Genomic DNA, 66,538 nt, shown 5'->3' with positions numbered 1-66,538 from the left:
GGCTGCCCTTTGTGTGGGAATTGACATGGTACAGGGCTGACACTGTGCACCCTCTAGGGGTTGATCTTCCAGTCAGGATCAAATGCCAAAACTAGGTCAGAGGGAAGAGAGAGGAGGAGAGGGAGGAAGGGAGGGAGGGGGTCCTAATATTCAGGAAAATGTGTTTATTTTAGTTCAACACCTTAAGCACAATATGTTGTTCAGTCAGTCAAATACACCATAATCTTCCACTCATCTACAACCTTCAAACACTTGAGATAAAGTGGAAGCAGACAGGTTTATCAGGGAGACAATGACAGACCTGTGGTTTGTTGTCAGAGCTGATTTGGTCCGAACTGATGAGAAGTCACCTGTGGTTGTAACCGCAGATCCTCCACACACGTGCAGACAAAAGGAAACTGATACTGAGGAAGTACCTGACCAATAAGAGGTTTATATTGTAGACATGTTGCAGGATGTTATAATGAGGAGTATTTGTTGCAATGAGTGCTGAGTGTGGAGCCTTTTTACTCGCTGAAATGAGTTCGAACAAAGAGCTTTAAAGATACACAAAGTTAGCATTAAATGATTGAGAATTCTCTGATTATAAGTCACACGTCCTAGTTTTTAACTCCTGATATGTTTTGAGGAGAGAATTGTAATTGCTGCCTGGATTTTTCAACGTATCGTACTGAAATTGTGGGGGTGGTCAGGGTGTGCGGTCGGCTAACAAATCCCTCCAACCCTCGAGACCGCGGTTAGCATCCTGACTCCTGCATGTAGTCACATTGAAGCAACAGAAGCACTGCGGTTAAAGTTAAGCTAGTTATCCTTTAATAATCTCTCCAGGGAGCTTTCACGATCTGAGTTTAACCCTTTAGGGGGACACTGCCATGAGTAGAAAAATCCTGTCTGTACTTCTTAATGTTTGTCTCAGAGAGTAATCTTTAAAGGTTGTAACAGACTGCTCTGAGTAGCATCAGTATCATTTTATAAGCTTGCTTTAGTAGGAACAGATGCTTTAAAGCAGGAGCAGTTATTCAAGACGAGGCAGTAAAGGTTCTGCTGATGTTTTTGTGACTCTGTAGATTTGTTTCAGGATGTTTATTTTGTTGCTAAAAACACCTCAAAACGTATTTTACATGGCAAAATTGATGATATATAAACACATATTTAAGGAGAAGTTTTCATTTCGGCTGAGACTTTGATACAACTTTTTAGAGAAGAAAAACAATTCTTTGGGAAAATATGTTTATTTTTTCTCGCAACTTGGGACTCATATCGGAGATTTTATAAAAGAATACCTGGTCCTCGTCAGGGCTGGAAACTAGACAAAAAACTATGACTCAAGCAGTCATAAATCTGAGTATTTATTTTGAATGTTTTTGATAATTCATGATTCAATTATTCTTTGAATAAAATTCTTTGCCTGCAACAACTCAAATGTGAGGATGCTTTTCGTCCAATATCTTGGGGTTTCAGACTTTGCATGTTTAAAGAGCAGCTCCAGTCATGCTCAAAGAGATTTAAAATGCTCTGCTTGAAATAATAAATTGTGTCTGACATGTTTTTCCTGCAAAATACGTTTAATTACCTTGTAAACCTCCTTCTCCCTCATTAAAATTTCCTCCGTCGCAGAAACAAAACACGTCTCTACCGTCGTTTAGTGGCGACTTGTTGAAACTTAGCTCGCTTGAAATGTAGTAATCAGTAGTAGTAACGTTAGCAGTCAGCAGTGAGTTTGCAAAAATAACGATGATGGTTTCAGCTGGCTCGCGCATCGTTAAAGTGGGTACAATAAGTTACACATAATGATCTGCATAGCGTCATCCCGTCCATTAACAGGATTGGCTCCTTCAGTTTGTGACATCACAAACCTGCCAATCTGAAAACGTGTTGTTCAGCCTGTCCTTGGTACACTGCAGTTTAAAAGCAGACAGGCCCAGCCATGGAGATGACTGCTGATGTTGTCCCTGATATGTCTCGTAGCACATGAAGAACACCACATGGAGATGTTTACAAGGTTTACACTGGAGGGGGGCTTTAAAGAGACGCTGATGTCAAAATATAAAAGGTAGATTAAATGATGATGAGAAGCTGTTGCAGGACTAATAGAAATATGTTCTCTTATCGTAGCAGCAGCTTCGTTTCCTCCACGTATCACTTTACTGATTCATAAAAAGGGAGAGTAAATATCAGCTCATTATGTTACAATGTCAATTCTCAGGGGAGGTTGCAGCGATTCATGCCCCCCCTCTTTAGGGTTATTCGTGTTATAATTTGTGCTAACAAGGTGGGACGCCAACTTCTCTCTTCCCCCTGAATCCCCCCCCTCGCCTACCAGCCATGACTTGCCTGTTAAGTTCTCATCTGGGAGCGAGGGTCTGCATGGTGAGATGAACAACAGCGGCAATAACAACAACCAGGCTGATCTCCCCCCTCCAGAGGAACGAGGGGGTCTGACCGGTCCAAACACACCGGCGAGCGACCCCCCCTCTGGCCCCTGTTTGTCACGAGCTGACCCTTCCATTTAATTAATTAAAATTAGCATCCGTCCCCTTGGCATTGACTTGTTACGTCAGATAGAATCAGCTTTGGTATCAGCGGGCCCCCGGGGCTGCGGCCCTAACGAGGCCCAAGATCCTAATTAGACGATGTAAGAGGGAGGTGAGTGGGGGGGTAGGAGGGAGCTGGACAGGGACGAGAGGAGAGAGGGGGGTCGGTCTGAGCAGGGGGGCAGAGAGGGTCCTGCTGGGCTGAGTTGGCCCCGAGGGGGAAGCGGGGTATTTATACACCCGGCACCTAAACATGATGGAGGGGGGAGGCTGCAGCCCTGGATCTCTCTCTGTCTGTCGCACATCCTCTCTGTTTATCCCTCTGTCTTTGTCCTGTGTGTCTCTGCCTGCGCTCGCCCTCATGGTCACATTTAAAGAAAGACAAAGACAAGGACGTTCAGTCACAGATTAGAGAATGTACATTTTCCTTTTAAGCTAAATTATGAGACTTTTGAAACAAGAATTAAACACCTCATCTCTCTAAATATCTATCTGACTTAAGCAGGAGATAGTCTTACTTTTGACTACGCCTTCATGTGTGCATGATGGCTGCCACATGTTCCATATGTCTGTTTCGAGCGTCAGCTGTGCACGTCCTCAAAAATCAATGCACACATGAGATGCAGTATGCACATGAACAGAAGGGGCAGTGCAGAGGCAGAGGGGATGTAACGGGGTCAAGGCAGCAGCAGGGACAACAATGGCAGAAAGTTCTGAAGACGTCCGCAGTTATCCACATCCGTACGATGTGTCGTTGCAGAGACAAATGTGCCTGTCAAAACAGCAGGAGACACATAAGTTCTGTTTTAGAAGTCGACTGGAAACCTGCAAAACTAAATGGAGACAAGTCCGGGACCGTTACGTCCGTGCACGGAGGAACATGTTGGAGAGACGAAGTGGGGACGGTGCTGACGATGTGTTCTGTCCACCGAACACACGAGCTGTCGCTGTTCTGCCGTGATCTCAGTATTAACATCGTAACCTCCTCGAGTGTCTCCATGTCTGTCGTTTACATCCCGCACATACGGTAGTTGCATACGGCCTGAGCTCTCTGGTGCGCCCTATAGAGGTATCCTCCAGTAACACGAGCAGTGCATAGACGAGTATGTGAACAATTACGTTCAAGACACAGACGGTTGTGTACACCTCCTGCCTCAGGTATACAGTGTGAAAACACCTGCAGTTGTTGCCCATGCTGTCTCTGCCTTGTAGGTGAAGCTCAGCGCACCTGCAAAGTCTTGTTCATCTTGAACCAGTGCTGGCATTTGATGGGTTTCTAGTCTCATACTTAGCTTGCAAACTAGCAGCAAAACATGATATTTCAAAAGAGCGCAGAGACTTTGACAGTGTTTTGGATGAGCAGACATTCAGCCGTATTTAAGAGTATACAGCCAGAACAATGCAGCAGCGTGAGGCCAAGGCTGTGGCTGCTTGTGCTAGGCACATAGGCACTGCTGCTAGGTCTTCAAACACAATCTGACAGACTTTGTCTTGAGCAGCTATTGTTTCCTGGACTGCTGCCCATCTCTGTGCGTAAAACCACAACTGTATCACAGTTTATTTGTCAGTGCCGGTTGCCTCTGCTGCTGCGGTGTCATATCCTGATCCTCTCTCTGTCCGAGGTCGGTGCAGACAGACGCTGGCGTTTGGGCGGCTGCTGGTGACGAGGGACCAGCCAACGTGAGCAGACAGGATGTGGGCAGCGACCCGTCCCAGATAGACGTGTGTCAGTAAAACTATGGGTGACATGGAGGACGCTCATGTGGAGGGAGATGTTAAAGCTTTCTGAAAGTCTCAGAAGGAGAGAGCGTGTGTGAGAGTGAGACGGAGAGTGAGACTGTATCTTTTTAATCCCAGTCTTGGCTCATGTGCAGATATTGTTCTTTACATCCTGTTTATATCTGACGCTTATCAAACTGTCCATCTTTGAACTCCCTTCATTCTTCCTTCTCTTTCTCTCCTGTGGTCTCCTGACGTTAAAGGTGACCCTGGATTAAAACTGTCAGTAGCAAGCTTGTTAGCCTGACATGCTAATGTTTGCAACTAACATCAGAGTAGAAATCATCCTGTTTAAAGCACTCCTTCCACTTCTATTAGAAGAAAAGAACATCCTTAAAGCTCCTTAAATGTTCTTGTAAATCACTAAAATTGATTTGCATCTGATTTAGCAAATACTTTAATGACTTAAAGGTATAATCTCAAAGATTTCCATGTAAATAAATGTCTTTTAAGTCGCTATCTATCACCAGATGAGGTAACACAATGGTGATTGAGCCTATGGCCCACTGATGAAAGCCTTTGCTTTTGCAGTATTACAGACTGCGTGTCTGTGGTGACTTCACAAGCGGCGCCCAGTTAGTGACGTGTTTTCCATCAGCCAGCAGTGGTTGGTCTGCCAGAGAGGGTAGGCGGAGCTAAGCAAGTGTTGCGAGTAAACAGTAATCTACTATGGCTGAACAAACAAAGAAAAGATGGATGACTACAGATACAACTTCAACAAGAAGTGAAAATCCAAAGAAGAAGAAACAAACTCGACGCTCAGATGAAGCAAACAGTCTAAAAAGGAAAGCGACCGTCAGCCAGGAAAATCAAGAGTTACAACCGGAGCCAACCGTGGACGTCACACATGCAGCACTGTCTGGATATCTGGGAAGTGTGCTCCTGCAGTTACCGTTTATCACCCTAGGTGGCGCCAAAGAGAACAAAACTGAGATCTTCGAGGTTATAACTTTAAACCAAAAGCAAATAGACATCTTTACTAATTAAATGGGCAAAAATAAACACAAAGTCTACACCCTGTACCTTTCAAAATAAAATACCTTTGTGCTGAAAAAAGGTTTCATTAATTTGATTTTTTATTTTTGCATAAATGTTAATAAAGCAGAAACTTTACAAAACACTGATTTATGTCATTAACTCTCTTATTAAATGTCAAATGGTCTCAGTTACACTTGTGGCTACTTATCCTTCTGGTGTGTGTATGCGCATCTGTGTTCACACGTACTGTATGTGCATGTGACTGTGTGTATGTGTGATTGTGCATGTTTGGAGGGGCTGCAGTGATGATGGGGGGTTGGAGGGTGGGGTTAGGGGGGTCGGTCAGTCATCACCCAGTTTGCGAGTGAGAGGACTGGGACCACATGCCCTCTTTTAACCATGTCAGATCGAGGTGCCCTCTTCAACTCACGATGTCCCTGTCAAACACCAGCAGCATGTCCTGTTTGCGCCCCAAAATGTATTTTACTTGAGAGGTTGTGTGCTGTAATGATCTTTAAGCAGAGGTTTTCTGCAGCGGTTGCCATATCATCCTTTGGTTTCCTGACAGAAATGTTTCAGATTTATCTGCATATAAAAGATGCTTTAGTTGAAATGCTATTTAAATGTGTAAAAGGGACAAATGAGTTTATAATTATAATATAATATTAAATTTGATGTTTAGTTTTGAAAAAATAGCTCCTGTTGTCTTCATATTATATGACAGACTATTATTGAGGAATTAAAATCTAGCAGCAACCTTGGGAGCTGGAAAATAAAGCTTAGCGGGAGTGCCAAAAACTGTAGTTTCCCAAGCGACCACTTGAGGCTGCCTCCAAATGCGAGTCAATCCCTATTACGCCTGGATCCCACAGGATCCGTGCCCAACGCGTTCTGTCTGCGCCGCGGTTCTGGCCCTCGCCCACAGGAAGCGTGTCTGATCCGCAGTGGAGCGCACAAGTTCGCGGGAGAATTGCGAAATCACGCGATGACATCAACGTTAAACAGAGCAACACACAAACAACAGCTCAGTTTGCACCTCCGAGGTTGATTATCTGCTCATTTGGAGATCATTCCGTGATTTTTGTGCTTCTACCATGGCTGAGTACACGACTTCATTAAAAGTGTTCTTATTACAAGATTTCAGAGTGTTGTTGTTATGAGAACGGGAGTCTGTACCCGTCTGTACATGTTTTATTTTGAAATGACCGGATGCTGTATGCAGTTTTCGTGTGTGACTTCCTGTTTGGAATGATCTGCTGAAGCGGCCTCCGCCAAAAATAGACCCGGCGCGTATCTTTAGCGGAGCAGAGCAGAGAGACGCTTCTAGGACGCGCCGGAGACGGGCCGCGACGCGTGCTGTGGAATCACGAGCATTGACTTGAATGAGCGTGATCGACTCCCGAGGTCGTGGCGCACACGGAGCACACCGGAGATCCTGTGGAATTTGAGGGTCAGCCCCCCATATCAAAACGTCCAACTTTACAGAAGGATTAAACCTCTTCAGAGCCTGCTACATAGAACTTTTTTGGCCCCTTCCTTTTTAAAGACTCTCCTGTTTAAAAGATTTGAAGTCTTAAAGTTCTGCATAATTAAGGGCGTGGCCACTTTGAGTGACAGATCTGTTCCTCTTGCTGTCTGCTAGGTTTAACCTCAGCTAATTCGAGTCGCTGAACTTGACCTCTTGGGAATCTGCCCTCTGATCCCAAAAACACAGCGGTCACGTCTCGCTCCAAAAATACAAGATAGAAACCAGAATGTCGAAATAGAAGCTTAAAAATGAAAGTGTGTGACGTCAAACTTGTGAAAGCTGATGTCAGTGGAGGAAAAAAGTAGACAGCAGTCCAGTGGACTGAGGGAAAAACGAGGATTCAGGAAAGTGTTGATAGCTGGCTGCTGGTCAACAATGAGTGTGTGTGTGTGTGTGTGTGTGTGTGTGTGTGTAGCTGTGAGGAACTCCTTCAGCGAGTCCCCGTGTTTGTCAGCTGGCGAGCGTTCTCAATATAAGCTCTCTAATTGCTCAGAAAATTACAGCTAACGATGATTGCACTTGACACGGGCTGACATTACGGTGACACCACAACGCCTCGTGCGCCCCAGCCCCCCCACCATCCTCCCCCCTCCCCCCTCCTCCCTGCCGACACCCTCCTCGGGATGTTGTGCCAGCCCCCATTGACCGGAGCGATGCCCCCGGTGACCGGCGCGTGCCCTCTGCTTGTTGAAGCTGTCCAAATCAGAGACGTCCCAAAGTTCAATCTGCTTTGGCATCGCTTTCTGCCACCCCTCATCCGTCAGCCGAACCGTTTGTGAACCATAATGTGCTGCTCTGTACTTCAGGCATGATCAGGGCTGTGTGGAAGCATGTTTTAAAGGTTTATGTGCAGGTACACACGGATGTTTTTGCATCCTGTATGTGTAAACTCCAAAAATTAACTTATGGTCAGACTTCAGCAGCAATTCTGTCATAAAAAAGACATTAAACGTGTTGGATAAAGAGGGAGGCTGAAGGATTGTGTGTTCTCTGCTGATGTACAAAGTGTGCAGAGTTTCCTGCTCCTGCCTCCGCACACTGACATATACCGTTAATACATTGTGTGCACATGTGAATGTGAGTAAATGCCTGCGTGTGCATGTGCATGAATGTGTCCATATACCCGTGCCCCTGCAGGCCGCGATGTGTCACCTCTTTGTCTTGTCAGTGTTAATGTGAGCATGGGCAGCCAGGCGTGGAGCTGTGACAGATCAGCAGATGAACCCCTGCTTTACCCCACCCACATCCACCTCCTCTCACCCTATTTCCTCCCCCCTGCTCGCCTCCCTGCCCTCAGCACAAGAATTAAATATCCTTTACTGTCCGGGCGTCACCTCTGGCATGTGGATTCTTTATTTAATTTCAGGTCAGAACCTGTCCGTCACCGGTGCTCGGCGGCGATGCATCACGGCGCCAGAGGACGCCCAGTGGGCACCGCCGTGGTGGCAGAGAGGATCAGCGGTGATAGCTGTGTACAACATGCACCTCACAGGCAACACACTTATGGCTCACAGCCATAATGTCACAGCAGCTCTCTGCAGCTTTGACCTGTGGCATAAACTCTTACAACAGCACATATACGGTAACATTGGGGGGTAAATCTATAGAGCAAAATAAACGGCCAGAGGATTAAAAAAGGCACAAACAGATCTTCAGGACGATGTGGATTTATCTCAATTTCACCAATTTATTCTGTCTGAGGTAAATGCAATGCACCATTACTACAGGTAGAGATGTTAATATCGCTGTCAGAGTTTTCATGCATTTAAAATGAAAATGAACACGTCCCGCAGCCGTCACGCACACGCCACGCTTCCAGTGTGAATCAGCCATGAGGAAGTGCCCTGTGTGTGCCACCTTTGACCTCTGTGTATTCAACGGTTGCCGTTTATGTCTTTAGAAACAAAGTATCAGGAAGGAGCATCTTTGTTCAATGTCTACAGCATGAGAAAGCAATATTACGTGTAGCGATATCGTATCAATACACAGACGAAGTATTAATCTTTAGACATTTTCAGAGTAATAAGAGCTGCTTTTTTTTGTCGACAAGATTGTGCTGAATTTTCAGTCTGCTGATGTTCGCAGAGGTTAGAGGGCTCGGTAGGAAGTTGGTCAAAACAAAGATAGAGACCTCATTTTATATTTAATATCACAGCAGTTTACTTTAAAGCCTCCACAGCTGCACAGCAGGAAATTTGTACAAGTTGCATCGCTCAGAATAGCTGCTTTGGTTCAGTAGTCTGCATAGGTTTGCATCCAGTTAAGTTGCACCGTGACAGTTTAGTTCGTCTTGTTTATGCAGTTTTTTTGCACGTTTGTTTGAGAGTGCTGACAATCCCATTTTGCTGCAATAAAACTAATTACCATGAGATGAAAACACTTCAAATGTTTATCTTATTAAATGAAACAGATGTTAAAAAAGTTTTCCAGTGTGGACATAATCTGCTGTTAGAGAAACTTGTTGTTAAACAAAATGTTTAATATCGCAAAAATATCAGGACTAAAGTATTATGATTATATCACATCGTCAGGCCCCTGATATACAGATAGTCCTGTGTGTTTGAGACAGGTCTGGTGTGCTGAAGCAACCCCCTGCATTAAGCTGACCTTTGCATAACACAGCTGTGTGCAGAGCTCCACGTACACAGCAAACACTGTGGCTTTGTGGCTCAGACTGTAGCGCTGCCTGTGATGCTGAGCTGTGTTTACATGCCAAAGCAGATGCAGACCTCAGATTTTGTCGTGATAACAGATTTCACAGGTAAGAGTTCGTGCTGGTCTAAGTTTACCACCGTGGGCGTCAGAGAGTCGGGTGTAAGGAGGGTCTCTCACTGCTTGTTTGGGCCTCAGAACAGTCAGAGACATCACATCGGGAATTTTGAGTTTATCAGTGATGGAAATCTGTCATAGAAAATCGATCATCAACAGCCCAACCCAAACTCCTGCAGCCAAAAATAGACTCAACATCCGCCGCCGTCAACAATCAGGGATCTCTGCTTCTCAGCCACAGCCGGTGGCTTCCTGTCTGCTGCATTAATAAGGGCTTTACCTGCCGTCCTGTCGGCCTGTCCTCTGACTCAGTTTCCCTCTGAAACCTTGTGGTGGAGCTGGCAACAAAGCTTCTGCAAGCCACCTCCACTGGACGCACATGAACAGCTGCCAGGCTGGCGTATCACAGCCTCTTCAAAGGCCTCCTCCACTGCGTCCTCCCAGGGAACAGTCAGTTCCACAATGGAGACACTCAGGTTGGTCGCTGCAACCTCGAATGGGAAGCGGAGTCTCTGGTCCAGGTCTTCTTGCATCTACTACCTGGCTCTGTCCGGTGGCCATGAGTCAGGAGGCGAGGGGTTGGTGTCCTGTTTCTGTCCTTCTTGAATGAACGATGATAGGTGCGGGGAACTTATCTCTCCTGCACTCCAGTTCAGCAGCCAAGCACTTCAGGACTAGGCTGCGTCACCAGGTGTATCTGTCTTGGGTCGGGCTGCACTTACACCCGACCAAGCTGTGCTTGAGTGTAGCTGGGCCGGTCCACAGTGGGCAGGCTGGATTCTCCCTAATACCAGTGGTTTTCATAACAGATTAGCTGTATATGAAGTGGGGTTGTTCCAGCTTAAACAGGAAGGATTCAACATTTACAAGTGTGCTATATTAAATGGAGCCTCATTTCCTCTTACCGTAAAGTACCTTGCAACCACAAAAACGCAGACACCGTGGGTGGGTCCCACACACATGCATGCTATGTTTGTGCTGGTGGTCGTCGATGCTCATATTGAGTCAGTGGAAGCCTCCTGACTCACAATATCTTTACTCACTGAGGCCGCTGATCATCACGTCCACACAGCACAGTCATCAACCTGCACATTACACAGCAGACTGTCAGTCAGGATGGAAACTATTACATGTAAACGTCATTATTAACTGGTCTTATTTTTGCGTGCACTCGAAGATGCATCATATGATTCTCCAAATAAACAGTTGTTCCATCATCCCACAAACAAACCCCCTCAGTTCCCCTGTAGGCGTCCTCCTCTTCGTTCTGGTTATGAATGGGTGAATGGTCAAAGAGGTTAGTTTGTCAGGGGGCATCTTTGGTTAACAAATCTATCATTGAGGCAGCCTTTTATTCCTGTTAGATAATTGTAGTAAAAATCACAGAGTTGCCTTTTTATTGTGGTGCAATCATTTAATAATTAGTAGGACAGATCAGAGATGTGGGCAGCGACTCAGAGGTTTCACTTAGACTGAAATGGACTGAAGTGCATGCAGTGAATTCATGGTAGAAGCTGCATTTAGATTCCCTTTTTATAGAGGGTGAATATTAAAGTCGAGCTGAAACGGGATTTCGAGAGTATCTAGCTTCCGAGTGAAACAGGACGTGCAGGCAGGACATATCATTAGAGGGATTTGATTTGATCGTTGAGAAGTGGGCGTAGACAGACGTTCTCCACAGCGCAGTAGCTAGCTAACTGACCGAGCGTTCTTGGTGCTGTGCTGCTAAGTGTTGTAGATTTATTGGTTGAAATTGGTTGGTTCTAGCTTACGTAAGCACATGGGATTTTTTTTTTACAGGAAGAAAAAATGATCGGATTTTGATATAAGAATACGAAGAAATTGATTTTCTGTATTTTTTTTGGCCTATATTGTCAAATAGATGCACAATATTACAGAGGATGTGACCTAAAAGGATTAAAATGACATCTTTCATTTCACCTCGACTTTAACAACAAACAGCTCCACTACACTCTCACCTCAGTCTGCCCTGTGCGTACTATAAGGTTATATTATCTGAAATGTTCCTATATTAGTGCCTATCTAATATCTACGGAAGCCCTGAGCAGCAAGTGAGAAAAAAGAAATCTGGAGATCCATTTTCTAAGTCTGATCTTTATTAGATCAAATCAATCCTTTTCTTTCTTTATGACTCATAAACATAAAAAAAATGTGTCTGCATAATCTTTGTAAAGGTTTCTTTTTTTCAGTGAAACGGGCCAAACGTTAAAGTTTTACCACACGGACGACAGCTTTACAGGATAATGTCTTCAAGAAAAAACAGGGGAAGAAACTCATCAGGTTTGGTAAATATCTGAGTTTTGTTTAGAAAAACAACATATTTTTGACTACTTTTTTAAAGGAATATTAACGCATTTTTTCACCAAGACCACCTTTTTAATTAAAAGCACTTAAATGATGCAGTCTTAATACAAACAGCAGAACAAGAACTTTAAAATAGTCAAAATTGTTTCTGATTCAAATATTTCTAAAACCATGAACATGATGACATGATTGCTCTGCTCTCTACAACTTGTTTTTGTTTCTCGGTGCCACAGACAGATTTTTGTTGGTACCAGAAAAGTACTGAGATTCAGGAGCTCTTTAGGTCTTTGTGTCCCTGAAGAGAAAATACTCTTGGATCAGAGGAAGTGCTTTAGCTGGAAACATTTAAAAGGTACTTTATCACAGGCCTGATTTTATTTCCATAAATGAATGACTGTTTTTTCCTTTTGTGTGCATCTAAACACCTCTGGTTGGTACCTTATAGTGACTACCAGCTCAGTCTGGAGGGACTTTGATTGGGAACCGGAGGGTGGCCGCTTCATGCTCATTCCTCGCATCCTTATTTCCTGAACACTGCCCGAGGTGTCCTTGAGCAAGGCACCGAATCCCCCGACATGCTCGGGGCGCATGTCCGTGTGCAGCCCCCTCACTCTGACATCTCTCCATTAGTGCATGTCCACGAGTCATGTTTGTGCATGCGTGTATTTCGGGCCGGTGTGTGTGCAGCATGTTTGTAATAATAACAGAGTGAAAACATTGAATTTGGGGATTTATAACGTTTATCTAAGATGCACTTTATTAAAAAAAGATCAGGGGGAAATGCTGCATATGACACTCAATAAAAGCACATTTAATAAAAGCACACGTTCAAACCCGAGTCTCTTCATGGTGGTCGCTAGACCCCTCTTTTTCTCAGGACACCAAAAGAAGATGATGTTGTTGAGCTTCTCCGATAATCACCGGCTCCGTTTCTCGAAGAATCTGAGCCATGAGCTCGACAGTCGGGTTTCTAAACCAGCTGGTGAGAATTTTTGAGTGCAGACACCCGAACGCTGTGGAGGTGTTGATGAACACATACATAGAAACATATCCTGTACGTGTGATCTCACCTTCACTCCCCGATCTTAGTGCTGAGCCAAACCCTCTCCATTGACCCAACGTGACTTCTACGATCTCACATAAAAAGGTCCAGTTGAGCTTCCTCTTCTTCCTCTGTGTAAAAGTTTAGTTTGACTCCACCCAGAGGACCCCTGGCTCTGGCTGCTTGGTGCTCCTGTCAGTCATCCAGCCCCAGTGATGGAGGTGTGGTTGGAGAGGAGGCGTTGGCGGTGGTTGTTGGGGATGTGTGATGTGTTGTGACAGCGGGAGCCGGGGCTGGCGGGCGGTCACCATGCGGCACCATATTGCCGGGCTCCCCGGGGACGAGGGATCAGCATGCCAGCCTTGCCAAGAAGTGCTAATAGGCGCAACACGTCTTGCTTTCACACATTAAGGCAAGCGAAGGGTGACAGATCAGAGCTGTGATACTGCCGCCTGTAAGGGAAAAAAAAGGGGCCACAGCGCCCGTTAGCCATGCGGCGCAGGCTAATGATGAAACCCCCGAGTCGAGCAATATGCCCACCAATCACTGAGTTGATGTGTCTGCAGACAGACGTATCTCCATCTCCGTCCTGTCACGGAGTTGAGACAAGTTCCTCCTCACTCCTCACCACAGTGATGCTCACCTCCATATTGTAACTGACAATAAAGCTACAAGTGTTGAAACAGGATCAACACTTTTCCAAGAAGACATCCTCGTTCTCACCCCAAAGCAGCCGGGGTCAAGTGGGCTGCTCGGGGCTACAACACCTTTGTCACATCTGTTAGCAGAACCCACAGCTTGGATGTGAGTCTGCTGAGCTGAACGTTTCGCTGTGCGGAGGAAACGAGAGCGTCTGTGCACTCACTTTGTTACTTCCACCTCAGGGGCCATATGGTTGATTTGGCAGATTCTCAAACACCTGCCTCCGATTGTTTGCCTCAAAGATTTAAGGATCTGCTTGTATCGAGTTTGTTTGAATAACTGAAGGAGCGATCGGAGTCCAGTTTACTGCTGCAGAGAACTGATCGTGTAGCTCTACGAGTTTCATTAACTGATCATCATTTATTGGAAAAACGGCTCAGTGAAAACATGCAGTGGTATCAAAAACACAAGCTAGTGATGTCAGACCACAACTTCTGATTGTTGAGCACATGAAGAACACAAATTAAAAAAGCCTTCTTTATACTAAATCAGGCCTCGCAAAAAAAAACGTATTAAGCTCCGTCTGGAGAATTTAAGGGCCCGCATCCGAGTACACTTGACCCCAAAGTCCGGTTCCTTTGATTAGTGTGAACACTGTGTACCGTACTTGGGCACGGTTCGTTGATCCGGACCCAGGTCCACTTGAAAAGGTGGTCTCGAGTACGGTTCATGTGTACTCTGGTACGGACTGCTTTTTATAATGTCTCCTCCAGAGGTGGGAGGTAACGAAGTACAAATCCTTCGTATACAAATACTTTGTTACTGTACTTAGGTAGATTTTTCAGGTATCTGTACTTTACTTGAGTATTTATTTTTCTGACAACCTTTTACTTTTACTCCCTCCATTTGAACACATAAATCTGTACTTTCGACATTCTCAGAACAGGCTCGTTACTTTAGTTTGGATGCATGTGAGGGGAATTCATTTTATTTTGGTCTCTGCCTGCTGCCTTCCCAACATCAAGACTGATTTGAAAGCTGTAAAAAATTATCCAGGTCCACCTCAGTTCGGTTCAGTCTTTATTATTCTGTCTGAAATTTGGAGTCCAGTGATAATAAAAGAAGAAAAATATCCGAGTGTGTCGAGGACTGTTTTTGTTTTGCCCAGTTATCAGAGGAGGTGTTGTGTATCGCTGAAGTTTAACTCTAGAACAAAGTTAATGTTCATTATTGGCAGTATATCGTTTCATTTTATTTTAAGCTAGAAGTTTAATCATCTTTGAATTATTATCATTATTATTATTATTATTGTGAGGTTTAGTTAGCTTTGCACAGAAGTGGTCGGTAAAATGTCTTTCAGAGGAAGACTTCTTACTTTTGTACTCAAGTACATTTCAGAGCACTTTGTACTTTCTTACTTTTACTTGAGTAAATGAGTTGAATCAGTACTTCTACTTTTACCAAAGTCTTTTTTTACACCAGTATCTGTACTTCTACTTAAGGATAGAATGTGTTTACTTTTGCCACCTCTGGTCTCCTCCGAAATCCGCGTATGCGCGCAGCACTGCCGATCTCATCCTCTGAACTGCACGGCCACGACTGATACCGTAGGAATATCGGTGAGAGAGTCGTTCTTGAGATTTTCTCCAAAATATGAATAATAGTAGGCATAGTGGGAAGGTGGGCTCCATTGTACGGGCTTGGGATCTCGGGTACGGAACGAAATTACTAATGTGAAAGCTGAGAGGGGGGGCAAGCGTACTCGGGTACGGTACGAAGCGATCGTACCTAATGTGAAATAAACCTAAAACACTACACGGTCAAAATTGTGTATGTTTTATATCTGTTCTTTTGGTTTGACACCAATCAGCCATAACATTATGACCACCTGCCTAATATTGTGTAGGTCCCCTTTTGTCGCCAAAACAGCCCTGAACCATCGAGGCATGGACTCCACCAGACCTCTGAAGGTGTGCTGAGGTATCTGGCACCAAGACGTGAGCAGCAGATCCTTTAAGTTGCGAAGTTGTGCCTCCATGGATCGGACTTGTTTGTCCAGCTCATCCCACAGACGCTCGATTGGATTGAGATCTGGGGAATTCGGAGGCGAAGTCTTGGAACTCGTCGTCGTGTTTCTCAAACCGTTCCTGAACCATGTCTGCAGTGTGGCAGGGCGAATTATCCTTCTTCCCATAGTGCATCCTCCAGCCACGTCTTCCCCAGGTAAGCGAGGCACACGCACCCGGTCATCCTCATGATGTGGGCTTTTTTTAAAACGCATTTATCAGAAGTGGTACATGCAACATACAATTCAACTGTTTATTTATTATTTGTATGCCTTTATTGAGAGAGAGGACAGTGGATAGTGTTAGAAACAGGGGAAGAAGGTGGGGACGACATGCAACACAGGGCCAAGGGTGGGAGTCGAACCCCGAGCCGAAGCCTCTGTATGTGGAACGCCCAACCTGGAAACATTTCAACCTTTAATTTCTCTTCAAGGTGCTCAGAAAATGTCCTCTTTTATCCAGAGGGATCTCAGCAGATGGAGACCTGGTCTGCCTCTAAAAAGGTAATTCCCTGTTTCTGTGCGTCAGCCATCTGAGAGCCTTTTCATCCACGCGGATACCCTGCTGAAGACCCTGCTGAAGACCCTGCTGATCAGTCATTGGCTGCCTGTTCTGGATCAAATATTAAAGTCAAGGCGGTGCTGACAGAAAGAACCATCACCTCTTCGAACAGATCCATCCTGTTACCTTCTAACATCCATAATGGATGATGTGTTATGGATAGGAACATGCTAATATGAATGTAAGCGCTATAATGAGACACTATACGAGGCTGAATTTTTCATACGGGACTCTACAGGAAGCGCTAGCTTTCATAGCGCTATGCTAATGTAAAATTAGACAATTATACATGAAAAGCAAATGAAAGATTAATGCAGGCGGCGGCTCACCTCTGTGTCACCCCTCTGTGTGGTCCTTCAGAGGTCACATGAAAAAATGAAGATCTGTGCAGTCACTTCCTGCAGCTTGGGAGAGCAAGGAAATACACAGAGGCTGCACTTACTGTATGCATACAGTTTACTTTCAACAGATACATAAACCAACAATGTTTCTTATTTATACTGCTTTATAATGATGCGCTACATGGCCACACGTTTGCAGAAATATTGTTTCCCTTCACATCACTGGGCCCCTCTGTTGGCTCAGCTTAGCGATCACTGTTCAAACTGACCCACTGTCCATCAAACTGTTTGTTTTTTTATTTTTACTATGTGTGGAAGAACTTGACTGGCCCACATACTCTTTCTTCTAGTTCATCCCAAAGGTGTGTTGGCTGAGGTGAGGTCACGGCTCTATCAGACTCCAGATTTTGTTGTTTGAATGATAACTTTGTCTGCCTCTGTGCGAGGGGCAGCTGCAGCTGGAGGCATGTTTCTGTGTTGTCTGTCCGTCCCATTTTTGTCCCAGCTCAAGAACCCCCTGGAGGAAATACCTTTTAATGCTGCGCTTGTAGCATTTCACTATGAAATAGCCAATTGAATAAAGTTTTTTCTAGAGGGGTCCCTTGTTTTAGATTATTATTATATTTTTTTTCAGTCTTGTCTTTGCTTTTATTGGACAAGGCAGTGGATAGAGTCGGAAATGAGGGAAGAGAGAGTGGGGATGTCTGTTTTGTGAACTGATATCTGAAGAACCCCCTGGTGGAAATACCTTTTAATTTGGCACACATGTAAAAGGTCAAAGGTTGATGTCATTGTGGCCCTGCATCTGTCCCTTTTTATCGTGAACATGACATCTCTAGAATATACAAATATATCTACCATCCAAGCCATAAGCTGTGTCCCTATCCACAGGCTGCAGCCTTCGAAGGAGGCGGTCCACGGAGGATGCTCCATTCATCGCCTGCATAGACCGTTAAAGATGAACTGAAATGAGACGGTCTGGTCTACGCTTGCGTCACCAAACGCCAGTCCTGTCGCCTAGCAACAGGTAGCTAGCGGGCTAACTAGCCCTTTTGTTTTCTTAAACATGTGTAACACTAGCTATTCGATTGAGTTGAAACCAAAAACTTTTACATTTAAAGTGTTTTGTTAAAAAGTTTCATTTGAATTGCCGCGCAATGAATCTGGGTATGAGACGAAGGATGCACCTGATGGATCCTTGGCGGCCGGGGAAACGGAGGACGCATTTGTCGGCTGCATCTGAAGGAGCCTTCGAATTAGGACAGCCTTCGACGCGCTTCAGTGACGCAATCGGCCTTCAGATACAGCCTTCGAAGGCTGCAGCCCCTGGATTGGGACACTGCTATAGTGACACTATAATTCTGCGGGAGACACATGGATGCATGGGTTGATGTTAACCACTTTATCGGTTGGTGGAGGCAACGTAGAGATGGTAGTTTGTTTTACGTCTAATGCCAAACACTCTTAATAACCCTCCCTTTGATATCAGCACAATACAACTGCTGTATTAATAAAGTTTGGGGGAAATTGTAGTTATGGAAATATGGGTAAGGTTTGATTAGCGTTAATAAATGTAAATCAACACCCTTACTTTTCATCTCCCTGCAAAAAAAGGCAACACTGAAAGTTGACAGTGGGGGGATGCGCTGCGTAGTGCTGCGTTCAGGAGCGCTGAATGTGTTATAGGTTACACCAAAGTAAAATGTGTGGCAGTGTCATGTTTTGTAAAACAAAGTTAAAATGTTAAAATGTCAGTAACAGTTGCATCATTGTGTCGATTTACTTTGTTACGGTCAGAAAGTTGTTGCTGCAGACCACCTGCTGCTGTGGACCTGCTCGACTGCAACAACTACTAACATCAGTCTTCCCCATAGTATCGTTATTGTTGCTGCTAATGCTAATAGTAGACCTGTTGACTTCAACTGTTACAATTAAACAAACTTCTCGCGCTAATTTATTTTTTGCTTATTTTCACCCTAGTCTACCACTATTATCGGCATTGTAACCATAAGTATGTGTCTGTTGTTGTTCATGTAACAAGGACATATGTTGTTATTGCTCTCTTTGCCTGTCTCTATCCTGCATCTCCTTCTATCCCATTTTTCGGCCCATCCAGTCGAAGCAGACGGCTGTTCAACATGAGTCTGGTTCTGATGAAAATGAAACATGCTTTTAAATTCATTTTTAGAACTGTAATGATATTATTAACTACTCATATCGGTACTCGGAACTGGCAAATACCCAAATGCAAGTACTTGTACTTGGTCTGAAAAAAAGTTCACCTGAATGCATCCTCATTCTTCTTCTCTGCTGTTTACAAAGAAGCACAAACCACTGTCTTACTGTCTTATCTCTTTTGCACCATTTAAAAAACCTTACTTCAGGGTTTAACATACTGAAAGTAAACGCCTCGTACTTTGTTATTCCACCATCACACCTTGACATATAAACTTGAGTGGCTTTATTTTCACTGGTCGGTCAACCTCTCCATCCCTCCCCCCCTCCTCCCTCCCCTCCATTGACGCCTGCAGTCCCCGGGGCCATGCTATGCTTGCTGAAGCGCTGCGCTGTGAGCGAGTGCACTGCCTGCCATCAATATGGGTGAGTTACAGAGGTCACCAGTTCAAACGCAGTTCACCGCTTCACGCCGACACTGGCTGAGCCTCTCCGCGTGCGCATTATGCGCGCTGAGTGTCAGAGCGTGTAAATGTGTGTGTCGGATGGATGTGTGTGTTGCTGTCCGTGTGATTTTGTCCTTGCGTGAATATGTGTGTTTGTGTGTCACGGTGTTTTTTTTGTTGTTGCGTGTTTCCTCGCTGCAGCCACAGCACCGAGGGTTCGATCCCCGGCCCGCTGCCGGCCCCGTGCCAGCCGACATAATGAACATGTTGTCAGTGAGGCGTGTGGGACACCAGCGCGGATTCCTGGCAGAACAGCAGGAGGCGATTCTGCCTGATCAGCTGGATGACTGCTTGCACTGAGGGGGAAATGTCACGCGAGGATCAATACTTAGGGTTTGATCTTTACGTGAGAATCTTTGTGCACATGATTTCGACACGTTGAGAGCTTTGAGGCTTCACCTACTAACCTGTCTGAATCAGGAAATGCCATGTAGCCTATGTGTGAAAACAAAATGCCCCATCACTCGCCTCTCTCAGACTGTTCCTAAAGATCCAAACTGACTCAAACGATATAAAAACCAGGCTAAATCTTTTCTTGTCCTCATTTGGTTGAAAAACAACAGAAGTATGCTTCACATCCAGCATCTGCTACAAAGGGAGTCTGATTTCTCTGCTCAGTCTGAGCTTGTTTCACCTGCTGCTCTGTTCCTTCCTGCTCTCTGTTATCGTCTATAAACCCTGAAGAAGGCTGTTCTGCCGGCTACGCGTGGGTCGCTATGCTTGTAACATTTTCACCATGGTTTGCCTTTATTGGATAGGACAGAGAATAGAGTGTGTGGATGGCCTGCAGCAAAGGGTCGGAGTTGAACCTGGGCTGTGCTTTAACCGCTGAGCTAAACCAGCGCCCCAAGGATCCCTTGTTTTCTGCCCCCAGAGAGCACCTTCACAACACCTTGTCCAAACCTCTGAGCTCTCCAGACTCTTTTTTTCTTCATGTATTTTCCTCTTTTTGTTGCTATAAAACCAACCGAATATACAATCTTCTCTAAGCCTCCACACATCAATCACATCCCAACAGAAAGTTGGACTTTTCTGGACTTTTTCTTAAATGTTCCAGGGTCAAAAGATTGGTAAGGTGAAGAAGAGCTGGACTGTAAAGGTGCAATCCATCTAGTCTTATGTCCATATAAGTTTCTATATCTATAAAAGTATTTGGAAACAGTCCTCCGCAATTAACCTCTGCCCTCTTTCACCTGTATGCGATTCAGTAGACTTCAGTGCTTCTGCCTTTGAGCACCTAAAGTGCCATGATTAGAGCTTGTTTCACCGTTAATGTCAAGACAAACTACAGTCTTGACTTCGCCAGCTGCTGTGGAGTGAAGTGAAGTGGGATGAAGGCTGTGGTTTATGTGGTTTATGTGGCCATCTAGTGGGCTGCTGAAAAACTTCCCACATGGAGAATAAACATGGGATAGAAAAGGCAGAAAGGTGGGAGTGTTTTCCTCACAGATGAATCCAGCTGCAGTTGGTTTAAGCTCTTAAATTATCAGAAGAACTCAAATCCACCGATGGTGCGACTACTTTCTGTCAGATTGTCATGAGTGAGAAATGTTCCAGGTTGTTGCTGTCAAAGCAAAGCCAAATGTTTAATCTCACGGCTCTTCAAAGTTCCATGTTTGAAGAAACTAGTTCTCGCTGTCTGAGGAAAGAACAAGTTCTTCATTTTTTACTTTAGTAGAAACTTTAGATGATGAAGTCAACATTATACATCAAAGATTAAAGGGTATAAACACAGGGGATGATGGGTGGCTCCATCAGGAGAGCGCTCGCTCCATGTACAGAGGCAGCAGTGGCACGGGGGGCGACTCCGGCCCTTTGGTGCATTTCTTCCACACTCTCTCTTCCACCTATTTCCTGTCTCTCTGCAGCTGTCCTGTCTAACGAAGGCAAAGAAATCCAAAAAATAGACACACCAAGGTTACGAACTGTGTAAATGGTCCTGTAGTCTGCTTGAGTTAAACACTGATGGACCACAATATAGAAAGATAATTCACCAGTGTTCACCAATGCACACCCTTGGTGCAAAAGATACAGGGCCTCTCCCGCCTTCACCTTCAGGTTGAGGAAGTTTGTCCTTAAAGCCACATGAGCTGTGGAGAAAGTTGTACAAACAGCTCGTGGTTTCACCCTTTCCACATTCCTACAACACCCAGCATGCATTGCGCCCCTCCCTCTGAAAGGAACGGCCCAGCAAAGGACGCTGGAGTGAAATACTACTGTTTCGCTGCAGGCAACGGCTCAGAACAGAATCCGAAATACGACAAGAATATACCGGTGGATCGTCTAAAACATCTTCAGGTCTGCAGTCGACATTTCAAACCTGACGATTTTGCATGAGACATGACATCAGAGGCCAGCGGCCTAGATTGAGAAAGTGTAGTTCAGCAAGCCCCCTGGCCTTTTTCAGGGCCCATTGGAGAAGCAGATAGCGTCCTCCATTTGCACATGTTGGACCCTGTACTTCTACATTGTTTGTAATGTGTCTTTCTGCATTGATGGCGAATCGCACATTCAATCTCAACAATAAAGATATTCTGTTTTTAGTCCCACAGGATGAGAAGAACATGTTACAGTCTCTTGGTCCTCTTAGATTAACGCTGATATTTTGATGCTTGTTGACATATTACTTATTATTATTGCTTATGAATCGAGAAGTATTCTTCTTTTAGCATGGAAGTGATTTTGATAGAAAGCAGAAATTTAAACGTTTAAAAAAAGCCCCATGTATTAAACCGTAACCTGCCAGCAGCAAGAGGTCATGCTCAGAGGATTATTGGAAATACGACAACGCCAAAAAGAACAGTGACTTCTAAGAATTGTGCGTGCGTGTGTGTGTGTGTGTGTGTGTTTGTTAACGTGCTGCCTGTGTGCTGCTGTATGTTAACAGAGCAGTTGTTGTTTTTGATCAACGAGCTGCTTTTTGTGACTTATTGACTTGTTGTGTGGTTTTGCTCTGTTAGCTCTCTCTGCAGGCTGCACCGCGTGTCGAGCTTCTCTTCTAAGAGTATTGGGTTTGTGGTTTTGTGGCTCCGGATGGGTGGGTGCATTTCTCCTTTTCCTGAGGTAGGCTGCGTATTGAGGTTAGCGGCACAGAGCTAAACATGGAGGAAACAAACTTTAGTTTGAAGCTGAAGGCAGAAGCAGGACGCCACGATGCGAGGTAAACAAACAACCCTGACTTCACTCTGAAAAGCAGTCAGGGGATTTCTTCTGTTCGTTTTCTAGTCAGCTCTTTGAACTTTCTGTGCACAGAAGTTCAAAGTTGTGGAAATGTTGCAAATGGATCGGTCAGTCTTTTCTGAAATGATGTCTTGTTTTGTGTGCAGATAAAAAAAATGGCTGGATGACAACCGTCAAAACAGCAAATGTTTGCACCCTTTTTTTAAAGGACAGGATACAAAACAACGATAAAATTCTCTTCTAATGTTAATAAATCCGTATTAATGCTTAAGAATCCTTAAGTTATATTACAAGGGGGGACATCGTGAAGGCACATTTGACTAATGTAAACGATGAGGTTTCATTTATCAAGGGCATCAAGTTTCAGTAATTAATTACACTAAGCTATTGTTTTTATAGTTGAGGGGCTCTTCCTGTTACACATACAGCTCTGAAATAAATAAGAGACCACAATAAAGGTTCCTTCAATCAGCATGTCTCTCTACATGTCATTGAAAACCTCCTGAATGTGATCAAGAGGAAGATGGACGGTCACAAGCCATCGAACAAAGAGCGGCCTAACGTCACCCAGCAGCTCTGTGACAGACTGGAGGAGAGTATGCAGAGATGCATGAGAGCTGTGATTAAAAACCAGGTTATTCACCAAACACTGACCTCTGAACATTCTGTTGTTCAAACATGAACTCGTTTTCTTTTGCTTTATCTGAGCTCTGCGTCAATCTGCAAATAAAAGACCTCGATGAGATTTGATTTGTTTACAAAAACATTTTACACAAACAGAAACCTATAAATAGATTTATTATTAAAAATGTTATATATATGTTAGTCTCTTTTTCCAGAGCTGTATGTTCATAAAGCATTTAATTAGTATGCTAAACAGTCATGACGTGATATCTTCTATTTTTACTGCCATCTGTCAGGTTATTGTTCTGTTTTCAATAAGGTGTCTGAAACATAAAGAGAATAAAATATTTTATACAATACGCAAAAAACCAACAGAAACATGAACATGATCCAACTCCTTAACAAAGCAGAAGGTACAAAATCATCATCTTATTTTGAAAATCTGATAATAAATCCTCCTTGACTTTTACTCTGTAAGTTTATGAATCTATTCATTAGTAGTTTTTCTCTAAAGCTCCTGTGAGGAGTTTTCCTCTGGTTCTGAAACAGACAAATTAATTCTGATGCCTCTATGTGACGAACGAAAGCAAACCATCAGCGACAAGATTAATTCTACATAGTTATTTTTAATGCCTGAAACTGCTGCTGGGGGGGGGGGGGGGGGGGGGGTAGGTGTCAGACGAAGCGGTTAACTGCACACTGCCTTTGTTTACATTTTCCAGGGCAGAAATTTAAACTGAGTGATACATGTGACTGTTAGATTTTTGGTTAAAGAACACCTCAGGACACATTCACACCTACAGTCCGTTGGTTTGGTCCGAATCAAAGACTGAATAGTTACAAAGTTGCATTTTGCCTCGAGTTTGGTTTGTGTTCACACGTATCCACGGCAGCTTTTACCAGCAGACCCACGTCTGTCCTCTACTCATCTCGCTGCGTGTCTCTGCACGTCAGCAACCGTAAACACTGCAGTCACAGTTTCAGGGTTTGTTTCCTGTATTTGGTCCTGCTTTAAGTGCGTTTACGTTCTCACCAGAAACCGGACCGTGGTTTGTTTGGAAACGGACCGAGACCCGACTTTTCTAGCGGACCATGGTCCGGTTGTTTGGTCCGCATTCCAGCGTTCACTTTACCTAAACGAACGGCACCGAGGGGACAAACGCTCCAGGGTTTGGTTCAATCGGACTAAACAAGGCCGGCGTGAACCCGCCCTCAAGCATGAACAGGACAAAATCAGCAAAGAGATAAGAGGTACGGCTTTGTCCAGCCTCTGTGTGTGTGACTGAGGGTATTTCAAAGGGGACGGTTTGTTTTTGTTGTCAAACCTAATTTAAATGCCGAGCTCTCCTGAGCTGTTCTGCAGAAACATCGTCTGTCCTGTTTGTTTATGACATAAAATCTAAATGCCGTTCTTAAGGGGAGGCACACGAGTACCTGCAGATCATGCTTAAATTTAACATGCAAACAGTTCAAAACAGGATTATATAGCAAAAATTTGAGGCCTTTAATATCCATCCATTATCTATACCACTTATTCTGTTCAGGGTCGCAGGGGGGCTGGAGCCTATCCCAGATGTTATAGGGCGAGAAGTGTGGTGCACCGGGACAGGTCACCAGTCAATCACAGGGCTGATACATATACCCTATTTACCACCAAAATTAGCGCGCTGATGCAGGTTTTTCAGACCCGGGAAGACCTGCTCATAAATGCAGATTGTCTCTTTTCCCATTGCCAGTGAAGTATCCTTCTGTCGGTCTCTTTTCTGCTGTGTCACAGTCTGACGTCACAAACGCGCCGGAAACATCTATTGTTTCTATTACTCATTCAGTCTGTGTATCAAACTCAGGCCGACAAATTTGGGCGGAATTTGTAGCCGAGATGATGAGGAGTCCCAGAAGTTACCGACAGAGCATAGCATCGCGCCGGAAAGGGGGCGGAGATTAGCGTGGCGACAAGGATTTTGTGTTCCCATCAATGCCGATTGGAGCCAAGGTGATAATTATCAAATGACTCTGCAGTAGACCCGGGTCTGAATGTCGATTGTAACCTTTCCACTGAGCAAAAAAGCCGAGTGTTCGCAGGTTTTTTGACCAGTGGGAAAGTGGCTACAGAGACAGACAACCTGTCACGATCACTCTCACACCTACAACAACCTAACGAGCATGTCTTTGGACTGTGGGAGGAAGCCGGAGTACCCGGAGGGAACCCACGCATGCACGGGGAGAACATGCAAACTCCATACAGAAAGGCCCACTATGTCTGAACCGCGATTCAAACCAGGAAGCTTCTAGCTGTATCCAACATTGATAGGTGAGGTGGTGAAAAAAAGCCTCATTATACAGTTTGAAATGTCACATATCTGAGACTCCCATAGCAAGCTGAACTTCCTTTATCTTCTTGTGTTAATATATTAAAGATTCCTGCAGAGAGAAGTTACTATAAGGATGCAGCACATCCACTCTCCTTGGAATACATCTTCTGATTCCCATCCGAGTCCTGCAGTCATAGAGTGTTTCGGGTCTTTCGAACATCAGACACCCTCGCCCAGGCAACCACTGCTTTTTTCGGCTGCTTCCGTGATGTTCTTGATGGCTCTGCTCCTTGCCAGTCCTCTGACGCCCAGCTTGCTTAAGGATTTGTGGAAACTTTAAAGGGCATACATTTAGATTTCATTTAGAAATTTTAAGCTGTTTCTTGAGGTCCACTGAAAGCTGCCAGTCCTGGGCGGTGTCCAGGATCCCTGCTGCGCTCTCCTGCCCTGCATGCGCCCTTGGCTGCTCTCCTGCCTTGACAGAAGCGATAGCCTGGGTGGTGGTGTGTGCTCGACCGCGGCTGCTGATTTAATTCCAAGCAATATTCAGTCATGTTTCTAAACTCGTAGCTGAAATAACGCCAAATGTTCACCTACATCTCTGCTCTCTACCGAGTTATGATCTTCAAGCGCCACGTGCGTCACAAGCTCTGATGTTAGAAGGAAGCTGTGAAGTGCAGCCAAATGACGTCATCTGTGCATAAAGAAGCCAGCTCAAACGTCGCTTCAGTGCAAGTTCCAGTTTATTTATAGGAATATTTACAGACAGAGAGAAAGAAAAAGTGACTCTTTATATACCTCTGTTGGTCGCACTCGTACAGTCCTCTTACGCCAGCAGAGAAACAAATGAAGTCGACATTACTTCTCATTAGTGTTGTGGAGAGTTCATTAGTGCTGAGGTCTCAGTGTGCGCTTAATATCACCCAGAACAACCTGACTCACATTACTTAGAGGAGAGTGGAGCTGTACAAGAATGGAAAACCAAAGAGGCCATTTTCTCCTGAGTAAAAGTGAGTGAAATTTAATGCTAAAATGTTTCATTTGATTGGATTTGTCTTTCTTTGAATCTCCAGAGAAAACCAACGAGTCAGTTTGCTGTTAGGACACCAGAAAGAAGAAAAACAGAAGCAATAAATTCAGATTTTTGAGTTGAAAGTCGTTCGACACAGAAATGAAGGTAAACCTGATGCGATGGACCTCAGCACAGCTTCTGTCGCAGCGGATGTGTTGCAGCATAAACATGTGTGTGCTCATACGGGGCGTGTTGGCACTCTTTGGTAGCCAACAGGTTGTGGTTTTTACATCCCAGCAACAAAAAACCACAGTGCAGCATCTTCCAAACACTGCATGCCACCATGTACACCAAACACCAACCCCCGTCCTCTGTTGTTTAAAAAAACAGGAAATTATTTGTTCTCTTTTGTTCTGAGACAATTAGAACGTCTGATTGGGGGAATAAAATGTACATACTGTCTTTAAAATCTTCAACCGCTGCAAAAAAACAACTTGGCTGCAGTTTTTCTCCGTTGCTTTGGCTCAATTCTCGACTAACAGCTGAATATGCAAAACAATACATGAACATCTGTGCAAAATGTTGTCTTGTGCCAACCGACAGAGCATTTCTTATTCTTTGATTTGCAACAGTTTTAGCATTATTTATTTATTTATTTGTGGTTGAAAGAGATCAAATTCTTCAAAATATGTTCTTTCATTTTGTAAGTAATCACCACAGACTGTATAAAAAGATGGCCGACCTGACAGCTCCCTAAAAGTGAAGCCAAACCCTCTCTGTCGCCCCCTGCTGACTGGCTGCAGTATAGGTCATAAAGCCCGCCTCCTCCATGTTAACAGATGGGACAATGAGTCAAACTACAAAATCAAAATACATTTTTCTCAAACATGCTTTCTGTCATTATAGTTAGTTTTTATCATGCTGATTTATGTCCAAGTATTTGATGCTATAAAAAGGGGGTGTGGCCTCATGATTGACAGCTCTGTTGACAAATGGGGCTCCTGCAGCGTTCTGTTCCCGAGTAGCAGAGTAGAGGAGGAACGGCGAGAGGAGACGTAACTAACACTACAGTCATTGAACTTTCCATCAGCATGAATATCTGCTTCAGACCGACACAAGAAGCTGTTCTGCTGCAGACTGAGCCCACCTGAGGGCTCCAACACACCAAGGACACAAGGTAAAGGTGTGTTTTGGAGTAGAGGAAGGGGCGGGACGTCGACACTGCGGCTCCACCAGCCGATCTCTACTGCACACACTCTGGGTACAAATATGCAACCCCGCTCCGAGAGGAGGTGGAGACGCGTCGTGCATCTTTATGTACAGTCGTTGGTCATGTGCCAAAGCAAGTGAGAAAAACTATGAATTCAAATCAGATTATATCGATTTAAAAGTTTCCAAATGCAGCCTGTGGTTTTCCCTTTTTCTGACGCTGGGGAGTTTATGATGCAACACTACATCGTCATCAGTATATATGCACATCTTTGCTTTACTGCACGATACATCAGAACAGAAAAATAACTGTAGGGAATAAATAAAATGTCTTTTTGAATGACTGAAACCTTCAGACATACGTGTACTTTAGATTCTTCTTTCGTGTACTCGTGGTCGTAACATCAGTACGGATCATTTTGTGTTTTAAAAACCTCAAAGTGCTCTCTGTCAAACGTCCCGCAGCTTAAAACAAACAGCTTCGTGTCTGCGGGCTGCGTCTACAGTCGGTATTAGTTGACTAGAGGACAAACCACTACGTAGTGAGTAAAAGAGGAGCGCTGTCAGGGTAGTATTTGTGTATAACTTGAGTATATTTCATATTTAGAGTGGTGGTGGCTACGATTATATATACTGATTTACAGACACTCCAATTTGAAGTTGTTGGATAATAGAGTACATGTTGCATTAGCTTGACATACTTGCAAAATACCTGTCTGTACACACTTTAAATATTTTTACACAGAATCATATAGGAACATACATACAGTGTAGAATAATTGGGAGTCATTAAAGCCCTCTTCGAGTTAATGGTCAAGTATCTTCGTAAATGCCTTATCGTACACCTCAGGATGTTTGTTCTTCAAAGGAAGTCTGGTTTATTTTAATTTGGCTTACTAACATCATAACCACCGAGGTGATAGCTGAATTCTCTGGGAGGAAACACAAGCAGGAGGGTCTGACAGATTATAAGGAATTCAAGTAAAGTTGGCGCAAACAATTCAGACTTTTACTTGAACTTTGCCTCCGTTTCTTGTGAAATTCAGGGTAGCTCTGAGGGTTTCCACAGGAATTGGTTTGCGAAGGTGGTAGGTGCTTTTTTAGATTTCAGCCACAGGATGAGGCAGAGCTCGTCTCTCAATACACTTTCTGTTTCACCAGGCGATGATGCAAACAACATTAAAAACAAGAGGTGGTGATAACTCCACTCAGGTACTAGCAGTGCAGAGGAGAGGCTTTGCTCCTCCACTCAGACTGTGACTGAACAAGCCCTTTGACTTTTAGTGTCTATCAGAAAGTCCTGATTTTATGACACACGTTTCGAACTACTGTATTGGTCCAAATATAAGACGACCCTGATTATAGGACGACGCCCACTTTTCAATAAATCTTGTTTTTTGTTTTACATTAAGTTCTCATATTTAAAGGAGCGAAAAAGCCACCGTCAGTAAAATCTGGTTTTCTCTGTAATCGATAGAAGCAATAATATTTGAAATTGGCTCCATAGCTGCAGAGAAAGTTGTACAAACAGCTCGTGGTTTCGCCCATTCTATATTCCTACAACACCCAGCGTGCATTGCGCCCCCCCCTCTGAAAAGAACGGCCCAGCGAGAGACACTGGAGTGAAATACTCCCGTTTTCTCTGCAGGCAACGGCTCAGAACAGAATCCGAAATACGACGAGAATATACCGGTGGATCGTCTAAAAACTCTTCAGATCTGCAGTCTACATTTCAAACCTGACAACTTTGAACGAGACAGTACATCGGAGGCAGGCGTCCTAGATTGAGGAAGTGTAGTTTAGCGAGCTCCCTGGCCTGACATAAAATGCCTTTCAAAATTTCAATCCAGCATTAATCGGGGGTATTATGCTAATTTCAAGCTTCATATTTCACCCTGTGATACCTGTGGAGTACCCTCATACAGCTTCTGCCTGAAATGACTCAGCTCTGTCCCCTTAAGAAACCCCGCCCCCACAAGCCCGCTGTCCTCTGATTGGCCAGCTCTCCGAAGCCTGCTGAGGCTACACTTTGTAAGTGCAGTACTCCATCTTTAAATAGTCACATATAAGTTCAATTAAAAAAATGGTATGATTTTCTCTGTTAGCATCTGTTAGCTAAGACTGTTAGCATTTTTAAGATGGTCTTTTTGGCCTCACCGTCTACAGACATTACGCGCTGTGAAACCTTATTTCTTGGCTGCTTCACAGTTGTTTAATAACTCTGCTGCATTGATAACAATGATCTTAAAATTGGCTTCATAACTCCGCCTCAGTTGTTGGTTAACTTGACCGACTTTCGAGCCACTTTGTTACGGACGATCACTGTGTCTCTCCACCTTTCACCCCCCTCCTGGCTCTGTAGTTGTGAGTGACAGGTGGCCTCAGTCATGAGGGGCACACTCGCTTTACAGGTAAGTTGCGCTGTCTACTGTTGTGAACGTATATGGCATTTAAAAGTCTAGACCCCGAAATTTAAGACAGCCCGACTTTTTCAGATGAACATCAAGGAAAAAACCACGTCTTATATTCGGACCAATACAGTAATTGCTTCATTGAAAGAGTATGATCAAAGATTTAACCTTCTAGACATCTGACCTTTTGAGATTTATGTGGTTACCCTCGATGTGCAAAACTCTCCAGAAATGTGTTCATGTTGTTTCGACACTGTTTGTTATTGTGTACGCTTATAAATAACAATAAAGACCAAGCAAGGAAAGGTTGTGATGGATGAATGGGTTAACTGTTAGACTTTTAGAGTCAATGTGAAACCAAACTCGTACAATTATACATACTATTGGCGGAAACCATGACCTTCTCCTGAACCTAACCATGGACTATGGGTGCCTAAATGATTCAAACTGCGACGGTTATACAACATGTGGTCATTGATGGGAAACAGTCACGGTTTGGTTATAATTAGACACCAAATCTACACGGTAAGATTGAGGGATAAATTGTTTGCATTTTGGTTTCACATGGTTTGCAAACAACGGCCACCAGCAATTCAACATGTGCGAGAGTTATGCTAATCTAGGGTTAGCTTCAAGATAGAACCATCTTTGAGGGAACGGAAAGCCAGAGTATCTAAAATTGAGAAAGCTATATTAGCTTATATTTTCTTTAACCTTCCCAATGGGAGACAAAAAAACTGCTCTAAATAAGAGCAATTATAATGCTGCGTTCAAGACAACTGGGAATTGAGAACTTCCCAGTAGAGATGTCCGACCTCCGACTAGAAAAATTGCTATGGACTGCCATTCAAAATCCTACGAGTAAACTCGGAGCAGATTAATCTACCCCGACTTCAACAGGGAAAGTTGGAAATTTCTACTAGGAAGCTCGAGTTCCCAGTTGTCTGGAACGCAGCATAAGAAAGGATGGTACGATGGTACTAAAACGTCCTTTTAAATAAACTGTGAGTTTGTGACAAAGCTAGGCTAATTAGCGAACAAGCTTGTAAACAACTTGGAGAGATTTATTCTCCTAAATCAATATTATTTTCTTGAACAAAATGATGTATAATGGCGAGAAAAAAGGCAAAGTTTAAACAAAATAGAGAAAAATTTGAAGTTCCTTGCTAACGCTAGCATGTTAGCAGTTTTATAGCTAGCGGTGTTTAGCGCTTTCCCAGATCTCAGCAATCAGCTCGGTGAGTACAACGTTATCACTGCCAATAGAACAAGTCTCCACAGCCACTAAAAAAAGGTCCAAGTTGTAATGAACCAAGTTATCCTTTAATCTCGATGCCTTTTTAAAATGAAATTAGCTATAAACCTTCAGAGGAAAAACCTTGCGTGGAGCAAAGCCTCCATAGCGTGTAGTGATTCAGTGTTTTGCTCAAGAGTACTTCAGGTGGGTGGATGTTGACTGACGCAAGGACTTGAAACCTGCATCATATCCTACATCCTCCTGCCGCCACAATCGCTGCCCTATGTGCTCTCATCTACCGTTTTTAATCTCTTCAGTAACTTCAGACCTGTTTGAATGCATGGGTGGTTGTGTAGGGACGTCCCCGACATTAGAAACTGCACATGTAACTGAAAGCCTCAGATTAGCTGACATCAGTGTAACTTTGTGTTTTTTACCTTTTAAAAAGAATTACAAGCAGATCTTAAAGATTCCACGTTTGATAAAAACTAAACCCATGTATCAAAAGAAGAGTATTGTCTTTGCTGGAACCCTGCAGAGGTAACTTTGCTGAGATGTTTCTGGTGTCGGATCTCCGTGGTAGAAATACAGTTCGCTAAAAAGCCTGCCGCTTCTTCCTCAGCGCAGGTCTTCGTCTCGTGCAGCCAGCTGTGTGTGATCTCTTTTTTGTTGTTTTTTTGTTGGGTGGTCTGGGCAGTCGTGACATCAAACTGTGTTAAAAGTCAGATCTTTAGGAAGACCGAGGGGAATCCCAGGTGATGATTTAAAGTCTTTGTACAGAAAGAATCTCCAGCTCCTGTATATACATCAGTGTACAAGCACAAGGGAGACACACCGACATGAGACATGTGGTGCGTTTACATTTGCAAAAATATATCTCCATATTTTTTGCCTTACAGATCGACAATATAAATAGTAAATTATCAAGGAAAATATATATGGGGACTGAAAACTGATACATTGTATAGGCTAAGCTAACTTAAAGTGCTAAGATACTTAGATTTTTTTGAACAGGCCGCAAGCAAAAAGGTTTAATTAAAAAAGAAAAGAAAATAAAGTTCCCTCCGTTTGTGAGAAGATGCATCAACATCAGTGCCCCGCCCTGCAGGGCATCAACATAACTCTGTTTGGGTAAAACCACCTTCACGCTCATCCAAGCATACTTTCACATTCATGTTCCCCAGCTCGTCGGTTGGTTTGAAGTGAAATGCGAGACTGGAATGCTTTTTTATTCTTTCGAAACTGCCATGGTTGTGTACTTTCTTGTTTAAGTGAACTGGCATCAAACCCTGAACAAAAAGCAATCAGAATCCCTTCACAGTTTCATTTCTCTTTAACTAAAAATATCCGTCACATTTCAATAAGCCTCCTCGGCACAAAATCCTCTGCAAAATATCCTAGTTTGTGTGTGAAAATAGAAAATGTCCAAGCAGGTGTACAGTGTTTAAAGCTAAGTGGTAAGAAAAAAAAGACGCCTCAGATCTCCCTGATCAATTCCTGACAAACACTGGAAATAACTCGACATGCAGAGCCCCTGAACCTTTGTGCCTGCCTCTCGTCCCTCGTCTTTGGCTTACTTTGCTAAATCAAAGTGTACTACACTGTGAAGCGAAAAACAACACGACACCTGAAACTGCCTGAAACCACACAACAACACTCGTAACAAAACAGCAGCAACCAGAGCCATCATTATACAGGCAAAGCTGTCTTTAGGGCAATCAGTAAAAAGACCCTTGCTCACAAATCTAAGTCAGACTCGTGTTTAAGTGCTTCCTAAATTTAACAGGCTCCTGCAGCCATTTTGCATCCCTACAGACAGATATATCTAGCTGGTTCGCACCCTAAATGGATCGCCTGTGATTCTACGTTGTGACTTTGCCTCAGGCCGGCTCTGCCAGTCTCTTACATAATCTATAAGAGGAGAGCGCAGATGTGTGCGGGCTGGCTGCCATGGCAATCAGATCTTGCTGTTCTCCAGGTGGGAGTCAATGTGCTTGATGAGCGCGTCATCAGGGTAACCGATGGGGAATATCAGCTGGCAGAGAGGGCAGCTCCGCATGTCGCTCTCCTCGGTCTCCATCCAGAGCTGCAGAGCAAAAACACAGATAAACACAGGTACATGTGTGGTTAGACATGATGGAAATTACATGTGGTCCTGAGCTTACTCAGTTCACTGGATTGTATTAGTCATCCTGTGGGAGGAAGCAGAATTACACCACTACTTGGTGAGTGAGCTCTTCAGACTTACGCAAGTTTTTGCATTCAAATTGACAGACTAGTTGTAAATCAGGTGGAAACTCTCAAAACTGTTCTGATTCATTGTGTAATACAGTAAAATTTACAGAGAGAACAAAAGAGGGAAAGTTCTACAGTTCCTGGAAAATATGCTTATTCTCATTTTCTGATCTGACTGCCCTTTTGGCAGAATAAATATTTATTTAAAGTGACAAAAGCTAAAAGTTGAGGTTTAGCTTTGGGGCCAAAACTACTTCATTAAAATAAGGTAAACATTATGTTTAGTTTAAAATAAGTACACAAGAATGGATCTATGTTCCCAAGGTGCTATGTGACCAGGTTTAGAGTAAGGGTTCGGGATTAAACCCCAACACCATAGGAGTATAAATGTGTGTTAACAGAATATTTAACTCGGTAACATAGCACCTGTGGAACATAGAGCACAGATTTAGAGCTAGGGAACACAGGACCAAGGGAAGGTACAAATGTAGAACTGGGGAACATATCAACCCCGGAAACATAGGACCTTAGGAATATAAACTCTGGGGCACTCGTATGTAGAAAAAGGGCACAAAAGATTCTGGAAACATTGGTCTCTAGGAGAGCACATATGTAGAAGTGGGAAAATAGGTCTCTAGGAATCTAGGATCTTAGAAACATTGACCAGCATATATAGAATTTGGGAACATCCTAGTTCCTAGTGTCCTAGATTTCCAGGGTCCTAAGAACTGGGAAACAGAAGACCCTAGGAACATAGGACTTTGGGATGATAGGACCGTGGGAGAGCACTTAGATCTAGGGAACAGCAAATATATAGAGAGCTTGGAAACAACTGATGTAGAACTAGGGAATAAAGGATGCTGGGAATATAAGATCCTGGCAACATAGGTCTCTGGGAGAGCACATGTGTAGAGCTTGGAAAATTGTTCTCTTGAAATGTAGGACTTCAGAAACAGAGACACAGGAACATCATACAACATATGGAAGTTGGGAATATAGGACTATAGAAACCTACAAAGGACCCTTGGAGAGCACAAATGTAGAACTGGGAAACAGAAGACCCGAGGAACATAGGACTTTGGGATGATAGGACCCTGGGAGAGCACTTATGTAGAACAAAGGAGCAGAAAACACTGGTAGTATAGGACCCTGGGAAAGCAAATATATAGAGCTTGGAAACATAGGCCATTGGGAACATAGGACCCTGGGAGAGAACTGATGTAGAACTAAGGAATGAAGAATGCTGGGAATGTAAGATCCTGGCAACATAGGTCTCTTGGAAAGCACAGATGTCAAACTAAGGAATGAAGGATGCTGGGAACATAGGACCCTCGTTTGTAGAAGCATGGCACACGGCAACCTTGTAGTAGTCACAATGTTGTTTAACTCACATTAATTGAAGGCCAGGACTGAGCGTGTTCTGCTGACATGTACCCCGGGTGTGGGTGGCAGGTGAGGGTGTTGGACCTCTGAGGGATGGGGAAGGCCGAGCAGGACGCTGGGCCCCTCATGACGCCGCTTGGCACTGCAGACGAGAGCACGCCAAGCGTCCGTGGTGGGCTGATGGGATGCGGGCAGGTCCACTCCTCCTCGTCTTCAGAGGACTGTGGAGGCTGGGGAGCTGGTGTAGAAGGAGGTGGGGGCTCAAAATGCAGGTGGGCTACCTCAGATAGAGGGAATGGCATCTCTCTTGAGTGGCGCATGGAGCTCTCCCCATGGCCCCCGTCTCCTCCTCCACCACCTTGATGGGAAGATGGGGAGCCTCTGTGCTGCAGTCCAGCGTGAGGAGAGCCTATGTGTTGGGACTGCTGTTTTGAGTAGCCATCAATGTAGGGGCGGGGCTTAGGCAGGGTGGAGACAGGGTCCAGAGAGAACCGGGGCGGGCACTGGTAAGCAGAGGGGTCGGCAACCTCTGAGTAACTGCGGCGGCCCTGGAAGCTGGCCCTCAGATGCTGGCTCGGCGGCCTGCAGGAGTAAGAGGCCGGTCCATCGTTGACGTCCAGCAGGGGCGAGCGGCGGTGCATGTCCGGGGAGAGGCGCTGCAGCACGGGGGAGCGTCTCTGTTGGATTGGGGAGTGGTGAGTTGGAGGTGGAACCGGAGAATGGCGCTGTGAGATGGGCGAGTGGCGCTGAGACACTGGAGAGTGACGCTGGTGGTGGATGGGAGAGTGACGCTGGACTGAAAGAACAGAAGAAAAACCAACAAGTTTTACTCCACCATATTTTTTGTATACTTTTGGTGTTATGATTCACCTAAGACCACAGTTTTTTCCAGTTTGTGAAAAACCCTTTCCTGTTTTGACATGAAAGTTTCGTGATGTGCAAAATCAGTGGTATGTAGGCGATGGCTAACAGGTTTGGTTTGGAAGAACTTAAATATTCTGAATGCAGAATATGAAAGGAAGTGTCCTTAGCGTTCTGGGTTCTGTTTTTAGTCACAATAGCTCAATTTTTAGTCTCCAAACTGCTTCTGAAGTTGCTTGTCGGGTGAAAACAATTTGAAGTGCATGTAACAGGAAGTCTTGGCTGGAAGTCTGCTAACCGCCAGCTAGACTGGAATCCCTGAAAAGTTCTCCCAGAGGCTTTATCGTCATTAAACAATCGCTGATGGTTTAGAAGATTGAGGAAAACTTGATTGGCCTGCACAGCCTTGAACGCAACCCCTTGGTTTAAATGGAATGCTAACTCCAAGCTAGGCTAACTGGCACCTCTGACTGAACAATTGTACATGGGTGTATTTTTCAGCTGTCCACGTACTTTTGGTCATGTATTGTACTTGGAGGGAATACATCACAACACTTTAGTACAGAAACAGCAGCCACATCAATCTAGCTGTTGACATTTCCAGTACAAGCAGGAGAAAATGTCACTCGTATTATTCTGAAATATGACGGATTGTTCTTTCATTATTTGACATTTAACTGATACTCAATTTGAAACAAGAGGTTTGTGGCACTTTTTACAAAACAAACCTCCCTTCAGGCGTGTCAGCATGATATTCTGTTAACAGAAAAGCATGTTCCTCTTTGTACTCATAAAAAGATTGAGATCTGCACATGTACAGTCGTACTGTTTCGTGTAATTGCGAGATATGTTGATGAGTCAGTCACCGCTTCAGCTCCACTTCCCATTTCAAAGAGGAAACTCCACTTAAGGCCGGTTGCTTGAGGTGTTAAAGGGGAGGGGGTGTTTGTGCTGTGAAGAGCTCTCTGAGTCTCGGAATCAGGAGAAAGAAGGCTATTTAGTGCACGCTCAATCTCACAGAATAACACCCAGGAGGCTTTTTATGACTCCACACAAATTCCCTGATTATTTAAACTATTAACGTAAAGTATTTGTTTGTTGTTAAAGACAGTAAAGAGGGAATCATCACGTCAACGACTTCAATGATTCAACAGAGGTGCCGCTCAAGTCACATTTTTATATAATTGTTACACAGCATGACCTTAGTTAGAATTAGTTTGGGGTTTTCTTTATTTTCCCCACCGTCAGCTGTATAAAAAATGTGTCGTTATTCATGGATTCAAGCAGCATCATTTTTCCATTTAACTATCCACAGCTCGGTGAAGACGTAGCATGTGATGCCTCTTGGTTTGTGGTAGATGTGTAGTAGATGCACAGTTGTGAGACATGAGCAACGTGAGTGTTTGTGTGCAGGAAGAGAGAGAGGTGTTGCAACTGTTTAGCACCTGTAAGTTGTACTCAATGACATGTCTATGTTTGGTTTCTCTCTTTGACTTTAACGTGAGAAAACTGAAGGAACAAATCATAACGAGAAACCCTTTTTCTTTTTCTTTTATTTACATGACATTTAATTTGATAAAGTACAGATTCAATCTAAGAAAACTGAATTTTAATTTTAAAACTGAACGCTTCCCTTCCAGCAAGTATACGTTTTGTAAGCAAATACAGGCCTGAAATTTGAGACACTTAGACTTTAGTTAAGTATTTAGATTGTATTCTTCTTCATCGTACTTACACTACACTTCATTTTGCATATTGGAGGGAAATAAATAGTTTTTAACTCCAATAGCTACAATCATTAGTCACTTAAAAAATACAATTTTACACAATTTGATGAGATGTTAAAATTTGTTGCGTCATAGATTAAACTGACAGTTATGTTAAGTGGTTAAAATTTGCTCTACCTCCAACAACTAAAGCCTGAAGGGGTTACCATTTAGTATATATTATATAAAAAAAGTGTAGGTATCAAAAGCTTTATATACATTTTTGTTTTCCTGTTAAAGTTAAATTTAACTTCTTTATTTATATGTGCATTTATTTTAGCTAATTGTTAAGAATGAATTAAACTACTATTCCTACTTCTAAGACTGCACGTAAACATGCATGCATCAGCAATGATACTTTAATCACGCAGCAGTGTATCTCTCACAGGGGCCATTTTTCTGCGTTTGGTACCTTCATGTGTGTTCTTGCATACTTTCACCGAAGTATCGTTTTGAATGCAGGACCTGCTTGTAATTAAGTATTTGTTTACAGTGATGTGCTGCTGTCACATACTTCCTCCCTCACTTGGGAACTGTTACCCTGAATATAACACTTTTTATAAAGTTATTATAACGTAGGTTCAGGAACAGGACCACGCCTCCCTGTGATTGTCAGCTCTTATACCACCGCCTCCCTAATGCAATGACCTGCTCGTATAGAAAAGGCTGGCTAACCCCCTCTCACGTTTTCATCTCAGTTCTCAATACCCGCCCCCCATAACCCCATTCTTCTCCTCGTTCTCCTCGCATCACACCCAACCTCGACCCTCTAGCATACTCCAAAAACACTACTTTTTACACTGTTCAATTATTGTTGGTGACATATACAGTGCTTACAGAACTACAGCTAGATCGTCATGTAAATAGTTATATATTTCTTTATACATATTTCTACGTATTCTTTGTCTACACATCATACACTGCTGTTCGTCACAGTTGTGTTTATGAAAATGTGTTGATATTGACATTTATGCTTTTGTGGTTCGTGTTCGACTTATTGATTTTTCTCAGGGTACATTTTTTTAATTTATTTGTTTTTTTGTGTGCAATACTTTTTGTATGATTTTTTTTTTATTATATTCAAATTATACTACATATTCAAAAAATCATCTCATGTGTCAGTAAAATCCTTTACGGGAGCTTCCTGGTGTGCAGATCTTTATATATATTTTTTTAAATACACAGTGTTTAACATGACTTCCATAGATGCTTACCTGGACTGGCCTGCTCCTGTGAGGCTTTCCTCAGGATCTCCGTCTGCTTGGAGCTCAGAGCTTGGAGGCGTCCCAGCTCCTCTGTCAGCTCTGTGTAGGCCAGAGCCAAGTTCACCCTGCAGGAAGGAGAAGATATGTTTGATGGAGGTTAATGCTCTTAACAGAATATTACAATGTTTGATGAAAGTTAATGCACTACAACTACACACAAACACTGTTTAATCCTCATAAAGTACACCATCAATAGAAGTTAAAGAGGGGGTATTATACTGTTTCAAATTTGAAGACGTATATGTAATGTTACAATGTCGAATGTTCAGACTAAACGTGGGTGAAGTTTCAAATCTGTAAGCGAAAGTATGTATATATCCCCTCAGTCTGCAGGCTGCTGTGATGGCCAGGTTTCACACAGGTTTTTCTACACGCTGCACTTTGTGATGTCACAACGTGCAGCCTCAGCAGGCTTTGGAGAGGTGGCCAATCAGAAGAAAGCGAGCTTGTAGGGGGCGGGGTTTCTTAAAGGGACAGAGCTGACTTAGCGGCTGTATGAGGGCCTGCACAGAGCACCAGTGTGAGAAAAATTAGGATTTTTTTTTTACTGTAAATTATGCTAAGCTTCTCCTCAGGTATCACAGAGTGAAGCTTGAAATTAGCATCATACCCCCCCCCTTTAAAAAAAGGCTTTCTTCATATTTAGATGTTGCTGATCTGCATCTCCTCTTTAAAGTGAATGAGCTCTGCAGCCTCACTAATCAGGCTCCTAATTGAGAGGCTTTTTATTTTTAGAGTGCAAGTCACGGCGCATAATTGAAGAGCATGAAATCGCACCATTTCATGCAAGATGTGTCATGACTCTCTTTGGGGCCGCGCTGACGGAGCAACTCTGTTTCAAGAGCCATAAACAAGGGTGATCGTTTAACGAGCTGACTCAAATCCTTAACTTTATCTAAATCCCACTTCATGAATTACTGTGAGGCAGACGTGACACACGCACAGATATAAGGGGTGATCTCTTACTGTGCATCACTAAGTATCTATTAGTAAGCCTACACAGGGTAAAGAGAGATTCCGTGTGTGGTTAAAAGCAGACTGGTTCAGATAGGTTAGGTTACATTATGGTGGAGGGCAGACATACATCAATAGTTAGTCACTGCTGCCCTCAAATCTGATAACACGCAGCTTATCTTAAATGTCTAACCAATTTTTATAAACTCCTCAGTGCTGGAATGAGTACATTTCAGATCAGGACTGACAGTGTGAGATAACACTGTTTACTGTAAGATAGGCGAGACGGGAAACCTTGAAATCTAACCTGAAATCTGTACAGATAATCAGCTTAATGTCACAGGGAGTTATTTCTGGAATAAAGACGAGTAAGTTATGATAAGTTTCATAAATGTCACAACAAGTGAAGCTTTCAGGGCTGCAACCAGAGGTGGAAAGTAACATACAGAGAGGTGTCTGTACTCTACTACAACTTTGTATCTGTTATTTCAGCACCTTTTGTTCCCATAACAGGTTTGTTTTTTAGCCTCAATGCATGGGATGGGAAAATTTTTATTTTGCATCATTGCACGCTCAAGATCGATTTCAATCTAATAGGATGGACAGTAACACATAGAATAGATGCTTCCCTGACGTATGCATGAATGAATAAAGTATGACAGACTTAACTTAAGCAAAGCAAGGTTAAAAAATGTATAAAGACAAAACAGAAAAGAGAGGGAAGCTCGACTGCAGAGAAGAGGCGTCTGTGACACAGAGCGAGAAGTAGATGTGACCCAAGCCAACATGGCCGACAACGTTGCAGATAGACTCAGAGCAGGAAGACTTTCATCATCCAACTGATTTGAAAAACAAAGTCTCCTAAATATTAGGCGAGGTTCAGGTAGCTTTGCACAAAAACAGCCGGTAGAAATGTCCTTCAAAGGGACACTTACTGTGAGTACATTTCAAAGCCTGCACCTTTTCACTTTTTACCTCAGTAAAATCTGTATGCTAGTACTTTTTGTTTATTACACGTGTCTGTACTTCTACTTGTGCAAAGCATATGTGTAGCCATCTCTTCCAGAGGATGTTTAAACTGTTTAAAATGCTTCATCTGGGCGCCGGTTAAGCTCAGCAGTTGAATCAGCGGCCGGTGTGCAGCGGCTGCGGTCCTCGTTGTAGCGACCCAAGGTTCGGCTCCTGCCCTCGGCCCTTCGCCGCGTGTCGTCCCCACTCTGTCTTCCCCTGTTTCCAACACTATCCACTGTCCTCTCGCTTAAATGGGGACATAAAAAGGCCAAAAAAGAAACTTAATTTTGCTTCCTTGTTTTTGCATGTTTTGTGAATTTTGTCAAGAACTTTGTAATGTGCTTTAAAATGAATCTTCTTCTGTTTTTTAAGAAGTTATACCAGAGTTGTGTTCGTTTGACAATCTGTCATCACTTTTTTAACTTTATTTAAGTTAAAAAATAAAATGCCCTCTGAGCAGAAATGTTGGTACAGAACATTTGTTGCACGCAAGATGCCAGATTGTTGCCAGCCAACTCTGATAAAGATCCTCTTTGACCTCACGATGACGAGTTTTTGACTCTGCACATTCCTCCATGCAGATCGCGACAGATAAAATAATGACAGACAAACATTTATGCATATCCTGTGGAAATCAACGGCATGTATAGGTAGAGGTATGAACTTCCACTGCAACGCATTGCCATGCAGCACCAGCGAAAACAACTATACTAAGATTAAAAAACGTCTGCATGCAGCCAGCACGGCAAATAAAACACAGTGAATGTAAATATGTTCCCCTGCAGCCCGGCACACTTCATTCAGTCGTCCCACTTGTGTGTACTCCTACTAACAAGACAAACACTGCATAATTCTTGTTCTAATTTCAGCAGATTTATTTTACACCTACAACCTCGCTCTGCGCCTCTTTACATTTTACACAGATCAGCAAAGATGTTTTTTTAACCAGGATTTATCAAACTAATTTAAAATAAAGCAGCACGTTTCAAAGAATTCAAAAGTCACAAAAAAACAGAAAATTAGTCATAACTTCCTCTGATTGGTTGGCTTATTTTTGTGACTGGCCCACCTTGTTTTCCACCAACCTGCTGTGACTCACACAGAGTGGGGTATCAAACCCCCTCTCATCCCCCTCCTTGCCTTTGTGGTGGAAATAAATCTGAAATGATTCAGGATAATCTGTTCTGAATGCAGGGACTCCCTGTTAGAGGGGCAACCATCTGCAAACATGTAGAAACATTTAGTCGGAAAATAACAATCATTACTTACTGGCATGGTGGGCGGAGCGTGCAGCGTATTATTAATAAAATGTGATTTATCCTCCTCCTCTCCTCAGCTTAATCTCATCTCTGTGTCGTCTTCTGGCTTTCGAAATGTAAGCTGGATTTCTTGTCTCTTTTAGAATCATGCGCCTCTTCCTTTGTCACACGTGCACTGTCTCACTTTTTGTTTTTGTGACTGACTTTTGGCAATCTGGTCAGGTCGCGCCATGACACCTTTCCTCACCGTGCCACGTAGTAGAGCAGATGTGTGAACACCAAACACAACCTGTTTCACAAAGTGTGTGAAATCAGTTCCTCTGTTTGTTTTTGTCTAAAAATACTTTGTCAGCATACTGCTGCTTTATTTTCTGCCTGCTTGATGTGTGCATGTTCGTACTGTACGATGTGCAGCACGGTGCGTAGGAGGGGTGTGATGAAGCCGGGGCAGCATTGATGAGAGCTTTGTGACGCCGAATCGATCAGGTACAAGAGTATATATATTTTTATATATATGTGAGTGTATATGTGTGGGAGAGATGAAGCAAAAGGAGTGTGGGCTGAAATCTGACCCCTGATCAGATCAGACATTTCAAAGTAAGAGTCCTCGCTGCGGTGGCCTGAGAGAGCTCGGCTCGTCTTTGTTTGTTAACACACAAATAATACAAGTTCTTTTTTAAACGTGGAGCTCGCTCACATTAAAGGAGCGGCCTCGCAGGGGAACTAACACTTTAAAAACCGCGGCCAGCACGACCGGTTGATAATGAATATTCTTCTGAAGCTCGTCACTGTGCGGTCGTGCTTTCTGGGAAAAACAAGATGGTCATAAAGAAACGGACAAACTGAACTTCTTGGTTGCATGTTTCGGGCTTCACAGAGGGGCGGGTGTTAAACTTTGGGGGCTTTTCACACTCTGCATGTCAAACTGTGTCACACATTACTCCTGTATGCATGAAGCACTTTGAACCAAACACACAGAAAGGTGTCAAACAAAGTTCTCACACCAAGCAGCAATGCAGCAGACACCAGGTAGAAAAGCTCATAACGATATTTGTCAATACAAATGTATAATTTATTTCTCTAAATATCCACTAAAAATACCTAACAAATAAATAAACCTTTGTACAGAAGCTGGATGTTGTGGTTTTAAAATCCAGGCAGAATGAAATCTTCAAACACATCATTCATTATTTTTTTGGCTGAATGAATAAACGTGAATTCCACTTCAACTTCAAACCATCATGTCGTGATTTATTGGAAACAGCTCTCACTCTTCTGAAAGCTGCCCAGGATTAGTCAGTCAGTGGCTCTGAGCGCTGCAGGGTGGAGGTGAGGGGGTGGCTGCTCTGCCAGGTGGCTGCAGCCTTGTGGTTGGCGAGGGCAGCGTGTTTGCGTCTCATTAGTAACGAGTGAGGAAATCTAAAAATCAGTCATGAAAAATGTGAGGGGTGGTACAAACTATTTCACAGTGAAGGGGAAACTAGTTTAAAGGTGAATGTAACCACAGCAAGGACGATCTAAAGATAAGTACATGCCAACTGCCAACCTTTCCACGGTTCGTTTAAACCAAAGGAAATATAATACCCCACTGTTCATGAGTTTAAAGACTGATGAGCTTTAGTTTTATGCACAATGTCCATCAGTCCGACACCTGCCTGCCAGAAACCAGAGTATATTTTGTCTGTCAGCCTTGCAGAAAACTTCTTAAAAAGATGGAATAATTTATGCAAAAACATTTGTTGACAAAATCCTAAAGTAAAAAACTATTCCAAAATCCTCCTCCGAGACAAAATCGGGGCTTTTCACGGCGAGAAAACTGACAGGAATGTTTGATTTTTGTTGTGACTAAATCTTTTTATATTATCTGACATCAATTAAAAAAGTAAGGAAACATATTTAAAGGGATAGTTGAATTTTATGAGGTACTTAGCGCTGCCTCACAGCTAGAAGGTTTCTGGTTCGAGAGGGAAGTGGGCCTTCCTGTGTGGAGTTTGCATGTTCTCCCCGTGCATGCGTGGGTTCCCTCAGGGGTCTCCGGCTTCCTCCCACAGTCCAAAGACATGCTTGTTAGGTTCACTGGTGACTCTAAATGTGACTCTAAAGTGAGTGCGTGTATGAATTCCTTTATATGTATGATTGCCCTGTGATTGGCTGGTGATTAGTCCAGGTGTGACCTCGCCTCTCGCGGGTTAGGCTCCAGCCCTCTGTGACGCTGAATATAGATCCTGGTATAGATAATGGATGGATGGATGGATGTGTACCTCTTCCCCTCGCTGTCAGACAGCTCTTTTCTATAGCACTATTTTTTATAACTGTTTTACTGTGCACGTTCACAGTAGAGCCACTTTTGTGAAACAGAATAAAAGAGGAAAACTTTGGACGTGCTGACAGAGAGAGGGCGAACACAGACATCATAAAAAAAATTAACTATCCCTTTAACAACCATCTTCCTTTTCTTCTTCGGTCAAAAGTTTGCATCTTTAATCGTTATCGACACAAAAGGAGGCAAAAAAGAAACCTCTTCGCTAACATGAATGGAGTTAAACTTCAAGCAAGCGACTGCAAAATGTGATTAAACTACAATCTGAATACTTCTCTGCAACACTGCACTTACAAAACATCACAAAGAGCAGAGTGCTGCGTGACTGGTGGAAGATTAAATTCAATCTGTTCTGCTTTTAAAAGGTGAAGGCTTCATGAAGTCATCAATTCAACTGCTGCTATCAACAATTTCAGCCCACTGCAGAAGCTTCACAGTGAAACTCATTTATTGACAATTTTAAATAACACCAATTTCCCCGAACACGCTCTCCTTCAGACTACAACCTGCTGATGATTATTAGTGCAAAGGCGGCATGTTAATACGCTCCACACGGCACATGCACAACAAAAATCTTCCACATCAATCTGTGCAGTTTATACTAAATGAGCCAATTACAAGAAAAAGCAGCAGGAAGCAGAGGAAGGGCTCTGTCGGTTTGCAGTGGGAGTGAGTGATATTGTTGAGTAAAACCAAAAGGTGACCGAAGTCTGGAAAAAGCAGTAGGCATCATCACCACACACTCACATAGAGAGAGCTCTCTTCTGCTCTGCCGCACCGTTTACTTTCAGTTTGCTCCCCATCGAAACGCTTCTGGGGTTTCGCTGTGTAGGAGGCAGCTGCCCAACCTGCTGTGGTTTACACTTCTTTTATTTAACACCTTGTAAACAGTCATGCAAGACGACGAGGACAAGAAAACACGCGGCTTTCTTTCCTCTGAAGAAGTTAAAGACTTTCAGGCAAAGAGAGGAGGGGAAATACGGCATCCTGACAACTCATGACTGCTTTGTGTAGCTTCAGGTGTGGAAGAATAAAAGAGAGAATGCAAAACGGTGGCCAAAAAAACACACACAGAAAAGAGGAAGCAGGAAGGCGTCCTTCACTGTGCTTACACTGCCCCCTACTGCTCAGATTGACGTATAATCAAACTCCCTTCAGCAAATACTTACAAAGACCTCACAAGGACAGATTCTTTGTGTGTTGAAGGATTCTGGTCAAAGTAGAATTACTGATTCGACCTCTTCACTGCAGTAAAAGTAAAAAAAAGTCAAGGCTCTGAAATTGTAGTTGGAGATTTCTACCAGCTGTGCAAAGCTTCCTCTAAACCTGGGAGATTATTAAACTTAAATCATTCTCACTTCACATAAAACAAAAGAAAACACAGAAAACAAGAATGTACTTAATTCTGACTTTAAATAAAACAGTGACTTTATATAAAGATGGACGACGCGTCTCCTCCTCCTCTTGTTGTACAAAAGTGAAGCCATCCTTCTCATCTGTATCCAGAGTGTGTGCAGTAGAGATCACCTGGTGGAGCCGCAGTATCGACCCCGTCCCTTCCACTACTCCAAAACAAACCTTTACCTTGTGGCCTTGCCGTGTTGGAGCCCTCAGGTGGGCTCAGTCTGCAGCAGCTTCTTGTGTCGGTCTGAAGCAGATATTCACGCTAATGGAAAGTTCAATGACTGTAGTGTTAGTGTTAGTTACGTCTCCTCTCGCCGTTCCTCCTCTGCTCTGCTACTCGGGAACAGAACGCTGCAGGAGCCCCATTTGCCAACAGAACTGTCAATCATGAGGCCACACCCCCTTTTTATAGCATCAAATAACTAATTAAAAGTAAACTTGTCAGAAAACATAAATTAGCATGATAAGAACTAACTATAATGACAGAAACCATGTTTGAGATGTGTATTTTGATTTTATAGTTTGACTCATGTCCCATCTGTTAACATGGAGGAGGCGGGCTTTATGACCTATACTGCAGCCAGGCAGCAGGGGGCGATAGAGAGGGTTTGGCTTCACTTATAGGGAGCTGTCATGTCGTCCATCTTTTTATACAGTCTATAAAATAAAATAAAAAACATATATTGAAAACAGCGATCATTAAAGTTGCCTTAATGTGTGAATCAGTTGGACGGGTTCGTCGGCCATGTTGGTTTGGATCACTTTCATCCATGTCGCTTCAGGTTTGTGTGAAATACAGACACCTCAGAAGTACAGTACCAAAATATTTCTACTTCTTAACTCTTCCCTCCTCTAAGAATGATGGTACAGATGAGTTAACATATAGTAGTGTACATAGTAAATGCAGCATTGTGCACAAGTAATAGTGCTCTTTAATTAATGCTGCGTTTGAACCCAGCGATGGAGAACTCGTCTTTTTTCTAATGAGGCCTCCAGAGGTCGTCACGGCAGGAGGATAAAGATTCAGGTGAGCAGCGGCTGTTTGTTCACATTTCTGCTTTCGCTCTCAGCCTCTTGTTCTTTTCCCCTCACCAGACTTCTGTCCCTCCTGACACCCCTCCTCGCCTCATTTCCTCCCCTCCCTCCCCCTCTCCCCTCCGCCCAGAGATCGTCTGTGGTCACTTACTGCTCGTCTCCCACCTTCTTTATCCACTCCACATCACACTGCTTGCACGGAGAAGTCATTTCCTGCAGAAGTAGAGCGTGAAATTAGATTAGCATGCAGGTGCTGCGAGGATATTGGACAAAATCTGACAGCAGAAACCCATCGAGACAACATGTTTGAAGTTAACATCGTCAGGGAAAAGGTGCACGGGGGGGAAACGGGTCGTAGTCATTGATATTTATGATGCAGACAATGTACCCATGTTTATGAGCATGTATGTGCACTTTTTTAATGCTTTATCATCCAATTATTCCAAATGTTTACCAGAAATAACTGTTTTTATTCTTGTTTCAGTGACTTGTACGATGTGATAATGTGGCTCTAATGGGCAGAAATCAGCTGTTGGAAGAGCAGTTAAACATGTTACGTTTTCTTTTGTGCTGACAGTGAAAAGAAAAGATGGATACCCTCTCGTGTGTGCACTGTACATACAGTATAAACCCAGAGCTAGAGGCTAGTTAGCTAAGCTAGGCGTGCAGTTTGGACTAGGTAACAAAATCTTTTACCTCCTCTAATGCCGGGATCAGACTACACGTGGCCGACAAATTTCCAGGGTTGGGCCCGACTATGAACGTCGGGTATTATGACCAGACGTGTAGTGTAACATAACCGAAGAATGGCGATGCTGCGTCTGGGACGCTCCACGACACCCCAACCAGAAGTAGTTGTATTTTCCTGCCTAGTTTGACATCTCCTACGACGTGTTCCCTGACGTTGACCAATAGGATGACAGAGTGCTCTGACCCGTAAATGTAGGATTGACAATTTCTTGTCCCGCCTCCCCGATGACCTATGCACTCGCGCAGGGTCGTGAACGATGATTGGTCAGGGTCATACTTGTAGTGTTGCCACTCTCTCGACCAAGACACGGCCCGACTTTATGCCACTGTGACCATCGTGAAGTCTGATCCCGGCTTAAAGCGCACAAATTAACACTTAATATCTTGTTTGTTTCATCCATAAAAAGTAAGTTGAGTTTGCAGAGAGTGAGGCTAGCTGTTTCCACCTGTATCCAGTCTTTACGCTAAGCTAAGATAACTTGCAGCCTCATATTTCATGTACAATCTCTGAACACAAAAATAAATAAGAGCATTAAATCCCAAACTATCCCTTAAGTATGACATAGGGTGCAGCACTAATGGACAAAACTGTGGCTGCATATTAAACAGGATCTGCAGTCCACTGACATGTCCTTGCTGGAGCCTGACTCTGTGTTGGGATCTTTAGTCCCTGCTCAGCTCATTGCCTTCAGCTCCACGCTGAACTGTCAAGGTCAGGGATTTGTGTCCCACCAGAGACAGCCATGACAGAAATATATGCCCCCCCTCTGGTGCTTTAAAGCTGTCTGAATAACACTGTCCATCATCGCCGACATGGTTGTAGGAAGGCCGTCACTGTGAGCAGGTGCGGACGAGGATCCCTCACAACTGTACAGTATGCTTATACTGGAATATTCTGCATTAGTAATGTGTGTGTTGTGGGTTGCAGCCTGTCACAATTGATTTATATAGTTTTTTTTGCCTTCACCAGGTTCTTTTCTGAAACATAAAGCGACTATACAAACAACGTCTGTATCTGCAGCTGCAGCGGCTTTAAATAACCTGACTGACTTCAGCTTATTGTTAGCTGTCCTGACTGTTTTGGAGAACTCTCACCAACCTTTTAGAGTCATTCTTCATTGATTCACATTGTTATTTGACACATTATTGCTCTAAAGATATTGATTAAAGCATGCCGTAATTATTAATTAGTTGGCATGTGCAGATTTGGAGAAATAGATGCCATTAAGCTCCACCCACGTGGCGCCTCATGCACGCTTAAACAAACCAACACTGACCCGTTCCCTCTGGCTGTTCTGCAGCATCCTCATCTCCTCCTTCAGCCTCTCGCACTCCCCCTTCATCTCCTCCTCCCGCTGACACGCCCCCTGGGCTTCATGCCGCGCCCCCTCGAGCTCCGCCTCCAGCCGCTGCAGCTTCAGGTCGGACAGGGCGTCCAGGCTACGGGAGCTCTGCAGGGTCATGGCGGGACAATCCAGCACTGGGGGAAGAAAATATGAACACATAAACCTTTCATCGCTTTCGGCCCTGACTAATGCAGCGCTCTTCTCTTCATCGCTGTTGTACAATAGATGAGTATCAAAGAGCAAAAGACTTCTTCCAAGGCCAGCATCTTTCAGCGTGTACCTGTGTGGGCATGTTGGTGATTCAGCCCCGCTCACACACACTCAGTCCTTGAGCCAGAAGACAGTGTAGCAGCGCAGCAGGAGCATCTTTTCTCTCTCCGCTCCTCCCGCCTCCTCCTCCTCATCAGTACACTCATACGTGCAGTCACAGGTGCACACATACTGTGCACAGTCTGCACTACAGGAGACTTCTCACAATCACCCTCATTCATTTACACAAACACTTATTAATCAACAGTGCAAGCTTTCAAACCATTATAAAAAATTAGCCACTTCTGCACCCCTTTTTCCATCATATGCGAGAGTTTAATGTCTATGCTAATGTATGCCGCCTCTTCATCAAGGTATACCCTCCACAGAGGCATCTGTTCTTCTATGTTTCCATCAGCCACCCACGTTATTATAGAGGCCAGGGTTAAGCATCTACCGGCTCCTCTTAAAGACTCGACTGCATATTTCATCTGGACTTCTGTGCTGCTGTTTGAGAACGAGGGCAGCTGCTCACTCGCTGCGTCTGTTTTGGTTTTAAAATCTGAGATGTAAATCTATTCTCAGGTTTTATTCACATGCTTTTCCTTTCATTCCTTCACCTCCTTTTAAAACCGGACATGTTATTTTGGTGGCCCAAAGGCTGTTACTCACCGAAATCAGAGGTCTTGGGTGAGTCACAGCCGTTTGTAGGTAAAATATAGTGTTTTGCTGCATGTATGAGGTTTTTTTGCTTCTTCAGAGCTGAGAAATGTCTGAGAAATCTGCCAAAGAAACTGAGAAAAGCTGCAAAAAAGAGGGAATTTGCTTTCTCGCTGAGATCCGTCCGTCCATCCATTAATTTTCTTCCTCTTATCTGGGGCCAGGCCTCGGTGGCAGCAGCCTGTGCAAGGTGACCCAGACGTCCCTCTCCCCAGAAACGAGGCGTTCCCTGGCCAGATGGTGAATGGTAAATGGACTGTACTTACTTATATATTTTTACACTCCAAGTCACATTCACCCATTCACACACACATGCACACACTGATGGCAAAGGCCTAAGTTCCAATCTCCAATCAGATCTATGCCCATTCAGTCCCAATGGTTATGTCATCGGGAGCAATTTGGAGTCCAGCGTCTCGCCCAAGGACACTTGGACATGTGACTGTAGCAGTCAGGGATCAAACCACCAACATTCGGATTGAGCCCCACATGGGATATATAATCCATCCATCGAGCTCTGGGTCAGCCCGGTGGTCTCCTCCCTGTTGGACGTGCCCAGAAAACCTCCACAGGGATGCGCCCAGGAGGCATCCTAATCAGATGCTTGAACCACCTCAACTGGCTCCTTTCGATGCGAAGGAGTAGCGGCTCTACTCGAGCTCCCTTCGGATGCCCTAGCTCCTTATCCTATCTATAAGGCTGAGCCCAGACATCCTAATTACGGCTGCTTGTATCCGCGACCTCATTCTTTGGGTCACTACCCAAAGCTCACGAGCACAGGTGAGTGTTGGAACGTTGATCGTCTGGTAAATCGAAAGCTTCGCTCTCAGAAATGAAGTCAAAGCAGTTGACCTTCCTCGTTTGAAGCATCTTTGAAACTTTAGCACATTCCTGATACTGAGATTAATTTGCACTGTGATGAGTCGAATTATCTCACAGATTTTGAAGCATTTGGTGAAGCCGACTGATCACAATAGAGACCAGTCAGCAGTACAGATGGAAGCAACAGGCTGAATAACAGAGAGAAATCCTTCAGTTTACAGAAGCAGGCGCTTCTCTCTGAATGTTTCTGAAGCACACTGATTGAATTTCAATCACCAGCATCGGCTCGTAGATTGGAGGTCTCTGTTTCTGCGACTGTGACCGACTTGAGAGCTGGAACAAAAAGTCAGAGTGGCTCAAAGATGAACCTGACCTCAATTAAAACGCTGAACGGACAGAGAGTTGGATCTGATTAAAGATGGAGACACAGACAGTACAGTAACACAGATAAAGGGAATCAAGGAGTTTTAAAGGATGGACGGACGGATGAAAAGGTGGATGGATGAACGGATAAATGGAGAGATTGATGAAAGATAGATGGATGGGTGGATAGACAGATGGATGGATGGAGAGACTGATGGATGATAGATGGATTGGTAGATAGATGAACGGAGGGACAGTCAGATGGATACAAAGGTGTATTAATGGATAAATAGGTGGATGGGTGGACAAAGGGAGGGATAGATGAATATACCAATGGATGGATAGATGGAGGATGGTTGGACTGTTAGACGGAGGATTAAATGGATGGACGTACTGATAGATGGAAAGACGCATACATGGACAGGCAGATGGAGAGACAGATGGAGTGATAGATTGATAGATAGAGACAGATATAGATGGATTGATGGATAATAGGATAGAGGGACCGATGGAAAGACGATGGAAGGAAGGATAGATGATGGACGGACTGAAGGATAGATGGAGACATCGATGGATGGATAGATGGGCGGACAGATTAATAGATCAATGGATGGACAGATAAATAAAAAACATGGAGAGAAGGAAGGACCATAGTGACACAGCTCGTTCACAGATGGTAACGGTGGTAACAGAGCGTGTTGGAGGTATTGTTACATCACAGTGTTAAACTACAGTATACAGTTAAACTAGTCTAATCATCCTGAGTGATAACAGTCACTCACTGTGTGCGTCCGGGCCGGCGTGCAGCTGCAGGTACTGCATGTCTTTGCTGTGCAGCTGCATGTTGAGTTTCTGCATCGAGCTCTCCCTCTGCCTCAGAGCCGACTCCAGGCCCAGGATGCGCTCCACGTGCTTCTCCACCAGGCTCGTCTGCAATCACACAGTTTCAGTGAATTACAATATTCATATAGATGTCAAATACATTTCTTTGTAACTACGAAAAGCCAGTTTTTTTATATGTCCAAGACTTCTGAATATCTGTGACTAATTGAGGTTCGTTTCTTGGCGCTGATACGAGAGAAGTGATATTTGCAACCAGGCAATGGTATTTGAGATCTTCCAATATTCAACAAAGATCTTTGGACAAGCAGAAAACACGGTCCAACTTGGCACTCACATAGAAAAACAACATCAGGAGCTCTATGCATGTTTCAGAACAGATCACAAGAGATATTAAATCATCTTGACGTGTCCGAGAAATCAGCTCTACTGGCCAAGTATGAGTTTACACAACCAAGGCATTTTGTTCTGTTTCTGTCATCTCTCAATGTACTGACAAGTTAGCTGGACAAATAAAGACCATGGATGGACAGGACTGTTATATGTGCACCTGTAGTTTCACTTAATTGAGTTGCATCATTCCCTATAGCGCAGACGGATCTTTGTCAGGGTTATTTATGCTTCTATTTATATCCATACATTGACCAGTGAGATGGAAGTCAAGGGTGGCGTCTGTTAGCCTTCCTGAAAATATGGAAGAACAATCCTCACTGCTGGAAGGTTAAAGGTCAATTAGGCCCAGCAGGTATTTGGCGCTGCATTACCGATCGCAGTCTCCGCCTCTGGTGACATTGACACTGTATCAATCCCTGGCAGGTGGCAGTTTGGCCCACCTCATCTCTTAATCACTCTGACGGCAGAAAACTGCTGATTCTGCTCGGCACGAGCCGCTCAATGGACTCCACTCTCATATGAGACGGTTTATTATCACAGAGGGGATCCGCACAAGAGCAGCCAGACAATCTGTTCAGTTGGAAGCCTCTACCTGGACTGGATCGACTTTGATTTGTTACAGAAAGAAATGAGATTGTTACAGTTTCACACGACTGTCCAAAAGCTTTTAAAGTGTTTTGAAATGGTGGAACTTTTCGTATCTTTGGGGGATGAAATAAGTTTGCACAGAAGGCGATAACTTTGGTGAGAAATGAAGTCAAACACAGTCAAAGAGACTGAATTCTTCTGTAGTGTTAAATATTTCCTAATGAGCTAATTAGGAGAAGTTGAGATGTAATGCTTTGTTTGTTTAGAAGCATCTCATGATTGGATGCACCGATTCTGATATCCAACATTGGTTGGCTGGGTTCAGGTGACGATGGGGGCAATACTGAGCTGCTGTATTCAGCGTCTACGGGCTCTTAGTGGGTCATTTGGTCGGGTTTCAATTTTGCTCAAAGGTAGACGAAGGGAGCTTAAGTGTCCCTCTTTTTTTAAAGGTTATTTTTCACTTTATTTATAGGACAGTTGAAGAGAGACGGGAAATATTGTTTGATGACGTGCAGCAGCGAGCCGAGGGCAGGTGTTGAACCTGCGAGCCTGTCGACGGCGGTCTCTGTATGTGGGCCGCCTACTCTACCAACTGAGCTAAACCAGCACCCCAAGTGTCTGCTGTTTTAAGGTACTTTAAGCTTAATACGCAAACACGTTCCATCGCCACTTGCAGTATATGCAAAGATGTTAAATTTTGTATGAACGACTCCAGTCTCGTCCACACGGATTGCTTAAAAACCTTTGGCAGATATCCACACACACGTAAAAACATTCTCTGGCGACTTGACCAAAATAAATAAACACACAATGGTAGCCGGTGTTTCATGTTACACTACCTTAAATTGCAAATCATTCTGGGAGTATTCTTCTACCACTTGGTTCGGTGCTCACACCTGAAGTTGAAGCGCCAATTGGAGGGCTAGATGACCACTTCTCCTACATCCCCAAGAGAAACCGGGCGTACCACCCTCAAAGGTTTGAGGGGTGGGAGAATTGGGTTGCAGCCTGGTTTTTCTCTTTCACCCTGGGCCAGTTTGTCTTCATGCTTTGTGCCACACATTTCAGCCTCTCTTCGTGTGTAACCCTTCTGATTTGTAGTCCGATGCTTTTCTTTCTACCGTCCCCTGCCTGGCTTTGTCCTTGATTTTCTGCCTGCACCTTGGATTAGTTTGCCTGCAATGGTCGTCTATCCTGGTTTCAAACTTTGCCTTCATCACACAACATAAGCCTTGGCCCTTTTTTTGTGCTGGAGTATTTGTTCTCTACTTGCAATGCTGTCACAGTCTGCATTTGGATCCTCTCTGTGTTCCTGTTTGCCTGTTAAACCCGAAAAACGAATTAAACCAAACGTTCAGAATCATATGCACAAGGTTGTCCAGAAACAGTGTGTTTGGAGACTTAAACAGTCATTTCATTGCGTGTGATGTTCATGAGTTTTACATGTTATATTCGGCCCCTGTCAGCAGACCTTTTTAGATTTACATGGTATTCTTGAGATCTTCCAGGTTTCTGGTTTTAAAGCTTTTCACAGCACAGAGTCTGCACTTTTTTAATGATCTTTTTTAGCTACTGAATCTGGTGACTCTGCCCTTCTTATGCTTTTAGAGCTAACTGCTGCTTTTGACACGGTTGACCTCACAACTCTTCTCGCCTAGAGCACTGTGTGGGTCTAAAGGGTACAGCCTTAAAGTGGCTCAGGTCTTATTTGTCTGAGAGATGTTTCTCAGTCAGACTAGGTGACTCTTCATCCTCTATTGCCCCTCTACCATGTGGAGTGCCCCAAGGTTCAATTCTTGGGCCCATTCTTTTTTCCCTTTACCTCCTCCCTCTGAGTCTGATTTTCAAAAAGCATGGCATGTCTTACCACCTTATGCAGATGACTCGCAAATTTACCGACCATGTAGCCATTGCTGGAGTGTCTGAAGGACATCAAAGCCTGGTTAGCCTTAGATTTTCTAAACTTTAATGAAAGTAAAACTGAAGTTATGGTGTTTGGACGAAGTGGTGCCTGTGATGCTCCTCCTATGGACCTGGGCGCCCTTCAATCATATGTAAAACCCACGGTTAGCAACCTTGGTGTAAAATCATTTGAGGCTTTTATCGAAGATTAAGTCGGTTTTATCTTTTAAAGATTTTGAGCGAATGATTCATGCTTTTATCTCTACTCGTTTGGACTACTGTAATGCTCTTTATGTTGGCGTTAACCAGGCCTCTCTTGCACACTTACAGTCCAAAATGCTGCTGCTTGACTTTTAACAGGCACCAGTAAGCGAGAACACATAACCCCCATCCAGGCCTTCCTCCACTGGCTCCCTGTTCGTTTTAGGATTAATTTTAAGATTTTATTGTTCGTTTTTAAATCTTTAAATGGGTAAGAACCTCAGTACATCTTTGACCTCCAGCATGTTTATAACCCCTCGAGGTCTGTGAGGTCCGCTAATCAGCTGCTTCTTGTTGTTCCTAAGACGAGGCTGAAAACCAGGGGTGACCGTGCATTTTCAGCGGTGACCCCCAAATAATGGAACGAGCTCCCCCTCATCTTTAAGACCTTACCTACTTTTAAATCCAACTTAAAAGTTACTTTTATTCTTTGGCTTTTAACCCAGCATGACAGTTTTTATGGTCTTTGTCTGTCATTCTATGTGCTGTTAATCTTTCTATGCATTTTACAGTTATTTATTTTTAATTTCATTGTGCAGCACTTCCTTTGATGTTTTTTAAAATGTGCTATATAAATTAAGTGGATTGTAGATTGTGAAGCTGTAAAAATGCATTATAAATGAACCATATGGCTCAAGTGTAAAATCTACTATAAAGTAACGAAAGCAGAGAGCGGCGAAGTGAGTAATCTCTGACCATCTTGTCGAGGTCCCTCTGGAGGTTGCTCTTCTCCATGTGGATCTTCTCGTAGGCCTGGATCACATCCTCCAGCTGCTCCTCTCGCTCCTTCCTCTTCTGGAGCTGAAGCGAGATACAGAGAAAAAACATTGACATACATTTACTTTTTCCCTTTTTGTCAGTTTTCAAACTTCCTCACAAAAAGAGACAGAAAGGAAAAGAACACACCAAACTTTCAGTTTGAGGCTCATCAAATGTGTCTCTTAAGAAAATGTTACGTAACGAAGCAAATTTAGGACACCGAAATCCTGACACCTCAGCATGCGCATAACAGAGCCTCCCTCGTTTCAGCAAATGGATAAATCATGTTTCAAAAGTCATCTTCCACATCATGATTCTCTTGATCTCTTGCTGATTTATCCTCCTCACACTGTGACATAAGAAGGCGGCGATGTGACTGGATGCAATGATCAGACTTTTCGACTGATCCGAGGGCGGCGACACGAGCCAAATCGAGTAAAATGTAGAGATTTTCAGAGCAGGCGAGGACGCAGAGATGTGTTATATATATTTTTTTAGTTCTTATGCTTTTTGTTGGAGAATACGGCCACGATAGATAACGCAGAGAATAAGAGTGGGAGCAGCTGCAAGGGAGTGAGATAAACAGAGAGCAGGCGAGGACAAAGAGGTGTATCAGAGCTGTGTGACGGAGCGGTGAGGCCTATTCAGCGTGTCTATGGTAACATATGCTTGAAGAAAACTGGCACCAAGGTGAGGACGGCTTGTCAACAGCATCGTGACTGAGGACAGCTGGATCACTGCAGAGCGGGATTTCTGAAAATAGGCGCATGCACGCATAAGACCTGACCAAAAAATCTAAAAATGTTCACATTACTACGGTTTAAATCTTCACTTCAATCCAGACACTGCGAGGGATTGGTTGCTTTCTGTGGCCTAGTTTTTATGAGATCGTTTAATTCAATTATTCTTTTGTAACTGTACGTGCACCGTGGAACATGGGTTTCTAAATCCCCTGCAAAGAAATGAATTTAAGAAAATCAGCCCACAAAAAAATGCAAATAATTTAATAAACAGCAGGTGGTGTTAGCTCTACAGTTGGGTGCCATTAAAACAGTAACAGAAGAAGAAAGCACAACAGCATCATCCCTGCGTTAGCATACTTTACATTTGATGCTGCCCTAAAAGTATGTAGCACGCAGCAGTGACGTACTCAGGCTGTTTAAGGGGAAGGGGCACAATCATTTTTTTGTCATTGTCCAATTGGATGAAAGGAGAGGCGGGCCTTCTGTCAGTTTACAAAGTAACGCTGAGGTTAATGACAGCTAATGATTCTGTAGTTGCCTTAAAGCTGCTGTGAGGAACTTTCGGTTTGTGTTGATTTTGGCGCCCCCTGTGGATTCTGTACATGCTTAAGTGGTGTTTTTTAACAAAAAATATTCTTTCTGTAACAGTCATATGCATCACTCCCTTCAAATGTTTTGCCCTGGAAAATGTAAACAAAGGCAGCGAGCAGTTAATCGCTTCGTCTGACACCTACTCCCCGCCAGCAGTTTCATGCATTAAAAATAACTATACAGAAATAATCAATCTTGTCTCTGATGGTCTGGTTTGCTCTTGTAGCTCATAAAGAATCATCAGAATTAATTTCAGTCTGATTCATAACCAGAGAAAAACTCCTCACAGGAGCTTTAACAACAGCAAAAAAATTGTCATATTTAAAAGCAGTTATGGAAAATGTTCACCTTGGAGATACAAAAGGCCATTCACCAAGCTCAGCATTAGATGACTTATCTGACGCTGAGCCGATGATTGTGCGAGAAAATAGCCAAAAATCAAACTTATTTGTAGGCTGGAAATTGTTCCTTTGTCTTTTATTGATAAATAAAAACAATGTTAGTGGAGTAATTGTAGGATTTCCGCAGTCAATACTACTTCCATAAGTTACCTTCATTAGTGCAATTGAATAGAAAATATCCCATCCAGTATCCAAAAGTGCAACAAACTGGAATTCTTCTCAGCCTCAGCTGCACTGGATCGAGTTGCTGTTATTTCCTCATGTGTTGGACTTTGCCAAGGACACGTTCTGCCTCCAAATGACTTAATAGAATAAGAATGACAACGAGGGACCGTTCTATGATGTCATCACGGACAGATTTTCCTGCTAAGGGTCCCACCGGGTGTAAATGCGCTGCACGTCTCCCCATTCCCCCCGCTCTCTGCAGTTATTTGCCACCTCATTTACAATGAGATTTCAAACGCAAAAATAAAGTGCTCAGAAATTGGTTCCACAAAGATGGTCTTATTATAAAGCAGGACCCACTTTAAGGCTGTTGTGTCCGTTGATATTGCTTAATGGTGTACAGTATGTTCCCTAAAGAAATCTCCACATATGCTCAGTTATTAGCCTTGGCTGTTACATGAGTCAGGCAGCATGTGAGGAGTAGATGTACAGTTGATATTTATTAATAGAACATTAACACCATTTTTTGCTTTTTAATGCCTTCACTGATAGAAAGTACATTCTTCTACTTCTCCCTGATAACTGCAAGTCACCAAAGTAAAGGGGATCAGATTTGTGTGTCTGGTTTGGGGAGGGTTGTGTCCCTACAGAGCGTGCTCAGTGAGCCGTGGCACATTCCATCGCTCTGAACGGCCGGTGTCAGAGCCGTGTGACCTTGTGAGTCCTGCGCTAATCGTTCCTGCTGCTCCTGCAAACTATTTCCTTCCTCTTTCTATCGTTCTTCCACCCCAGCTCTTTTTTTTCCTTTTTTTAAAGCAGCTGCTGCTTAGTGTTTTACCTCTTTCCTTCCTGTGTCAGTTGTTTCTCACTCCTATTTCTGAGGCTCAGAAACAGTAGCATTGCATTTTTGGACTCAAGTTTGCAGAATAAAGGCTAATTCTTAGTCCTGCCTCATTTGAAATACTGCTTGTATTCAGCATGCAAACACCTTGTCTGTATCCTACCGCATTGAAACACGCCAATTAATTACAAAATGTGTTGGAAAATGACACATTTTCTCATTTAAATCTTTCTTAACGTGCACACATTCAGCTAAATCTTGGCCAGGTTTGGTCCCAATTACTCCGCTGCCTCTCCGAAATAGAGCACCAGCGTGAAAATCCCATGTCACACTGCTCGTTGGACGGTTTCTTAAAAAACATCCAGTCTGTGTAATTCTGCTTGGGCAGCAGCTTTAGTGCTTAATTAGTTCTGGATGTCTTTCAGCGAACGTCCACCAGGGTTGGCCTACATTCACTAGTAATTCAATTAATGCACAAGCAGGCAGGGATTTCTGCAGAACTAAAGAACTGAAAAAGCTTTGGTGTGATAAGTGTGTTTAAAAAGAAAAAAGGAAATTAATTTGTGGATTTTGCTCTTATTTCATCCTTCCTGCCTCTCGCCTCCCTCCCACTCGTCTCCTCGTCTCCTTTCTCACCTCGTGGGTCAGGACGTTGACTCTCTGCTGCAGGTTGCCATTTTCCGAGTGCAGCAGCGCCGTCTCTTTGCTCTCAAAGGAGCAGTAGGAGTTTGTGTTGTCCCCGAACTCGCTGATCATAGGGAACTGCAGCAGAGGGAAGTAAACAGCATTAAAGAGTTAGACAAATTAATAAGGAAAAGTAGAAAGAAGAAGAACATACGGTGAATAAACTCTTTTTGCTTATTTGTCATTTTGTTTGTTTGCTTATTCTTCTTTCTGCGGCTGTATTGTGAGATTTTTTGATGATTTCACTCTGGGATCATTAAAAATTCATCTGGCATCCAACTTCTGTTTGGCCCAGATATCACTATCGAGTTAAAGTCATGTGTTTTTTCTCATGAACTAGATTTTATTTTTTTAGTGACTTTACATAGCAAGTCTCTTTAACTGTACTCCCTGTTTTTAGCTGACAAAAATTTGACGAGACTTTTTGTCCATCGATCAATCTGTCACTTCTTTTGTCTTTCCTCTCAAAACCTTCGAGTATGATAAATAGTTTTTTTCTGAATCACCCTGGCTAAAGAGCGGCTGCTGCAATGATCACTTTAATGTTTTTAGGCTAATCACAATATCTTAAATATAAGGGTTACCAGAATAGTGTGATCTGCTATTTTTAATCTTCTAAACAATCTTAAAAAAATACATGAGATTTGCCCTTTTGTGGGTTTTTTGACAATAAGAAAAATCTAAATATCAGGGCTGTCTACGGTACGATATGTATCACGATACAGTGTTACAATTCATTATATTGCGACACTGTTATCAAACTGATATTTTCTTTTTTTCTAATTTATAAATAACATTTAATGCAATCAGATCAGTGGGATTTGCATTTTTCACTCTGCAACATCAAACATCATCGCTCTATTTTTGTGCAGACTGAGGAAGGTTTTCCTATTTCACTAAATACATTGCATGTAAACTAATAATTAAAAATCCATGTGGTGTTTTTGATCATCTTACAGTATCACAGAACATAATATAGTGATAGTCAAGTGTATCAATATTCTTTTAAAGCCCTAATAAAATTACAAATAGATTGTTATTGCCTCATTTCAACTCATCATTCATAAAGGACAACATGTTATGGATTGTAGATACAGAAGTGCATTATGATGCAACAGCATTGCATGGAAATAGAAGTACTTGCATTACATGCAGCTACGATTTTGCATAAGACTGATTGTGTAACCATCGATCTGTAGAATATGTGTTCACGGTCTGGGCGACGTTTCCTCTTGTTTTGAAGTAAACAACGTGTCGAGTTATGGTGTTGAATTGTTACTTGGAAGCCGAATCCAGTGACAGAAAACACAGAAGACAAGTTATATAACGGCATGTGGGTTAACCTAAATGAACACATTTACATTTAGAGTGCCTAACGTAAGCAGGGAGGGTTTTTCATTTTCTGTTTGAAGCCATTGCAGCTGATGCAATGTCTATTTGAGGAGCAAACAACCCTTTTCCATTTAGCAGAACACCTCTCTCTGCTCAGTTTAACAGTAAATGTTCTCAACATGGGTGAACCCCCCAGGGGGCCCGAGAATTCTCACTCTGCCGAGCATCAGGAGCTCTAAACTGGAGAACAACCTCACTTCAACTCATGTTCAAAGCTGCAGGAAGCACTTCCATCTGCATCATTACAGCAGCTGTACTGGGGCTTCTTGTGTCTGGAGAAAGCCTGCAGCAACACTTACAACTCCTCAACAAAAAGCTTTAAATAACAGAAAATAACCCAGAATGTTCAATAGGGCAAAGGGTCTTTCCACATGGGGATTTCAGGAGTCAATATTGATTGATTACCTAAAGATAAAAATAGGTGCATGCTGTATTTACAGATGCACAGGTGTGACAACTCCCATTCCAAACAGCCAGCAATTGCACCTGCTCTCAGAAAAATCAACACCTGTTTCTCTGGGATTAGGTCCTGAACAAACTATCCCTTGCAAACAGTCAACAGCAATGTGGCAGCCTCCAGTTACAGCTGCTAAGCAGCTAAAAGGATGCAGGATTCCTGCACTTACACCTGAGGTATGTCAGGAGAGACAGACAAAGTCAAACTTAGGGCAGCCTAAAAGGATTCAATACATCAGTCACTTTGTCAGTAGAATCACTGCACTCATGTTTTTTAGCTGTGTCACTGTACACAGAGAAATACAGGAGCAACAGCATAGCAGGCTTTAAACTTTAAATACCAAGTCTGAAAATAGACCTTCAGAGTTCACCAGTCACAAAGTTTGTACCGGGAGTTGAATAATGCAGGGCGGTTGTCTCCTCTTCAAAACAAACAGACCTGGTGATTTTAACGGGTAAAAACACAGAATAAAGAAGTTTCAAGTTATTAAATCAGTATTTCTCTGAAGCTTTTTTTAAATTAACAAGGTGTTCACTGAGTTCCCTTGCTCTTTAAAAAAACACAAACTGCTAAAATTATTCTTAGAAAAAACATTGTTCTCTTCTTTGCCGTTTTCAGGACGTCAGGAGGGGCTGCAGGCAGACAGGCGTTAGCTTGTTAGTTGGTGCCCAGCTTGTTTTTTTTTTGGTTAAGATTCCTTCAGTGTTCATCGTTTAACTGACAGCCCTACATCCACTGTGGTCTCCACCTCTCAAAAACAAGGATTCGGTCATTAAAACCAGTGAAAATACTGAATCAACCACAAATTTAATAGCTGTGTTTCCGAAGCTATTTTTAGAGGCTAGCTAAGCTGTGGGCCAAGCTAACTTACTCCAATGGCTGACTAATATACCTCATATGGTAAAAAAATATATTTAAAGAACACAATAACTTGAAGCATTAATTAATTAGTTGGCTGATAATATTTTAATCTACGGTTGACAGTGTGTGTACCATAAAACATGGGACTCGTATAGGCTATCAGATGAGCAGAGCTAACGTTAGCTTATTTGACTGGGCTCAACTTGTTTTTAGGATAGGATTCCTTTGGTGTTCATCATTCATTAAGTTTTTACCAAGGCAGAATTCCCCCTGAAACAGACCAGGTAAAGTAAAACCAGTAAACGCACAGAATAAAGCAGTTTCAAGTTAATAATCTGTGTCTCTCCGACACTCTTTGGAAGGGCTAGCTTGGCTCAGGGCCGAGTTAATGCCAACTTTAGCTCTCTACCTGACTAAAATCTTCATCCGGTGAAGTTATACAGTAAAACAAGACAGTGATATGACTTGAAAGACCAAGAAAGTAGTCAGCTGAAAATGTTATAATGTCTGATTGACAACCAGCATGCTTGGTAAAACATGATACTCAGCCAACAGGACGTTAAGAGGGTCTGCAAGCAGAGCTGTCGCTAGCTTATTTGACGGTGCTAAGTTTTTAGGTTTTTAGGCTAGTGTTTGTCTTTTACAAGGTTTTGGCCAAAATAACTATGTCTAGAGATCTCCACCTCTCCGACACTATCAGACTGGGTAATAAAAGACAGTAAAAACACTGACTGAATCAGTTGTAAGTGAAAAATCATGACTTTCATGCTCTTTCGAGGAGGCTAGCTCTGCTGCACACTGAGATGTCGCTAACGTTACCTGAAATCCTTCAACTGGTAAAATGATGTAGCAGGGGGAAAACAATTACGTGATTTGACACACTAAGAAAGAGTAAGCTATTCATGTTTTCAATGTAGGCTATTTTAACAAAGTGATACTCACGTAGGCTGAGAAGAGAGTTTTGTTAAGTGCTGAACTATTAGTCATTTTTCTGCATTGACAAATCTGATTCAGCTGACTGGATTGGGCACAGCCCTATTCAAACAATCTGCACTTTTCATCTCTCTGATTCTTTAGTTCAATCGTAAAATATCTTTTTAGATCCAACAAAAACATCACACACCTGCACTTATCTATTTTGATGCAAGCCACCCAAAACCAAAGTTTTGTGCAGCTACCGGTTAAGCAGACAACATCACATAAGATTCAGAGTATCAGCAGCATCTTTTTTCTGCAATTGTCTTCCTCAGCATTTCAAGTAACAGCAGCCTCTTTCATAACTTTTTGATAACTTGAAGCTTTTGTTCTCTCCGACAAAAACAAGCATCCTCATGTACCCGAAGTAAAACGAGGCAACACAAACGGAGGGGAAAGTTTCTGCTCACATTTCTGCTTCCTCACCATATAATTCCTAGAATAACTAGAACACCCAAAGACTAATGATTGTAAAAAAGGATTTTTTTTCCCTCTTTAATCCGTCTTTTGTTCTTAATTTCAGCAATTTATCTCTCCCCTAGCTCTTTACATCATTATCTCCTTTTACTGGCTCATTTCTCTTCCCTGTTCGGTGCTTTTCTCAGTATCCTTCCGCCCATTTAACTCCCTGTTTCCACTTATTTTTCCACTTTTTTGCTCATTTTCTGTCCTCCCACGCTATTCCTTTTACGCTCAATCCCCCAGTATATGTGCCTGTTGGCCCAGCTACTACTTCGGAGGTGGATTTCTGCTTCACCTGCTCTGTTATCCAACCGAAAAAGCAGTCTGATTTCGCCGACGATCCAGCCAGCCTGGCTTGAGTGCAGAGACGTTTATGGTATCACTGACGTCAAGTCGGCTGATGTTTTGATTACATTAGATCCAGAGGGACATTTTGAAGCAGTGAAAAAGACTTTCTTTGGGATCTAAGAGGGATATAAAATATAAAATAAAAACATGTAATATCTTTTCAATATCTGAACTCTCATGACCCACTGGATGAGCCCTTTTGAACTCTGTGCAGCCGTTTGACACGATCATTCTTCATATACAGTCCCCATTTCTCTGCTGACTCCACATCAATATCGCCAATAATCTCTCCAAACAGTTTCATTAATTGTCCAAATATTATGAAACAACTATACCAGCATATAGCACATAACTCTACTGCCACTTTCGGCAACTTGAGGCTGATGCCAACTACAAGCGCTCTATACGTTGCGTTGTTCTTCTACAGCTGTACGAACCCAAAATAAATACATTTAGTGTGATTTTAATTGCAATAAACAGATCAAACAGATGCCGAAACAACGGAATCATTATAGATTTGTTAAAAGTCTGATTCAGTCTTTGTAAGGTCGGTTCACATAGCGAGACATGTAAACAACTTTAAAACGCTTGAGTTTGGATTGACCGTTTTAATACAATCTCAAGACTTTAGGGAAATCTTAAACTTAACGGCGTCATGTGAATTTCTCACTTGGGTTTAATTTTTTCAGCTAACGTGTATAGTGAACAGTGAGAGCAGCTTATTCGTGTGATTCACCTTGCGTCAATCAATATTTTCTGTGCAAATTCACATCTGTTGGGGGTTTGCATTGACCTTCTATGCAAAGGTACTTTGCAAAACAATGGCTTTACTTTTGGGCTGAACACACCTTTAGAGATTTAAACCTTTGGTCAAATAAAAGGTTGTTTGCCATTTTCCAAAATATTGTTGTATTTTACTTACAAATTAACAAATGTACTAACTGTATTCATGGAGAAAATAATCATTAGATGGATGAATAATGGAAATAGTTGCAGCTTTACAGGCTCCCTGACTCAGCCGCTTTTTCCTTTCTCAAGAAAGTTAAACAAAAATCCTCAGACTATTTTAATTTTTTGCAGACAACCACTTCTTCTACAAAAGAAAAGCAGACAGCAGAGTGGCTTCTCCTCACCTTGGACACGCCGTGTTTGTTGACAAGTCTGCCAACTCTGCCTACTTAATTGTCATCGTGAGATTCAATAACAATGCAGGAAAAATCTGTTGATATCGCGTATAAATGTCTTGCTCATTATCCAGACAGATTGAGTGTTAATACCAGCTTTAAGTGGGCTCAACGCTTACTTTAAAGGTTTAGACGGCTACATTACGCCGTGTCTGTGTGTCGAACCTCTTTGTAGCACCTCAATTTGCAGAGGTGCTTCCAGGTCTCCCACTTAACCACGTGTTAAAACTTAAAACTGGCAGAGAGATTTCCCACATTGAAGTTTATTCCCCTGCTGGTTGAGAATCAAAGCCCACCAAAGCTTTCCTCCCTTTTATCTCCGTCTAGAATCTCACAGCCTCAATAAAAATGGAAAACGCTATGGGTGAGTGGATTGGCCCTTTTCAAAGACCTCCAATAAATCAAAAAACAAACTAGCCTTATCCGCGTTGGCGGCGGAGACTTTCTGTCTCGCCAACAAGGACAAAAACAACAACAGAAATAATTCGTTTTGCAGAATATTTGACTTCGTAATCCGTCTTTGAAGTAAAAACCCTTCACCTTGATTTCATAGATCTTGAGTTTCCTCTTGATGCTGGTGTTCTCCCGCTCCAGGCAGGCCAGCCGCGTCTTGATGTCCTGATAGGCAGTGATGAGGGCAAAGTGGGAGGCTGAGTAGACATCGTCGGCGGGCAGGGTGGAGGAGTGCCACGCCACGCTGCCGCAGCCATCCTCCTTCAGGCCCCCCGCGTCGCCGCCTCCTCCCAGCAGCCCCAGCTCTCCGCCGAACAGAGACTGCATCACTCAGAGTCTCAACCTGAGCACAGACACAGACAGACAGAGGTTTGCTTATTAATTATTAAATCCCCCAAATAGTTTCCATTCAATTAAGTGTACCGTCCAAAATAACAGCAGCGTTTCATAACTCGAGCGGGGGTCGACTGTCAGTGTTTCTGCAGCAGAGCTAAAAACATCAAGCAGGCAGCAAATCGCAACAAACAAAATAAGAACAAAGCAGAATTCAGCTGAGAGCAGTCGGATTTTCTGGCACATACGATGTAAAATATTCAAAAGCAAAGTGGGAACAGAGGAAGACTGAGGGACAGCAAATTTACGGATGACTCAGCGATTTACCTTTTAGTATCACTTCACATGTAGAGACAGTCATCAATTATCTCACTGAGTATATTTATGTGTAGGCTTGGATCCTGCTTTTATTCATGTTTGGGGTATTAGATTAGCATTGAGCAAATGTTTTCTTTTAGTAGTCCAATGAGTGGAATGTTTCGTTCAGACCTGCCCGTTGTAACTTCTGAGTTGTCAAATGCAGCAGCTTGGTCAATGGCTAAAATATTACCGTATGGCTGTGTCCTAATTCAGAGGTTGCATCCTTCAAAGGACGTGGTCTGTGAAGGATGCAGACAAAGGATGAGTCATTCGTACCCACCCTTACCGTTGCATCACCAAACGGCTCTCCTGTCGCCTAGCAACAGGTAGCTAGCTGGCTAAATCGCTATCATAACTACTGTCACGTAACCTTTTTTGGTTTAAACCTTTGTTTCTCTAGCTATTCGACTGAGTTGAAACCAAAAACTTCCTCGGCCGTTTAAGAGTACGCCATCTCCTGAATTGGCGCACATTAGAAGGATGCATCCTATGGATCCTTCATGGCCCAGGAAATGGAGGACGCATTTGCCAGCCACATCTGAAGGAGCCTTCAAAATGGGACAGCCTT

The 66,538-nt window shown here is 43.2% G+C and overlaps 1 protein-coding gene across 1 annotated transcript; it reads right to left on the bottom strand.

Moving 5' to 3' along the window:
• Nucleotides 1-30,814: 30,814 nt before the first annotated feature.
• Nucleotides 30,815-65,604, bottom strand: LOC138593624 (TANK-binding kinase 1-binding protein 1-like). The gene is made up of 9 exons (XM_069664696.1): nt 65,365-65,604; nt 59,098-59,223; nt 55,658-55,762; nt 51,757-51,904; nt 48,752-48,954; nt 46,876-46,937; nt 38,691-38,806; nt 34,858-35,645; nt 30,815-33,317 (listed from the first exon to the last, which is right to left on the bottom strand). The coding sequence occupies exons 1-9, from the start codon at nt 65,602-65,604 to the stop codon at nt 33,189-33,191; spliced, it is 1,917 nt and encodes a 638-aa protein (XP_069520797.1). The 3' UTR covers nt 30,815-33,188.
• Nucleotides 65,605-66,538: the final 934 nt, after the last annotated feature.

Source organism: Semicossyphus pulcher, unplaced genomic scaffold, assembly GCF_022749685.1.
Source record: "Semicossyphus pulcher isolate SPU_LCO1_2020_fin unplaced genomic scaffold, fSemPul1.0.p SCAF_16, whole genome shotgun sequence".
In the NCBI taxonomy this organism is placed as follows: Eukaryota; Metazoa; Chordata; class Actinopteri; order Labriformes; family Labridae; genus Semicossyphus; species Semicossyphus pulcher.
The sequence above is the reverse complement of the archived record's forward strand: the minus strand, read 5'-3'. Positions and strand labels throughout refer to the sequence as shown.

Bases quoted from the DNA above. Each gene is read 5' to 3' on its own strand.
- LOC138593624 (XM_069664696.1), bottom strand. From the start codon at position 65,604: ATGCAGTCTCTGTTCGGCGGAGAGCTGGGGCTGCTGGGAGGAGGCGGC. The intron at 51,905-55,657 runs GTCAGAGATTAC...GTGTGATTGCAG, and splicing joins AGAGGGACCTCGACAAGATG to ACGAGCCTGGTGGAGAAGCA. The intron at 46,938-48,751 runs GTCAGTGTTGGT...CTACTTCTGCAG, and splicing joins AGAACAGCCAGAGGGAACGG to GAAATGACTTCTCCGTGCAA.